General features: G+C 49.1%; 3 protein-coding genes across 7 annotated transcripts; 1 reads left to right on the forward strand and 2 right to left on the reverse strand.

The window, feature by feature from the left end:
- Positions 1–3,844: 3,844 nt before the first annotated feature.
- On the reverse strand, positions 3,845–30,168 carry PPP1R13L (protein phosphatase 1 regulatory subunit 13 like). Of its 5 annotated transcripts, none has more exons than XM_072125955.1 (12): positions 30,046–30,168; positions 13,655–13,746; positions 12,120–12,271; positions 11,526–12,033; positions 11,297–11,389; positions 11,130–11,215; positions 9,967–10,821; positions 9,602–9,739; positions 8,449–8,582; positions 7,013–7,179; positions 6,739–6,935; positions 3,845–5,119 (listed from the first exon to the last, which is right to left on the reverse strand). In XM_072125955.1, exons 2-12 carry the CDS (start codon positions 13,707–13,709, stop codon positions 5,081–5,083), a joined length of 2,424 nt encoding a protein of 807 aa, XP_071982056.1. In that variant the 5' UTR covers positions 13,710–13,746; positions 30,046–30,168; the 3' UTR covers positions 3,845–5,080. The 5 variants fall into 5 exon arrangements, with proteins under 5 accessions (XP_071982056.1, XP_071982057.1, XP_071982060.1 ...); XM_072125956.1 differs by having other exon boundaries at positions 30,054–30,119; XM_072125959.1 differs by lacking the exon at positions 30,046–30,168 and adding an exon at positions 29,289–29,295.
- A 1,980-nt stretch (positions 30,169–32,148) lies between these two features.
- POLR1G (RNA polymerase I subunit G) lies at positions 32,149–35,582 on the forward strand. The gene is made up of 3 exons (XM_072123255.1): positions 32,149–32,277; positions 33,609–33,735; positions 35,043–35,582. The coding sequence occupies exons 1-3, from the start codon at positions 32,244–32,246 to the stop codon at positions 35,395–35,397; spliced, it is 516 nt and encodes a 171-aa protein (XP_071979356.1). The 5' UTR covers positions 32,149–32,243; the 3' UTR covers positions 35,398–35,582.
- On the reverse strand, positions 35,545–42,927 carry LOC140076641 (uncharacterized). Its single transcript, XM_072123254.1, has 5 exons — positions 42,807–42,927; positions 42,647–42,728; positions 38,932–39,068; positions 37,516–37,655; positions 35,545–36,263 (listed from the first exon to the last, which is right to left on the reverse strand). Exons 2-5 carry the CDS (start codon positions 42,691–42,693, stop codon positions 35,724–35,726), a joined length of 864 nt encoding a protein of 287 aa, XP_071979355.1. The 5' UTR covers positions 42,694–42,728; positions 42,807–42,927; the 3' UTR covers positions 35,545–35,723.
- Positions 42,928–71,457: the final 28,530 nt, after the last annotated feature.

Below are 71,457 nucleotides of genomic sequence, written 5' to 3' on the forward strand. Positions count from 1 at the left end.
AGATACCAGGAGACATGGAGGAGGAGCAGGTACCAGGAGACATGGAGGAGGTGAAGATAGCAGGAGACAGGCCAGTACTCCAGGAGACATGGAGGAGGAGCAGATACCAGGAGACATGGAGGAGGAGCAGATACCAGGAGACATGGAGGAGGAGTAGGTACCAGGAGACATGGAGGAGGTGAAGATAGCAGGAGACAGGCCAGTACTCCAGGAGACATGGAGGAGGAGCAGATACCAGGAGACATGGAGGAGATACCAGGAGACAGGGAGGAGGAGCAGGTACCAGGAGACATGGAGGAGGTGAATATAGCAGGAGACCTGGAGGAGGAGCAGGTACCAGTACACATGGAGGAAGAGCAGATACCAGAAGACATGGAGGAGGAGCAGATATCAGGAGACAGGCCAGTACACGAGGAGACATGGAGGAGGAGCAGATACCAGGAGACAGGCCAGTACACCAAGAGACATGGAGGAGGAGCAGATACCAGGAGACAGGCCAGTACACCAGGAGACATGGAGAAGGAGATACCAGGAGACAGGCCAGTACACCAGGAAACATGGAGAGGGGGATACCAGGAAACATGGAGGAGGAGCAGATACCAGGAGACATGGAGGAAGAGCAGATATCAGGAGACATGGAGGAAGAGCAGATATCAGGAGACATGTAGGAGGTACAGATACCAAGAGACCTGGAGATGTTGCAGATACCAGGAAACCTGAAGGAGGAGAACAACCCAGCAGCAGGGCCTCTACCTTCTCCTTTGTGCCAGGACCAGAAGCAAGAGCCCTGTATAATGACCTCCAGCTGCCACTAATGTCCATGTGAGAGACACAGACATCGGCTACATGTACCTAAACATTAGTGTTCCCTTCAGAGGTCGCATTAACGCCTATACAAATGTAATAGACGCTTGTACATCCAGTTTCATTCCTTGAATAATTCCCAGCAAGTGTCCGGAAAACACAGAAAGAACATTAACATAAAGCAGAAGGTAGGATCCCCCATTGTAGCAACAAGAAATAGATTTTACAGGAAGTACAAACATGCCAATTTTTCGTTCTTGTAATATTGGGGGACACAGCACCGTGGAAAAAAAATTGCACGGGGGGCAGGGGTGAACCAAGCCTTTCTGCTGCCCGAGGCAAGCTATAGAGAGAAGCCCCCCCATGTATGTAATATATAAGGGAGTGTCAGGACCAGATCCATCGTATTGGTTTGGTGTGAAAATAAAGCAATGCAAATTGCATAGTGTGCCGCCATGTAGTATAAAATACATACAGCGTACCACCATGTAGTATACAATGCATACAGCGTACCGCCATATAGTATAGAATGCATACAGCGTGCCGCCAGGTAGCATACAATGCATACAGCGTGCCGCCAGGTAGCATACAATGCATACAGAATGCCGCCATGTAGCATACAATGCATACAGCGTGCCGCCAGGTAGCATACAATGCATACAGCGTGCCGCCAGGTAGCATACAATGCATACAGCGTGCCGCCATGTAGCATACAATGCATACAGCGTGCCGCCAGGTAGCATACAATGCATACAGAGTGCCGCCATGTAGTATACAATGCATACAGCGTACTGCCATGTAGCATACAATGCATACAGTGTACCGCCATGTTGTATACAATGCATACAGAGTACAGCCATGTAGTATAGTATACAATGCATACAGCGTACCGCCATGTTGTATACAATGCATACTCCGTGCCGCCATGTAGTATACAATGCATACAGCATACCACCATGTAGACATGGTAAGATGAATACTCAGGTCTAATATCTATACCTGCTGAATGCTCAGGTGTAATGCCTACCTTGCAGAATACTGTGGTCCCATATGAACCTGCTTAACCCCTTAGTGCTCCGTGGGGGATATATCCGTAATAGTAATAGGATTGGGCTCCGATCGTGGGTGTGTAACCAGTTAAATGTGGTCAGTGCGATGCAGGATCTAACATGCCTCTGGGGGTCTTTCCCTCACAATGCCCCAAAGCCCCCCCCCCCCGAACCGTTTTCAGGGGCGACGATCGCTGCTATGGCATCTCTTGGGTCCGTTCGGGACCTTCCCACCTGACAGGTCCTGACCAGTAATCTGCTAGTTGTATATCTCTGCCTCAGCGGTATCACTGCATGGCATCAACTGTCCTATCAGATCTTCATATTCCCATCTGTCCTATCAGATCTTCATATTCCCATCCTGCCTCCACATCGGGATAGCGCTTCAGACTCCTGCCCACTGCATTGCCAGTCATGTCCTTAAAGGTTCCATACCTGGCGGACTGGTTATTTCCATGGAACTTCTGAATCTTCAACTTCAAAATATTCCAGACACAATGAAGAAGAATAATGAAAGTCTATAATGTATTTTTGGAAATATTTCCCCTGACTTCAGCTAACAAAGCCTAGTGAGTGACAAGAGCACTGGCCAAACGCCTGGCACCATAGATGTAGTGCAATGAGCAAAGCCCATATCTGAAGTGAGGGAACCAGTCCTAATAATTCCTGGCAAAGAAATGCCGGATTCTTCATCCCCACACAATAGCCAGAGGAATACGTCTATCTGAGGCTGGGGTCTCATGTAGGTGATAACTAGGAGATGCTCATCCTTACCATAGCCGCAGCGGCCGCAACACTAAGGGGGTCCCCGGGCCCAGGACGAGTCGGGTCTCTATATGTCCCCGCTGCTGCCAGTCCCTAAGCCTGCCTGGCCAATTCACCTGTGTCTCCGGGCCGTCCTATCTTCTTTCTGCATGAGGTCATGTGACGTCCAGGGCACCAACTCAGAGGATACATCATCTGGCTTCACTAAAAGGCTAAGGCCAAGTGAATCCTCAAGCCAGACTATCATGTTCATGCTGGATGGCCACGATATGGTCCAGGAGAACTCCAGAACTCCAAGCACTGTCCTTATAGGAATCATATGGTATATACCCGGTGACAGGAAGGAGGAGGAGTCCTCTGTGTATATGGTATATACCCGGTGACAAGAGGAGTCCTCTATATATGGTATACAGGAAGGAGGAGGAGTCCTCTGTGTATATGGTATATACCCGGTGACAAGAGGAGTCCTCTATAGATGGTATACAGGAAGGAGGAGGAGTCCTCTGTGTATATGGTATATAACCAGTGACAGGAAGGAGGAGGAGTCCTCTGTGTATATGGTATATACCCGGTGACAAGAGGAGTCCTCTATAGATGGTATACAGGAAGGAGGAGGAGTCCTCTGTGTATATGGTATATAACCAGTGACAGGAAGGAGGAGGAGTCCTCTGTGTATATGGTATATACCCGGTGACAAGAGGAGTCCTCTATATATGGTATACAGGAAGGAGGAGTCCTCTGTGTATATGGTATATACCCGGTGACAAGAGGAGTCCTCTATATATGGTATACAGGAAGGAGTCCTCTGTGTATATGGTATATAACCAGTGACAAGAGGAGTCCTCTATATATGGTATACAGGAAGGAGGAGTCCTCTGTGTATATGGTATATACCAGGTGACAAGAGGAGTCCTCTATATATGGTATACAGGAAGGAGAAGGAGTCCTCTGTGTATATGGTATATACCCGGTGACAGGAAGGAGGAGTCCTCCTCTGTGTATATGGTATATACCCGGTGACGAGAGGAAGCCTCTATATATGGTATACAGGAAGGAGGAGGAGTCATCTGTGTATATGGTACATATGGCCTAGCACCTCCTCCATGACTCCATCCAGATGCAAGCTGTAAGTCATTAGGCCCTGGGGTCCACATTCTAGAATATGTGGACCCCACATTTATGCTTTGTGTCATTTATTTCATGCAGAAAGAAGAGTAACATTTACATGTGATAACGAAACAACACGGCATCCGCAGGATCCTTCACTGCCGCCATTTTATTAGAAAAAAATACAAAGAGGGAATGGGGAGACAACAACAAATCTAATGTGCACAGATGCATAAGTACATGCACACACCACCAAACAGCAAGGTGCTCAGATACACACACACAGACCCCGCCTGTGCACGAGTACATGCACACACCAACACACAGCAAGGTGCTCACATACACACACTGTCCCCTGCCTGTACATGAGTACATGCACACACCAACACACAGCTGTACAAGGTGCTGAGATACCCGAGTACATGCACACACCAATACACAGCAAGGTGCTTAGAAACAAACACTGACCCCACGCCTATGCACACACCAAGAAACGGCTCTACAAGGTGCTCAGATACACACACACACTGACCCCACCTGTGCATGAGTACATGCACACACCAACAAGGTGCTCAGATACACACAATAACCTCCAACTGTACACAGCGACACACCAACACAAAGACATTAAATGTGTACAGATACACACACTAACCCATGCCTGTACATAAGTACATGCACACACCAACAAACAGCTGTACGCACACTAACCCCTGCCTATACCCAAGTACATGCACACATTCACACAAGGTGCTCAGAGACACTCTAACCCCTATTTGTACACAATGAACGTGCACACACTAACCCCCGTCTATACACAATGGGGCTCATTTAATAAGGGTCGCGCTGCTCACTTTCGTCAGACTGTGCAGCATTTTCGGGGATTACACGGCTTGCACAGGTATTTAATAAGTGTGTGCGCTGGGATTTTGGCGCACACAATCCTTTTTTGGCACAGCTCTGCTGCTTCCATGCAACGCAAATTAGAGGGTGTGCACAATCCAACTGATTCGGACTGAGCGCAGGATTTAACTTTAAAATTGTGTCGCAAGACCAAGCACTTACATGCACCAGGAAGAAGAAGGTGAACTCCGGGGACCTGAGTGGGGAAGCGACACATGCAGGATATCGGGCGCACGATCTTAGTGACTCGCGGCACAGCGCATGATCGTCTGACAATGCACTTTCGGGGAACTCCAGTGGCTGGGTAAGTAAATGTGCCGCAAGGAGTACATGCACACACCAACACATACACAAGGTAATCCCCGCCTGTACACAATGAACACGCACACACTAACCCCGCCTGTACACATCATATACATGATGAAGCCTGTATAAGTCTTCGGCTGGTTCGATCACAAGGGACTGCGCTGGGGACGGAGCCTTGGGTACATCTGGAAAAAAAAAAGGCATGTGTCAGGACAGGAAGCCGAGAGAGCGCCACCCAGAGGAACAAAAAGCAACATCAACACCACTGATCTGGAGGTACCATGCTGGAGATCCTAGGTCAGGGGTGCACAACCTGCGGCTCGCCGACCCTCATGTTGTGACCCCTGCCCTTCTTCTCCCAGTGCAGCAGCTGGGCTGCGATTTTACTCACTTTTTGCCGGGATTCACGGCAAAAATGGATTTTATGTGCAGTAAGAACTGTGCTGCGGGACCTTCCCTACTGTTCAGAGGGGAAGCTGAAGGACCCGTGATGATGTCATCATCACATGACCCTCCGGCTTCTCCTCTATACAGCCTCTTGCGGAACAGGGCTGCTGACATTGAGGAGGAGGAACTAGAACTGGGGGCTGTCTGAGTAAGGAGAGAGAAGACCTGGGGGGGGGGGGGAGCTATGTGTCTGTGGAGGGGGGAAGAGCCGTATTATAGTAGTTATATTCTTGTACATAGGGGGCAGTATTATAGTAGTTATATTCTTGTACATAGGGGGCAGTATTATAGTAGTTATATTCTTGTACATAGGGGGCAGTATTATATTGGTTATATTCCTGTACATAGGGGGCAGTATTATAGTAGTTATATTCTTGTACATAGGGGGCAGTATTATAGTAGATATATTCCTGTACATAGGGGCAGTATTACAGTAGTTATATTCTTGTACATAGGGGGTAGTATTATAGTAGTTATATTCTTGTACATAGGGGGCAGTATTATAGTAGTTATATTCTTGTACATAGGGGGCAGTATTATAGTAGTTATATTCCTGTACATAGGGGGCAGTATTATAGTAGTTATATTCCTGTACATAGGGGGCAGTATTTTAGTAGTTATATTCCTGTACATAGGGGGCAGTATTATAGTAGTTATATTCCTGTACATAGGGGGCAGTATTATAGTAGTTATATTCCTGTACATAGGGGGCAGTATTTTAGTAGTTATATTCTTTTTACCTCAAGCAGCAAAAAGGCTAGAATCCGCCTGTACAGCAGATATTATGTATGAATACCGGGTTGGCTGCAGGTAGGGCAGAGTACTGGGTTTTCCAGAGCCCCTGTGTGCATCCAGTTAGTCACAATTACCTGCTGTGGGTTCAGACAATTTCCACCTTAATTAATATTGTCTTGTTTGTGCGCTTGTGTATTGTAGTCTGCTACAGGTCTATGTTATGTCAGTATTATGCAGTAGTGGTTTCTGAGGGGTATTTACTCTGTACTATGGTTTTTGGCACATCTAGGATTTTGGTTAATAGTGCGGCCCTTGTGCCGAAAAAGGTTGTGCACCCCTGTCCTAGGTGTACGACCCCCTCAACCAATCCTGCCTTATCTTCATACTGAGTTCTACCACAATGGATGGACATCCTTAAGGTGGGACATGAGACGGATTCTCGCCTCAGTTTTTTTAGACTACGTCTTCTTCATGATTTTCAGACACACTCACTATAATGGATGAATCGTGTCTACGAGTAATGGAGACAAGGGGGACTCCATTCACTGACAGGAAGCGTCACATGCTTGAGCCCTCCATACTAGAAGACGCGTCCCAGGAATGTACCCAAATGTGTCCTTACCCCAAAGTAGTTGCGGGGCACGTAGCCCTCTCGCCCGCACAATGCTGCCCACCACCAGTTGCCGCCTTCGCCATCTTTCCTTAGAACGGTTACGGAGTCGCCCTCATGTAGGGACAGTTCATCAGCGAACTCTGCGGTGTAATCCCACAAGGCATAGATGACTCCGCTCTGCGTCTCCCCCATACACTGCTCCACCTCTGAAAGAAAGAATGAGAAGGCTCCAGCATGCAAGCAGAGGGGCAATGGAGGGGCAGGGGGTCTGCAGGAGACTTACCTGTCAGGTAGGTCAGACACTCCTTGTAACCTTCCCTGTAGGGATCACACTTGTCTACCGCTAAACTGCCATCACTGAAGGTTGTAGCAAAGATAGCGGCACCATGTCGCACCAGGATATGGCAGCTCTGCAGGTCGTTACAGGAGGCAGCACAGTGCAGGGGGGTCCTGGAAAGAGGGTCTGCGTTACTTCACATGCCCACATCCTCCTCACCATCACCTGAGGCCTCTGATGTCCCATCCTCATCACCTGAGGCCTCTGATGTCCCATCCTCATCACCTGAGGTCTCTGATGTCCCATCCTCATCACCTGAGGCCTCTGATGTCCCATCCTCATCACCTGAGGTCTCTGATGTCCCATCCTCATCACCTGAGGCCTCTGATGTCCCATCCTCATCACCTGAGGCCTCTGATGTCCCATCCTCATCACCTGAGGCCTCTGATGTCCCATCCTCATCACCTGAGGCCTCTGATGTCCCATCCTCATCACCTGAGGTCTCTGATGTCCCATCCTCATCACCTGAGGCCTCTGATGTCCCATCCTCATCACCTGAGGCCTCTGATGTCCCATCCTCAACACCTGAGGCCTCGGATGTCCCATCCTCATCACCTGAGGCCTCTGATGTCCCATCCTCATCACCTGAGGCCTCTGATGTCCCATCCTCATCACCTGAGGCCTCTGATGTCCCATCCTCAACACCTGAGGCCTCTGATGTCCCATCCTCATCACCTGAGGTCTCTGATGTCCCATCCTCATCACCTGAAGTCTCTGATGTCCCATCCTCATCACCTGAGGCCTCTGATGTCCCATCCTCCCAACCTGAGGCCTCTAATGTCCCATCCTCATCACCTGAGGTCTCTGATGTCCCATCCTCATCACCTGAGGCCTCTGATGTCCCATCCTCATCACCTGAGGTCTCTGATGTCCCATCCTCATCACCTGAGGCCTCTGACGTCCCATCCTCATCACCTGAGGCCTCTGATGTCCCATCCTCATCACCTGAGGCCTCTGATGTCCCATCCTCATCACCTGAGGCCTCTGATGTCCCATCCTCATCAGCATCACCTGTGCCAATCCCCTCACCACCACACTCCCCCCATTCCTCCTAAGCTTCATCTTTATTTTCTGATGTCCCAATCCTGCTCACCATTACCTGAGGTCTCTGATACTTTAACCCACCCTACTATCTGTAATCTCTTCTGCCCCCATCACCATTGCCTGATGTTACCGTAGCCCCCCATTTCCCTGACCATCACCTATAGTATCTGATGAACCCAGAACTCTCACCACCATTTGAGATCCTGCTTACTATCACCCGTAGTCTTCGGTGCCTCATTTCCCTTAGCACCCTCTGTGGTCTCCAATTCCCTAAAACCCCTCAACATCAGCTGTAGTCCACTACAATCTAAGGTTTTTAATGGCCCCAACCCACTTACCATCCATGACTATCCGCTGCGTTAACATTGGCGCCGTTGTTAATGAGCAGGCTGACTATATGGAAGTTGGCGCCACAGATGGCATTGTGCAGGGCAGTGATACCCTCCTCATTTGGCTGACTCGGATCCTTAACCTAAAAGACGAGAAGAAATGAAAGGTGAGTAGAGGCAGCAGTGTAGAGGTGAAGGATTCAGCCTCACAATATATTTGAGATAAATGAGATGATCACAATCATTTGGCACAAATAGATTATACTGAAATTCTAGCGTATCTAGAACATTTGGGATTTCTTTCTCATACTGGCGACCGAAATGACCAACACCAAACCAAAGAGAATGGATCGTGTGGCCTCGGGCGGCAGCCCTGCACCATAATGCCTTGCAGGCAGCTCCCAGGCAATGTGGACGGTCCCCAGATCTGATGTGACTGATGACTATGAAACTGCAAACCAAGAGAACATTTGTGTATGGGGGGACTAAGGCGAGACTGAGGAGAGACAGACCGTGATGGAGTAAGGAGGAGAGAGGAGCTCCGCTCAGAGACAGATGGTGATGGAGAGACAGAGGGGAGAGAAGCTCAGCTCAGAGACGGATGGTCGTGGAGAGACAGAGGGGAGAGGAGCTCTTCTCAGGGACAGAGGAGAGTAGCTCTGCTCAGAGACAGATGGTGATGGAGAGACAGAGGGGAGAGAAGCTCAGCTCAGAGACAGAGGAGAGTAGCTCTGCTCAGAGACAGATGGTGATGGAGAGACAGAGGGGAGAGGAGCTCAGCTCAGAGACGGATGGTCGTGGAGAGACAGAGGGGAGAGGAGCTCTTCTCAGGGACAGATGGTGATGGAGAGACAGAGGAGAGAGGAGCTCCGCTCAGAGACAGATGGTGATGGAGAGACAGAGTAGAGAGGAGCTCCGCTCAGAGACAGATGGTGATGGAGAGACAGAGTAGAGAGGAGCTCCGCTCAGAGACAGATGGAGAGACAGAGGAGAGAGGAGCTCTGCTCAGAGAGAGACATTATGGGCATTATATTTCAAACATAATTTGACCTAAAGTTACATGAAATTTTCAAACAAGCTTTCAAAGTAGCCGCCCCATACTCCTGGCAAGCCTCCACCTGGTTGTAATGCTAACCTCCTGTGTTCAGTCCACATAACCTACCTCCCTTAGCGCCTGAGTGACCACATCCAACTCTCCAGTCAGGGCCCCATCAAGCAGCAGAATGAGGGGGTCCAGCCGAGCGTGACGGGCTCTCACTTTTTGTGGAGAATTACGACCTCTCAAAGCTGAACGAAGTTCCTAAAACGAAGCACAAAATCCTTCAATATTATTATCTGAAACCAATACAGCGCATCTAGGGGTGTCACTTATCATAAGTGACCTGCTGATCTCATGTCCTCTCCCGACAGCTCCTCTGCATCCACCACCAGTGGTGAAGGCAAGGGGTCCATAGGAGGACACTGGAGTGACCAGAGTGTACATACATTGACCTCTTTGTTGTAATAGGGGCATCTATATTTTCTTACCAGGTTTTGGCCTCCACTGACGACTACTGGAATACAGTGTTCCAGATCTGGTGTCCCGGATGCAGTGGCCCCCACCCTGGAATCTGATGCCTCCTGGATGATGCACATGGGATCCTCAGAGATGATGCTAGGTTTGTAGGCCATTGGCTTCTCTTCAGCTCTTGGCTCCTCAGGTATGGGGTGCATGATGGCCGTGATCTCATGTTCTGCAGGGTGTTCTGAGAAGCTGGGAGGCACTTTGTTTGCTGATCCTTGAAGTCTCTCCTCAGTTTTTGTCTGTTCAGGAATAACAGAGGGTTTGGCTGCTCTTCCAAATAGTCGCCCCATGATTTGCCGATACTGGCGTCGGTCTGAAGGAAGAGGTGGGGCTTGTGCAGTGTGTTCCTGTGAGCCTCGTCTCCTCAGTGGTCTAGGAATATCTTCCAAAACCCTCTGCACCTCTGCTAATGAAGGGGGTAGTTGTGGCTGAAGGCGGGTAGGGCTGAGAGGCCGGGGGACTTCTTCATTTACAGGAGGGGTCACGGCTGTAGCAGGACTGGGAATGTCTGGAACCACAGGAATGGACACTGGTGCTGCTGGTGGGATGTTGCTTGGAATGGAAGTATACATCTGAGGCGGAGCCTGGTGCTCCCAAAATGCATTTTGAAGACGGAAGATCATGGAAAGGGGCAGAGGTCTGTGTGGCTGACCCCGACCTCCAGGTGGAGGAACAGGAATGCGAGAAATTGGCTGCTGAGAGGGAAGAGATCTAGGCAAGGTTCCTGTGCCAGTCTTCCAAGCAGGATCCGGCGACTGAGGACCACGATCCATTGAGGAGAACTTGTATCCACGTGGGAGTGTGGAGGACACATCACCCTAAGAGGAGAGAGAATATCATGAGCCATAAAACAATATTCTAACACAATAAAAGCATCCACCAATGGCCGTGGACCTGGGGTGCGGGCTGTCGGCTCTGTACACAATGACTTTCAACAGTCTTATGGTTGCTTAATCCTGTTGCAAGTGTAGAAGCCTGGAGCTAAAAGGATCAACTTACACCAGTGCTCTACGTGTGGATCACCTATCACCCACAATGGATTTACACAGGTCCCCTCAGGCATCCTACATTGTCCTGCACCTTCCCGTGTCTTCACTTCTCAGACTCTATGAGTTTCCTTACTTACCTGGCCTTTCACCGGGGCCGCATCCAGGCTGCTCTCCCTCCAGGCTTTCATGACAGGGACTCCTCCGAGAGATGTGCGATCAGACCCTATGGGGGAGCAAAGGGAAAACGTGAGGTTGAGAGAATGTCCTGCTGGTATCACCACCGCCGCGGCCATACTTTACTCACTGTCCTGCAGGTTCTTCTTGTCGTACACCGCATCCAGATCAGACTCATTCCAGCTACGCTGAGGAGGGCGCCGGCGTAGAGAACCAACATCATCTGCAGTGGAGGGAATGGCAGAAAGATCTGTCAGAAAGCAGCTCCTGAGGTGAACCACTGGTGGCAGCAGGTCCTTGTCAAGCCACCACCTAATTAAACTTATTATTTATGGACGTTCGAATACTCGGATAATCACCTGAGAAGCGAGGCTGAGAAAATCCCAAAGGAGTCTCATACGCTGGAGGCGTTCTCTGAGATTGAGCCCATTCAGGGTACATGCCCATAGGAGGTCCTTCGGGGACAGGGGAGGTTGACCTGGGCACATAGCCATAATCATAGGAGCCAGAAGACAAACGGGAGTTTGAGGACGATGTGGGACGTTCATAGTACTGGAGACGAGGGGAGGAGGGGCGACCCCAGGATGGTCGAGACTGGACAGTCATATAGGGGTCACCAGCATCAGAAGGCAGGGAGCGGCGTGTAAAGTTGGGGGAGGAGTTGAGGGTAATGGAAGGCACAGTGGATGTGGAGTTCATGGTGAGAGATGGGGACATTGGAGCGGCCAAGGAGTCTTGTCTGAGCCTACTAGAATTCAGGGGTGACGTTGGACTGAGAGATGTTGGGGTTAGAGGAGGCATAGACCGACGGGTGAGGGATGGCGACAGGTTGGGCATGAAGTTCTGAACTTTGGAAACTTCTATACCCTGTGGAGAGAGAGATTATCCGTTAGATACTTGTGTGGTCATGTTTACCCACTCGTCAAAACTGAAGGGGCATCAGCCGCACGTACCAAGGTTAATGGCCCTGGTGGTGGCCTTTCCTCTGCTCTGTTTTGGATACTAGGCGACTTTTCCCTTTCCAGTTCTCGTCTGATTTCATCCAGTTTGGCTGTAGCAGAATCCAATTCCATCTGTTTCATATTCAGCTCCTGAGCAGCCAAAGCTGTGGCAAAGCAAAACCATTGTCCAAGATGAAGAAAGGGCGGAGGAGGGCCCTCCCCAAAAGGCACATAGACCAGAACCCGCCAAGATATCTTTTCCCCATAATCTGGTAGTATTTGTTGCAAGCTCGTGCAGCCCAAGAACAGAAAGCTGATACTTATTCTTCCGACCCTCCAAACCTCTCCATAGTCCAACCTTCTAGGCCCCTCCAACGCCCCGGCCCACCAGACCCTCCAACGCCCCCGGCCCCCCAGACCCTCCAACGCCCCCGGCCCCCCAGACCCTCCAACGCCCCGGCCCCCCAGACCCCTCTGGATTACCCATCTGACACCTCTTGCCTGCCCCCGGACCCTCCTGCACCCAGTTACATGTGGCTGCCACATCCATTATCAATCACCCAATAATAGGAGACATTTGGGAATAAGAAGTTCTGCCGCCTCTGCACACGTGACTCTACCTGCTACACTCTGTTCAGTATCTGTGTTGCTTAATCTGCCAAACCCACCGCTCTGCGAATACTCCACCCTGCAATCATCTGCTCTATATATATCGCCTACTATGTGAGACAAACATAATGTACAGTACATGGGATGCCACCCTAAACACAGCCTACACTAAGCCCTATATACCACTACACATCACCCCATATATAACCTATCCTGAGCTCTATACAGCACTATGTACATAATCCCATATATAACCTATCCTGAGCTCTATACAGCACTATATACATAACCCCATATATAACCTATCCTGAGCTCTATACAGCACTATATACATAACTCCATATATAACCTATCCTGAGCTCTATACAGCACTATATACATAACCCCATATATAACCTATCCTGAGCTCTATACAGCACTATGTACATAACCCCATATATAACCTATCCTGAGCTCTATACAGCACTATATACATAACACCATATATTACCTATCCTGAGCTCTATACAGCACTATATACATAACCCCATATATTACCTATACTGAGTTCTAAACAGCACCCCATAGTCATACTATAAAGAGGTCTCTACAGTACCACTATATACAGAACAATATATCTCATCCCATACTCACTATATAATCAGGTCTATATGGCATCCTATACACCAACTCATATACAACCTATACCAAACTATATAAATCAACCGATACACAACCTATACTGAGCTCTTTACAGCACTATATACATAATAACATATATATCATATACTGAGCTCTACTCAGTACCCCACACACATCCTACACCGAGGTCTATGCAGCACCACTATATACAGCACTATATACCTCATCCCATACACACTCTATACTGAGGTCTGTACAGCACCACTATATATCTTATACTCTATACACAGTATAATTCGGTTGTGGTCACCACTTACACTGGAAGTCCAGGTCCAGCAGGGAGTGTGCTGACTTGACGTTGTTGCTCGCCATCTTGGAGACCTTGTCCCTCCAGCCGACCAGCCTGGACCTGGGGAGAAGAACTTCCATTAGAAACGAGAAGAGAGAAGCTGCAGAGTCCGCAGCAGACAGAGAGTGCAGCTGGAGGGAGGCGCGAGGCACAATAAGAAGTGACTCACACCTGGGGCGGGGAGACACATGCCACAAATGTGAGACATTCATGAGAACCTGCCAGGACTATACAGAGGTGGATCCTCACCCCAGGGCACAGGGAGCGACACAAACAGAAGCCAGAGCCAGACCTGGCACCCAAGAGCTCACAATCTAATCTACCTAACACACTGTATCAGTCCCATCATCCCTGACCCCAAGAACTCATAATCTAATCTACCTAACACACTATATCAGTCCCATCATCCCTGACCCCAAGAGCTCACAATCTAATCTACCTAACACACTGTATCACTCCTATCATCCCTGACCCTAAGAGCTCACAATCTAATCTACCTAACACACTGTATCTCTCCCATCATCCCTGACCCCCAAGAGCTCACAATCTAATCTACCTAACACATTGTATCTCTCCCATCATCCCTGACCCCCAAGAGCTTCCAATCTAATCTACCTAAGACACTGCATCACTCCCATCACCCCAAGAGCTCACAATCTAATCTACCTAACACACCGTATCACTCCCACCATCCCTGACCCTAAGAGCTCATAATCTAATCTTCTTAACACACTATGGGGGTCATTTACTAAGGGCCCGATTCGCGTTTTCCCGTCGTGTTACCCGAATATTTCCGATTTGCGCCGATTTCCCTGGGATTTTGACGCACGCGATCGGATTGTGGAGCATCGGCGCTGGCATGCACAAGCAACAGAAATCAGTGGGCGTGGCCGAACCTGACAGATTCGGAAAAGCCGCCGCATTAAAAAAACGGAGTTTGCACTTACCTTCACTAGGAATAGGCCGGTGAACTTGAGTGCGTTCCGATGCTCTTCAGTGCAGCAGCGCCACCTGGTGGACGTCGGAGGAACTGCCATAATGAATCCCGGCCGGACCCGAATCCACCGCAGAGAACGCGCCGCTGGATCGCGAATGGACCAGGTAAGTAAATCTGCCCCAATGTATCAGTCCCATCATCCCTGATCCCATGAGCTCACAATCTAATCTACCCAACACACTGTATCACCCCCATCATCCCTGACCCAAAGAGCTCCCAATCTAATCTACCTAACACACTATATCATTCCTATCATCCCTGACCCCAAGAGCTCACAATCTAATCTACCTAAGACAATGGGGCAGATTTATCAAGCTGTCTGAAAGTCAGAATATTCTTAGTTGCCCATGGCAACCAATTACAGCTTCCCTTTAAAATATTCAAGAGCACTGGTAAAATGAAAGCTGAGCTGTAATTGGTTGCCATGTGCAACTAGGAATATTCTGATTTTCAGACAGCTTGATAAATCTGCCCCACTGTATCACTCCCATCATCCCTGACCCAAGGAGCTCCCAAACTAATCTACCCAACACACTGTATCACTCCCATCATCCCTGACCCCAAGAGCTCACAATCTCATCTACCCAACACACTGTATCACTCCCATCATCTCTCACCCCATGAGCTCACAATATAATCTAACACACTATATCACTCCCATCATCCCTGACCCAGAGAACTCACTATCAAATATTCCTAACACAAACAAATGTATCACCCCCATCATCCCTCACCCCAGGAGCTCACAATCTAATCTGCCATCACAAACGATGTATCATTCCTATTATTCATAATAATAATAATAAGAGCTCACAATAAAATATAACAGATATTTGCACAATCATCCAGATAATTGTTATGTGCAGGTGGGTCATTCATCTGTGTGACGATTCCTGTGACTGCAGGTTGTGACCCGATCTGATGGACAACAACATACAGAGGAAGAACCAGAACCAAACGGATCAGTGACCACAGCCCCACACCGTGCACCCTAACCCTAACGACCGCAGCCCCACTCCGTGCGCCCTAACGACCGCAGCCCCACTCCGTGCGCCCTAACGACCGCAGCCCCACTCCGTGCGCCCTAACGACCGCAGCCCCACTCCGTGCGCCCTAACGACCGCAGCCCCACTCCGTGCGCCCTAACGACCGCAGCCCCACTCCGTGCGCCCTAACGACCGCAGCCCCACTCCGTGCGCCCTAACGACCGCAGCCCCACTCCGTGCGCCCTAACGACCGCAGCCCCACTCCGTGCGCCCTAACGACCGCAGCCCCACTCCGTGCGCCCTAACGACCGCAGCCCCACTCCGTGCGCCCTAACGACCGCCGCCCCACTCCGTGCGCCCTAACGACCGCAGCCCCACTCCGTGCGCCCTAACGACCGCAGCCCCACACCGTGCATCTGAGGACCGCAGCCCCACACCGTGCGCCCTAAGGACCGCAGCCCCACACCGTGCATCTGAGGACCGCAGCCCCACACCGTGCGCCCTAAGGACCGCAGCTCCACACCATGCATCTGTGGACCGCCTTCCCACTCCGTGCGCCCTAAGAACCGCCGCCCCACTCCGTGCGCCCTAAGAACCGCCGCCCCACTCCGTGCGCCCTAAGAACCGCCGCCCCACTCCGTGCGCCCTAAGAACCGCCGCCCCACTCCGTGCGCCCTAAGAACCGCCGCCCCACTCCGTGCGCCCTAAGAACCGCCGCCCCACTCCGTGCGCCCTAAGAACCGCCGCCCCACTCCGTGCGCCCTAAGAACCGCCGCCCCACTCCGTGCGCCCTAAGAACCGCCGCCCCACTCCGTGCGCCCTAAGAACCGCCGCCCCACTCCGTGCGCCCTAAGAACCGCAGCCCCACTCCGTGCGCCCTAAGAACCGCAGCCCCACTCCGTGCGCCCTAAGAACCGCAGCCCCACTCCGTGCGCCCTAAGAACCGCAGCCCCACTCCGTGCGCCCTAAGAACCGCAGCCCCACTCCGAGCGCCCTAAGAACCGCAGCCCCACTCCGTGCGCCCTAAGAACCTCAGCCCCACACTGTGCGCCCTAAGAACCGCAGCCCCACTCCGTGCGCCCTAAGAACCGCAGCCCCACACTGTGCACCCTAAGAACCTCAGCCCCACACTGTGCACCCTAAGAACCACAGCCCCACAGAGTGCACCCGGGGACTGCAGGTCCCACACACACTGTCCTCCTAAGGGCCACAGTCCCACACTGTCCACCCAAGAACCAGTGACCACAGTAAAACAGTGACTAAGTTATTGGAGGTTCCCGGTCCTGCATGTGTAGGTTATATAATCCGGGAGGTATGTGGGTCAGGGTTACACAGCTCTGATGTAATCACTTGGTATCATCTTCCTTGTACGGGATCATCCTAGTAGTTCTCTTCCTCCATACTGTCCGCCTGTGGTATCGCAGCCCCACACTGTCCGCCCAAGAACCAGTGACCACAGTGAAGCAGTGACTATGTTATTACAGGTTCCTGGTCCTGCCTGTGTAGATTATATAATCCGGGAGGTATGTGGGTCAGGGTTACACTGCGGTCTCTGATGTAACCACTTGGTATCATCTTCCTTGTCTTGGCTCATCCTGTTGGCATCACATGTAGGGTAGAAATTCTCTTCCTCCTTTGCACCAGGGGATTTTTACTACCTGAAAATTAGTGACCAGGAGAAACTCCCGACACCATGACCCCTTAGAGGTCAGAGCCCCAGGGGAGGTTACTATAGAACTCCTTAACCTAGGGACCTCATCTGAGGCGGCTGTACCCCCCACAGCCGCCATACAACCCAAACACCCACAAGGACCTTCCTCACCCCAAACCTCCCAGGACCACAAACACCCACAGGGACCTCGCTCACCCCAAACCTCCCAGGACCACAAACACCCAAAGGGAATTCACTCACCCCAAACCTCCCAGGACCACAAACCCCCACAGGGACCTCCCTCACCCCGAACCTCCTAGGACAACAAACACCCACAGGGACCTCCCTCACCCCAAACCTCCTAGGACCACAGACACCCCCAGGAACCGCTGTCACCACAAAAACCTGCAGGACCTATGTCACCTGTAAGGACCACCTCACTCTACACCTACCATATGCGGCTGCGCAGGTTTGCCCCACTGGATAATGATGCCAGGCTCCCAAACCGTGTAAGTTTCTGCTGCCGTCGTGTCTGCACCATGATGTACTGGTGAATGTGATGGAGCAAGACTGGAACTAGAATGATACTGGGAGAGGGAGGAGCCAGCCCTGGGCAACAGGCGAGATACACAGGCGGAGCATGCGGGATTACATAGGACTGCAGGTCATAACATGATCTGTACTCAGAAAGGTATCACAGTGTTATCTGTGGTGTTACATAGGACTGCAGGTCATAACATGATCTGTACTCAGAGATATCTCTGTGTTATCTGTGGTGTTACATAGGACTGCAGGACACATCTATTACATGATCTGTACTCAGAGATATCACTGTGTTATCTGTGGTGTTACATAGGACTGCAGGTCACATCTACTACATGATCTGTACTCAGAGATATCACTGTGTTATCTGTGGTGTTACATAGGACTGCAGGTCACATCTACTACATGATCTGTACGCAGAGAGATATCACTGTGTTATCTGTTCTGTTACATAGGACTGCAGGACACGTCTACTACATGTTCTGTACTCAGAGATGTCACTGTGTTATCTGTGGTGTTACATAGGACTGCAGGACACATCTACTACATGATCTGTACCCAGAGAGATATCACTGTGTTATCTGTAATGTTACATAGGACTGCAGGACACATCTACTACATGATCTGTACTCAAAGATATCTCTGTGTTATCTGTGGTGTTACATAGGACTGCAGGACACATCTACTACATGATCTGTACTCGGAGATATCACTGTGTTATCTGTAATGTTACATAGGACTGCAGGACACATCTACTACATGATCTGTACTCAAAGATATCTCTGTGTTATCTGTGGTGTTACATAGGACTGCAGGACACATCTACTACATGATCTGTACTCAGAGATATCACTGTGGTATCTGTGGTGTTACATAGGACTGCAGGACACATCTACTACATGATCTGTACTCAGAGAGATATCACTGTGTTATCTGTGGTGTTACATAGGACTGCAGGACACATCTAATACATGATCTGTACCCAGAGAGATATCACTGTGTTATCTGTGGTGTTACATAGGACTCCAGGACACATCTACTACATGATCTGTACTCAGAGATATCACTGTGTTATCTGTGGTGTTACATAGGACTGCAGGTCACATCTACTACATGATCTGTACTCAGAGAGATATCACTGTGTTATCTGTAATGTTACATAGGACTGCAGGTCACATCTACTACATAATCTGTACTCAGAGAGATATCACTGTGTTATCTGTGGTGTTACATAGGACTGCAGGTCACATCTACTACATGATCTGTACTCAGAGATGTCACTGTGTTATCTGTGGTGTTACATAGGACTGCAGGTCACATCTACTACATGATCTGTATTCAGAGAGATATCACTGTGTTATCTGTGGTGTTACATAGGACTGCAGGTCACATCTACTACATGATCTGTACGCAGAGAGATATCACTGTGTTATCTGTTCTGTTACATAGGACTGCAGGACACGTCTACTACATGTTCTGTACTCAGAGATATCACTGTGTTATCTGTGGTGTTACATAGGACTGCAGGTCACATCTACTACATGATCTGTACCCAGAGATATCACTGTGTTATCTGTGGTGTTACATAGGACTGCAGGACACATCTACTACATGATCTGTACCCAGAGATATCACTGTGTTATCTGTGGTGTTACATAGGACTGCAGGTCACATCTACTACATGATCTGTACGCAGAGAGATATCACTGTGTTATCTGTTCTGTTACATAGGACTGCAGGACACGTCTACTACATGATCTGTACTCAGGAAGATATCACTGTGTTATCTGTGGTGTTACATAGGACTGCAGGACACATCTACTACATGATCTGTACTCAGAGATATCACTGTGTTATCTGTGGTGTTACATGGGACTGCAAGTCACATCTACTACATGATCTGTACTCAGAGATATATCACTGTGTTATCTGTGGTGTTACATAGGACTGCAGGAGACATCTACTACATGATCTGTACTCAGAGAGATATCACTGTGTTATCTGTGGTGTTACATAGGACTGCAGGTCACATCTACTTCATGATCTGTACTCAGAGATATCACTGTGTTATCTGTGGTGTTACATAGGACTGCAGGACACATCTACTACATGATCTGTACTCAGGAAGATATCACTGTGTTATCTGTGGTGTTACATAGGACTGCAGGACACATCTACTACATGATCTGTACTCAGAGATATCACTGTGTTATCTGTGGTGTTACATGGGACTGCAAGTCACATCTACTACATGATCTGTACTCAGAGATATATCACTGTGTTATCTGTGGTGTTACATAGGACTGCAGGAGACATCTACTACATGATCTGTACTCAGAGATATCACTGTGTTATCTGTAGTGTTACATAGGACTGCAGGTCACATCTACTTCATGATCTGTACTCAGAGATATCACTGTGTTATCTGTGGTGTTACATAGGACTGCAGGACACATCTACTACATGATCTGTACTCAGGAAGATATCACTGTGTTATCTGTGGTGTTACATAGGACTGCAGGACACATCTACTACATGATCTGTACTCAGAGATATCACTGTGTTATCTGTGGTGTTACATGGGACTGCAAGTCACATCTACTACATGATCTGTACTCAGAGATATATCACTGTGTTATCTGTGGTGTTACATAGGACTGCAGGAGACATCTACTACATGATCTGTACTCAGAGAGATATCACTGTGTTATCTGTGGTGTTACATAGGACTGCAGGTCACATCTACTTCATGATCTGTACTCAGAGATATCACTGTGTTATCTGTGGTGTTACATAGGACTGCAGGACACATCTACTACATGATCTGTACTCAGAGATATATCACTGTGTTATCTGTGGTGTTACATAGGACTGCAGGTTACATCTACTACATGATCTGTACTCAGAGAGATATCACTGTGTTATCTGTGGTGTTACATAGGACTGCAGGTCACATCTACTACATGATCTGTACTCAGAGATATCATTGTGTTATCTGTGGTGTTACATAGGACTGCAGGACACATCTACTACATGATCTGTACTCAGAGATATCACTGTGTTATCTGTGGTGTTACATAGGACTGCAGGACACATCTACTACATGATCTGTACTCAGAGATATATCACTGTGTTATCTGTGGTGTTACATAGGACTGCAGGACACATCTACTACATGATCTGTACTCAGAGATATATCACTGTGTTATCTGTGGTGTTACATAGGACTGCAGGTCACATCTACTACATGATCTGTACTCAGAGATATCACTGTGTTATCTGTGGTGTTACATAGGACTGCAGGTCACATCTACAACATGATATGTACCCAGAGATATCACTGTGTTATCTGTGGTGTTACATAGGACTGCAGGACACATCTACTACATGATCTGTACTCAGAGATATCACTGTGTTATCTGTGGTGTTACATAGGACTGCAGGTCACATCTACCACATGATCTGTACTCAGAGAGATATCACTGTGTTATCTGTGGTGTTACATAGGACTGCAGGACACATCTACTACATGATCTGTACTCAGAGATATCACTGTGTTATCTGTGGTGTTACATGGGACTGCAAGTCACATCTACTACATGATCTGTACTCAGAGATATCACTGTGTTATCTGTGGTGTTACATAGGACTGCAGGACACATCTACTACATGATCTGTACTCAGAGATATATCACTGTGTTATCTGTGGTGTTACATAGGACTGCAGGACACATCTACTACATGATCTGTACTCAGAGATATATCACTGTGTTATCTGTGGTGTTACATAGGACTGCAGGACACATCTACTACATGATCTGTACTCAGAGATATATCACTGTGTTATCTGTGGTGTTACATAGGACTGCAGGACACATCTACTACATGATCTGTACTCAGAGATATCACTGTGTTATCTGTGGTGTTACATAGGACTGCAGGTCACATCTACAACATGATATGTACCCAGAGATATCACTGTGTTATCTGTGGTGTTACATAGGACTGCAGGACACATCTACTACATGATCTGTACTCAGAGATATCACTGTGTTATCTGTGGTGTTACATAGGACTGCAGGTCACATCTACAACATGATATGTACCCAGAGATATCACTGTGTTATCTGTGGTGTTACATAGGACTGCAGGACACATCTACTACATGATCTGTACTCAGAGATATCACTGTGTTATCTGTGGTGTTACATAGGACTGCAGGACACATCTACTACATGATCTGTACTCAGAGATATCACTGTGTTATCTGTGGTGTTACATAGGACTGCAGGTCACATCTACCACATGATCTGTACTCAGAGAGATATCACTGTGTTATCTGTGGTGTTACATAGGACTGCAGGACACATCTACTACATGATATGTACCCTGGTTGCCCCCAGATTTAATAGTAAATTATAAAAATCTCAGTATCACCCCACACATTCAGAGCAGTCACCAGCTGCGGATAACGAAGGGTTAACAGAGTCACCATAACTGGTCGGACGGGAGCAAGGGAGCCAAGACAAACTCCTCTCACCAGTCATCACTTGCCAACCTGCCCGACACCGGGTACGGCCCAAACCACATGGGAGGGTGAGACAGGGAAGAAGAGAGAACAGAGACTACAACACAGGGGAGAGTAACAATCCATCCCAATATGCAATAATCCCAGTACTGTACAGGACACTACCTATACCAAGAGTAATAATCCCAGTACTGTACAGGACACTACCTATACCAAGAGTAATAATCCCAGTACTGTACAGGACACTACCTATACCAAGAGTAATAATCCCAGTACTGTACAGGACACTACCTATACCATGAGTAATAATCCCAGTACTGTACAGGACACTACCTATACCAAGAGTGATAATCCCAGTACTGTACAGGACACTACCTATACCAAGAGTGATAATCCCAGTACTGTACAGGACACTACCTATATTAAGAGTGATAATCCCAGTACTGTACAGGACTCTACCTATACCAAGAGTGATAATCCCAGCACTGTACAGGACACTACCTATACCAAGAGTAATAATACCAGCACTGTACAGGACACTACCTATACCGAGAGTAATAATCCCAGTACTGTACAGGACACTACCTATACCAAGAGTAATAATCCCAGCACTGTACAGGACACTACCTATACCGAGAGTAATAATCCCAGCACTGTACAGGACACTACCTATACCGAGAGTAATAATCCCAGCACTGTACAGGACACTACCTATACCGAGAGTAATAATCCCAGCACTGTACAGGACACTACCTATACCGAGAGTAATAATCCCAGCACTGTACAGGACACCACCTATACCAAGAGTGATAATCCCAGCACTGTACAGGACACCACCTATACCAAGAGTAATAATCCCAGCACTGTACAGGACACCACCTATACCAAGAGTAATAATCCCAGCACTGTACAGGACACCACCTATACCAAGAGTAATAATCCCAGCACTGTACAGGACACCACCTATACCAAGAGTAATAATCCCAGCACTGTACAGGACACCACCTATACCGAGAGTAATAATCCCAGCACTGTACAGGACACTACCTATACCTAGAGTAATAATCCCAGCACTGTACAGGACACTACCTATACCAAGAGTAATAATCCCAGCACTGTACAGGACACCACCTATACCAAGAGTGATAATCCCAGCACTGTACAGGACACCACCTATACCAAGAGTAATAATCCCAGCACTGTACAGGACACCACCTATACCAAGAGTAATAATCCCAGCACTGTACAGGACACCACCTATACCAAGAGTAATAATCCCAGCACTGTACAGGACACCACCTATACCAAGAGTAATAATCCCAGCACTGTAAAGGACACCACCTATACCAAGAGTAATAATCCCAGCACTGTACAGGACACCACCTATACCAAGAGTAATAATCCCAGTACTGTACAGGACACCACCTATACCAAGAGTAATAATCCCAGTACTGTACAGGACACCACCTATACCAAGAGTAATAATCCCAGTACTGTACAGGACACTACCTATACCAAGAGTAATAATCCCAGCACTGTACAGGACACTACCTATACCGAGAGCTATAATCCCAGCACTGTACAGGACACTACCTATACCGAGAGAAATAATCCCAGTACTGTACAGGACACTACCTACAACGAGAGTAATAATCCCAGTACTGTAAGGACAGAGAATAATAATACCTGTATAGAAAGTAAAAATGCCAGTACAGTGCAAGTCACAAAGAGCAATAATCCCAGTACTATACAGAACACTATGTAGAGAGTAATAATCCTAGTACAGTACAGGTTACTCTCTATACAGAACAGTATACAGAGAGTAATAATCCCTACATAGAGTGTAGAGTAAATACAAGAATATCTGGGGCAATAACCCAAACCACAAATCCTATCATAAAAATGAATGGTGCGTGGGTGAGATTCTATTCCTCCTTTAATGAGGTCGGGAAGAGGTCATGCCCTCTGGCACAGGTAGAAAGACCCTTCTACACACGAATATGGGTCACAGTTCATATTCCAGCCACAAACCTTTCCTATACAATGATTCCCCCTAGTTGGGTCTCTATTGACGAGGGGTCGGGAAATAAATTTTGCCATTTAAGGCCGCCGTGTAGACTGTGGAGACTTATAGCCATTGATGCCACACTAGGGGATTATGGGAAATATGCAAATATGTTTTTCATGGTGGGAAAAGATAAAACTTCTTGCAAGTCATTGAAGTTAACCCCTTAAAGAGGACCTGTCACCTAAATTTTCGGCACTAGGAGATGTTACTAAACCTCCGGTAACGCTATCAAACACTGAGGCGGGGTATTCATGAGGGGGGGTCCGAGGCACTGCCTCTTCCCCGGACCGCCCTGCTCGCTCCATAGGCCGACAGAGACTGCCGCGCGATAGGCGGCAGTCACCGCCCCTAGCCACGCCCCAACCCCGCCCCCTCATGAATACATCGGACAGCTTAGCGAGCTATCCGACAATTACATTGTACCCTGCCGCAGTGTTTGATAGCGTTACCGGAGGTCTCCGGTAACGCTATCACTCTAACACTGCGGCGTTTGATCGAGCACTAGGCGCTGCGCACTTTAGTAACATCTCCTAGTGCCGATAAATTGGGTGACAGGTCCTCTTTTTGGACTCTGACCCGCGTCGCTTTATACGGTTATAACTTTTGAACTCTGTTACTTATCAAAGCGATTCTGAGATTGTTTTTTCCCCACATGTTGCACTTCACTTTAGTGGTAAATTTTGGCTGATAAGTTTTGCGTTCATTTATAAAAAAAAAAAGAAAATAAAATGATGAATTTTTTTTGAAAAATTTGCCTTTTTCGAGATTCGAAATCATCGCGTTTTCAGGCAAATGTCTGGATAATTTATTTGGCGGTCACGCGGATTACAAATCGAATATCGGTGGTTTTTTTTCAGTATATTCAGAATTGACTATTTTGGGGATTTTTTTTAAATGAAATTAAATATTTTGCATTAAACCCCGAACCCCCCCCCCCCCATATAATCTACCCATTTTCAAATCTGCACCCCTCAAACTATCGGAAACAGCTTTTAGGAAGATTGTTAACCCCTTGAGATCTTCATAGTAATTAAATTAAAATGGAGTTAAGATTAAGAAGGGTAAAATTTTGTTGGTTATACGTTCAATTAGCCCTAAAATTTACGCATTTCCAAAAGATAAACAGAGAAAACCCACCATACAATTTGTTCTATAATTTCTCCCGAGTGCAGAGACCCCCCACATGTGGCCATTACTTGTGTTATGGGCGCACAGCGAGGCTCAGAAGGGAAGGAGCGCCCTGCAGCTGCCAGGATTTTAGTTTCCTCATTGGCCCCTTTTGTAGGCTATAAAATTTTCGCTTTTCCGTTATTGGGGCCATGTGACGGCATTTTTTTTGCAGGATGAGAAGCTTTTTCCAGTGTTACCATTTCAGGGTTGGTATCACCTATTGTTGAAAATTGATGAAGATTTTTTTGAGGGCAGAAGTAGAAAAGCATCAATTCTGTACTGGATTTTTGGTGTTCACCGTATAGCCCAATAATCCTGTTATCTTTATTCTATAGGTAAATACGATTATGGGGATAACAGACTTGAATATTTTTTCTTACGTTTTACTAAATTTGCCAAATAAAACCCTAATGTGGGACAAATCTATCATTTTTGCATCGCCGTCTTCCAAGTGGCAGAACATTGTTACTTTTTTGGCTACGGAGCTGATTGATGGCTTGTTTTTGTTGGGGGATGTTGTACTTTGCACCAGTCACATTCTGGAGTACATGTGTTTTTTTTATCTCTATCTTTTTTTATCTTTACTTTTTAATGCATTTTTTGTGGGATTAAATAGGTAAAAATCATAATTTTTAGAGGGTTTTTAACTTTTTTTTTTTTACGGTGTTCATCGAGTGGGTTCAATAATTATTTACTTATATTCTGTGGGTTGTTACGGACGCGGTGATACTATATATGTGGAGTTTGTGTTAGGATTTAGACATTATATTTTCCACCATGGGACATCAAGGTAACAAAAAGAGGCTCCTGGTAGAAGTTTGGAGATGGGAAATGGCGATTCTTTTGGGGATCCGCGGTGGATGGATGGATGGATCGTGTATTTCAGACTAACAACATCACGTTAATGTATTAAAAAAAGGGGATACAACCAAATTTATCAAACTCTTTTTCAAACTCTTCTTGTTGCATTGTGGTTATTTGTCTGCGTAAGGGCCCATTCACATGACGCGTTGCGTTTTTGACGGATTCCACTGGCTTCAGCATTGATTACATGCTAAGGTTACATTGCGTTTTAGCAGAGGCAGTAGAACGCAACGTAACCTTAGCATGTGATCAAGGCTGAAGCCAGTGGAATGCGTCAAAAACGCAATGCGTCATGTGAATGCGCCCTAATTGTTACTCTTTTTCCTGTCTGTCGGTCCTTTTTTACATTAAAACTCCACTATAATAAAAGCTTCATTACGGTTAAAACTTCCACCTACAAAACGCAATGGAAACGCGATGTTAACAATGCGCTACTGCATGCATTTTGTTGACACATGTGACGTTTTTGGTGCATTTTTTCCTTTCTTGTAAAACACTTGAGTTTTGCATATCGGCTTTTTAAAGGGGCTTTTGGATAAAGTGTCGCAATCTTACGTTTTTCTCACGCATGCGGCTGTGTACTTCATTCTGAAACGCATGCGATTACATGCACAAACAGAGAACGGGATCCCTGCAGTTTTACTAATTCCAAGTGACACCCAGAGCTGCCGGCAATTACCGCACATCAAGAATTGCGTTATTAATGTGTTAGAAATTGCAACAAAAACACCAAGTGTGTCAGCGGCCTAACACATGGGTTAACACTGTGTTCACGGTTTGTAAACGCAAATGTAAACAGTAATGTAATTGGGCAAATCTCCTCTCTTCGGCTGTTGTAATGCGTTTCAAAACGCAACGTGTGAACACACCCCAAGCCTATGATCTTGAGAGAGTGTAAAAGTCCCAGTACTGGACAGAACACCCCTCTGCAGAGCATTCCTTACCAATCCTCCCTCCCCCCCCCCCCCCCCACACGACACCCCTCTGCAGAGCATCCCCCCCAGGACACCCCTCTGCAGAGCATTGCCCGTGTCTCACCCGCTCACCCCTCTGCAGAGCATTGCCCGTGTCTCACCCGCTCACCCCTCTGCAGAGCATTCCCCGTGTCTCACCCGCTCACCCCTCTGCAGAGCATTCCCCGTGTCTCACCCGCTCACCCCTCTGCAGAGCATTGCCCGTGTCTCACCCGCTCACCCCTCTGCAGAGCATTCCCCGTGTCTCACCCGTTCAGCCCCTGCAGAGCATTCCCAGTGTCTCACCCCCTGCAGAGCATTCCCCGTGTCTCACCCGCTCACCCCTCTGCAGAGCATTGCCCGTGTCTCACCAGCTCACCCCCCTGCAGAGCATTCCCCGTGTCTCACCCGCTCACCCCTCTGCAGAGCATTCCCCGTGTCTCACCCGCTCACCCCTCTGCAGAGCATTCCCCGTGTCTCACCCGCTCACCCCTCTGCAGAGCATTCCCCGTGTCTCACCCGCTCACCCCTCTGCAGAGCATTCCCCGTGTCTCACCCGCTCACCCCTCTGCAGAGCATTCCCCGTGTCTCACCCGCTCACCCCTCCGCAGAGCATTCCCCGTGTCTCACCCGCTCACCCCTCCGCAGAGCATTCCCCGTGTCTCACCCGCTCACCCCTCCGCAGAGCATTCCCCGTGTCTCACCCGCTCACCCCTCCGCAGAGCATTCCCCGTGTCTCACCCGCTCACCCCTCCGCAGAGCATTCCCCGTGTCTCACCCGCTCACCCCTCCGCAGAGCATTCCCCGTGTCTCACCCGCTCACCCCTCCGCAGAGCATTCCCCGTGTCTCACCCGCTCACCCCTCCGCAGAGCATTCCCCGTGTCTCACCCGCTCACCCCTCCGCAGAGCATTCCCCGTGTCTCACCCGCTCACCCCTCTGCAGAGCATTCCCCGTGTCTCACCCGCTCACCCCTCTGCAGAGCATTCCCCGTGTCTCACCCGCTCACCCCTCTGCAGAGCATTCCCCGTGTCTCACCCGCTCACCCCTCTGCAGAGCATTCCCCGTGTCTCACCCGCTCACCCCTCTGCAGAGCATTCCCCGTGTCTCACCCGCTCACCCCTCTGCAGAGCATTCCCCGTGTCTCACCCGCTCACCCCTCTGCAGAGCATTCCCCGTGTCTCACCCGCTCACCCCTCTGCAGAGCATTCCCCGTGTCTCACCCGCTCACCCCTCTGCAGAGCATTCCCCGTGTCTCACCCGCTCACCCCTCTGCAGAGCATTCCCCGTGTCTCACCCGCTCACCCCTCTGCAGAGCATTCCCCGTGTCTCACCCGCTCACCCCTCTGCAGAGCATTCCCCGTGTCTCACCCGCTCACCCCTCTGCAGAGCATTCCCCGTGTCTCACCCGCTCACCCCTCTGCAGAGCATTCCCCGTGTCTCACCCGCTCACCCCTCTGCAGAGCATTCCCCGTGTCTCACCCGCTCACCCCTCTGCAGAGCATTCCCCGTGTCTCACCCGCTCACCCCTCTGCAGAGCATTCCCCGTGTCTCACCCGCTCACCCCTCTGCAGAGCATTCCCCGTGTCTCACCCGCTCACCCCTCTGCAGAGCATTCCCCGTGTCTCACCCGCTCACCCCTCTGCAGAGCATTCCCCGTGTCTCACCCGCTCACCCCTCTGCAGAGCATTCCCCGTGTCTCACCCGCTCACCCCTCTGCAGAGCATTCCCCGTGTCTCACCCGCTCACCCCCTGCAGAGCATTCCCCGTGTCTCACCCCCCTGCAGAGCATTCCCCGTGTCTCACCCGCTCACCCCTCTGCAGAGCATTCCCCGTGTCTCACCCGCTCACCCCCCTGCAGAGCATTCCCCGTGTCTCACCCGCTCACCCCCTGCAGAGCATTCCCAGTGTCTCACCCGCTCACCCCCCTGCAGAGCATTCCCAGTGTCTCACCCGCTCACCCCCCTGCAGAGCATTCCCCGTGTCTCACCCGCTCACCCCCCTGCAGAGCATTCCCCGTGTCTCACCCGCTCACCCCCCTGCAGAGCATTCCCCGTGTCTCACCCGCTCACCCCCCTGCAGAGCATTCCCCGTGTCTCACCCGCTCACCCCCCTGCAGAGCATTCCCCGTGTCTCACCCCCCTGCAGAGCATTCCCCGTGTCTCACCCGCTCACCCCTCTGCAGAGCATTCCCCGTGTCTCACCCGCTCACCCCCTGCAGAGCATTCCCCGTGTCTCACCCCCCTGCAGAGCATTCCCCGTGTCTCACCCGCTCACCCCCCTGCAGAGCATTCCCAGTGTCTCACCCGCTCACCCCCCTGCAGAGCATTCCCCGTGTCTCACCCGCTCACCCCCCTGCAGAGCATTCCCCGTGTCTCACCCGCTCACCCCCCTGCAGAGCATTCCCAGTGTCTCACCCGCTCACCCCCTGCAGAGCATTGCCCGTGTCTCACCCGCTCACCCCTCTGCAGAGCATTCCCCGTGTCTCACCCGCTCACCCCTCTGCAGAGCATTCCCCGTGTCTCACCCGCTCACCCCCCTGCAGAGCATTGCCCGTGTCTCACCCGCTCACCCCCTGCAGAGCATTGCCCGTGTCTCACCCGCTCACCCCCTGCTCCCCGTCTTCTCGGTCCTTTCCTCTTTTTGTCCTTCTCGTCACTTTCTTCGGTCTAAGTTTAGACCCCGCCCCCACATTCCAGGACGCGCAGGTATGAGCCGCCACAGGTGGGGCCGCCGCAAGGAATGCCGGGACACGTAGTCCTGGCCCTGTCCCACTCCACAACTGCCAGTGCTAGAAATATACGAGCGGACTACAAGGTCCAGAGAGCCCGAGGACGGGAGCGCAGCCCCGCCCCCTACAGCCTTCGGGACGAGGAGGAGGAGTCTGTAATAGAGGGAGAAGAGACACCGAGAGTTATACACGGACTATATAATACTCCCTTACTACAGCGTTATATACAGTGTAACACTCCACATAGTATATAATACACAGTAGAATCCCACACACCATATATAATGTACTATATACTACTCCACACAGTATATAATATACAGTATAATGCCACACACCATTTATAATGTACTATATACTACTCCACACAGTATATAACATACAGTATAATCCCCCACAAGTGTATGTAAGGTAAAATAAACTACTCCACACAGTATATGATGTACAGTATGATACCACACACTGTATATTATGTACTATATGCTACTCCATACTGTATATAATGTACAGTAAAATCCCACACACTGTATATAATCCCCCACACAATATAAAATGTACTATATGCTACTCCACACAGTATATAATGTATAGTATAATCTCCCACAATGTAGATAATGTACAGTATAATCCCCCCCACGGTATACAATGTACTATATACTACTCCACACAGTATATAATGTAGAGTAGAATCCCACACACTGCATATTATGTAAAGTAGAATCCCACACACTGTATATAATCCCCCACACAATATATAATGTACTGTATACTACTCCACGCAGTATATAATGTACAGTATAATCCCACACAGTGTTTGTTATGTACTATATACTACTCCACACAGTATGTGATGTACAGAATAATCCTCACTGTATATAATGTACTGTATACTACTTCACACTGTATATAGTGTCCAATATAATCCCCCACAATGTATATAATGTACAATATAATCCCCCACACAGTGTACAATGTACTATATACTACTCTAAACAGAATATAATGTACAGCTGAATCCCACACACTGTATATAATGTACTGTAAACTATTTAACACTGTATATAATGTACAGTATAATCCCACACACTGTATATTATGTACTATATACTACTCCACACAGTATATAATGTACATTATAATCCCAAGCACTGTATATAATGTACTATATACTACTCCATACAGTATTTGATGTACAGTATAACCCCCACACACCATATATATAATGTACTATATACTACTCCACACACTATATAATGTACAGTTTAATCCCATACACTTTATATAATGCACATTATACTACTCCACACAGTATATAATGTACAGTATAATCCCACACACTGTATATAATGTACTATATACGACTCCACACACTATATAATGTACAGTATAATCCCCACACTGTATATAATGCACTTTATACTACTCCACACAGTATATAATGTACAGTATAATCCCTCACACTTTATATAATGTACTATATACTACTCCACACAGTGTATAATGTACAGTATAATCCCTCACACTGTATATAATGTACTATATACTACTCCACACAGTGCATAATGTACAGTATAATCCCTCACACTTTATATAATGCACTATATACTACTCCACACAGTGTATAATGTACAGTATAATCCCACACACTTTATATAATGTACTATATACTACTCCACATAGTGTATAATGTACATTATAATCCCACACACAGTATATAATCCACTATATACTACTGCACACAGTACATAATGTATAGTATAATCCCACACACTTTATAAAATGTACTATATACTACTCCACACAGTATATAAAATACCATATACTACTCCACACTATATAGTATACCATATACTACTACACAGTAAACAGCATCAGGCTACAGTTCCTGTGGTGTCCTGCAGGTGGCGCAGATGTCTCTCTCTCTCTCTCTCCTCCGCTATACTTTGCTTAGCATAGGATGTTGTCTTGGCGTTACCATGGTGCGTGCGCTAGAGGTTGCGGTGGGGACGTTAAACTCCTTTGCTCAGTGATGGGGATTTTCACTCTATCGCGGCCTGGGCGGAAGTGATGTCATCGACTGATGAAAGGGACGCGATGGAGGGTAAGATGGTGGCCTCCGTGCTGCATGTGCATGCAGTGTGATATGTGGTGTGACCCCCGGGGCCGGGAGGGTTATGGGCAGTGGCGGGGTCAAGCTGTGTAGTGTAATACAGTTTATGGAGGATGATGGGAGTAGTACAAGCTGTGTAGTGTAATACAGTCTATGGAGGATGAGGGGAGTAGTACAAGCTGTGTAGTGTAATACAGTCTATGGAGGATGAGGGGAGTAGTACAAGCTGTGTAGTGTAATACAGTCTATGGAGGATGAGGGGAGTAGTACAAGCTGTGTAGTGTAATACAGTCTATGGAGGATGAGGGGAGTAGTACAAGCTGTGTAGTGTAATACAGTCTATGGAGGATGAGGGGAGTAGTACAAGCTGTGTAGTGTAATACAGTCTATGGAGGATGAGGGGAGTAGTACAAGCTGTGTAGTGTAATACAGTCTATGGAGGATGGAGGGAGTAGTACAAGCTGTGTAGTGTAATACAGTCTATGGAGGATGAGGGGAGTAGTACAAGCTGTGTAGTGTAATACAGTCTATGGAGGATGAGGGGAGTAGTACAAGCTGTGTAGTGTAATACAGTCTATGGAGGATGAGGGGAGTAGTACAAGCTGTGTAGTGTAATACAGTCTATGGAGGATGGAGGGAGTAGTACAAGCTGTGTAGTGTAATACAGTCTATGGAGGATGAGGGGAGTAGTACAAGCTGTGTAGTGTAATACAGTCTATGGAGGATGCAAATTGTCATCTATTTCCCCAATTCTACACGTAATATAAGTTTTTCCCATGACAGTAGACATTGGGCGTCAAAGTATTGTGCGATTATTTGGTATCACTTTAATAATGTAGCAGGTGTTGGCCAAATGGGGGGCTTAAAGGGGTTGTCCGATTGTTTTAAAAATAATGGGCGCTGCTGTTGAGACATTTAAAAAAAAAAAAACCTGTACTTACCTCCTCCGGCGTCACCAGGTTGTGGCCCTGATTGTTTATAGACGCACAGGAACTTCGTTGAGGTCAGCTTGTGGCCGGCCGGTGGTAAAATTGTTCTATGGCAACCAATCAGAGCTCAGTTTTTTACTTTTATAAACAGCGGTGGGAAAAATGAAAGCTGATCTCTGATTGGTTGTCATGAGAAACTAACAGTTTACTGTAGACACTTCTGATAAATCCCCCCCCCATTGTGTGGATACATGGGCTCCCTATGGCACCAGCCTCGCTGATAGTTGTGCGTGGATGTGTGGATGGGTTTGTGGCAGCCGGTGATGGTGGATGTGTGGTGGTGAGGATGGATGTAGACATCCTGTGTCTTATGAGTGATGTTGTGGTACCCAGGTGGTGGCAGCGGCTTCCAGTGTCCGGAGGACTTCGAATGTGTGGCCAAATCTCACAGGTCGGCGACCACCGATGAGGACGTGGAGCTCTGGCTGATCAAGGCCCCGGCAGACTTAAACCCGGAGAGGTGAGGGTCTACTCCACCTGCTTTTGTCATGTATAGAAAAGTGTTAGGGGGCAGTACAGGTGTCTCAGGTGTGACAGGTTCCCATTAACCAATTGCCAGCCTAAAAATTGTTTCCATCACATCCCCATAGAATCAACTTTGTTATCTTACCTGTCATTGGCAGCGAGTCAAACAGGGTGTTTCCTGCTCAATTTGGTGAATGCCACATTCTCACCAATCAGCACTTCGTGTCATGTGACCAGGGTGATGTCATCTAAGGCCCTTTACATAGTAACATTGACATGTCTCTATCTGATCACTTGAAATCACAGCACATACTTCTACTCCTCCCCATCCTCCATGCTGCAATTTCATGTGATCAGATACATACATGGGGTACATTTTGGAGATGTTAGTGGGTAAAGGACCTTAGATGACATCACCTTGGTCATATGACATGAAGTGCTAAATGGGAAGACAGCACCATGGGTCAAGGGGAGGATCCAGTGGGCTCATCCGAGCAGCACATGCCACCTTTGACTCGCTGCTGAAGCCTGGTAAGATAACAAAGTTGATTTTATGGGGATGAGAGGGAAAGCATTTTTAGTTAAGATTTAGTTTATAGGACTCTATGGGAATCTGTCACTATCTCTATTTGCAAAATAAATGTAGTGAGGTTCCCTTTAAGTCTTAAAGGTAACTTTTTGCAAGGTATGGGTCCCTAAACAAATATGTATTATGGTTTGTTCCCCCCCCCCCTTCCATGTGACTACAGTCCCTTATGAGTACACCTCACATCATTGTGCACGGTGTCTGCCCCTTTCCCTTATTGCTAGGGACTTCCCACTGTGGAAGGCTAGGTTCCCATCTGTACTGGTGATAAGGAGCCTGTCAAATTTGGAGTACTGCTTTGTGCGGGAGGGCAATTCCCTGCTAAGTACAAGCACCGCTCTGAGCTTCCACATCTTATCCGCCGAGTCTGAATGTTGCAGGCCTGTAAACGCCAGCTGCCCTTGAAGGAGGATGCCCAAGGTGTCTACAGTTTGGCCATAATGTGGCAGCCGCTTGGCAATCAGTGGCTGTGAGTAAAAAGCCTCAGCATCGGCACCGGCGGCAGCATTGCTCTGCCGTCAGAAGGGAAAAAAATATCATGCGTATTAATATGCATTACATTTATTTTTCCAGACTGTTAAATGCTTGTACGAGCCGTTATGATGGGGTCATATAGAGAATAAGACAATACTGATCTGCTGCTCGCCATCTTTGGGGTGGTGGTGAATGCTACGTGTGGGTGTATTGAACTCATGTTTTCCTCTCCGTGTTTTCAGCCTTAATTCGCGTCGTTTCCCACTATCCGGCTACAAGATGCAGAAAATTAAAGATGGCGGTGTGAAGAAGTATTACCACATGGTGGCTTCCCCCGGCACAGATTTGTCTGTGCAACCCTTACTGCAAACTGAAGACAAGCTGGTGCCAGCTGCTCCATTCCAGGGTGTCATCACTATGGCGGAGGCCCATGGAGACCACACAGGCGTCCATAGTATCCCAGATAGACCACCGTTATCCTTCCCTCAAGGACTGAAGCAACGCTATCGCCCATTTGGTGCTCTTGCCCCCAAGAAAAGAAAGACCCCGAAGAAATCTGAGATATCAGAAAGCGCCAAGAAAAAGAAGACTAAGTAACTGCGTCCGTAGGCGACACCAACCCTGGACTCCCGAACTCAAGCCCTTTTTATGGGTCGCCCAGAAGCCAGCGCTGGCAGCAGCGAGGTGTTGGGATTGTTCTGATATTTGGCTGGATCACATGGTGGGAAAGAACCAGTCAGACAATTGTTTAATAAAATGACTTCTTGATAAGTTGAAGCAGATACAGATTGTAACCAGCACATCTAGAGGGTGACACTGGGCAACAGGCAGCCATGATATAGGCTGAATATGCTATAAAATCTATACGTATAAAGATATGGGGCGCAGCCCCCTCAGAGGAGGTGGAGGGGGGGGGGGTGGGATCATACTGCCGCTCCAGGGTCACTGTCACAAGTTTCAGTCTCTGATTTCCCAGACGATATTCCTGCCGCCTCTGTGTGTGTTTCGGGTTGCTCCGAGGAGATGGCTGTGGATGTGATGGAAGCTTCTTCGGTGCTGCTCCCCTCTTCTACCTCTCCCATTGCAATTGCGGGTGGGATTTTCCGGTACCCCCCGCTCCTCTCCATGGCTTTTCTCAGCCGCTCCCACCCCCCTTTCTCACCTTTCAGTGCCCTCTCATAGAGTCTCATGTGATTGTTCAGCTCCCGGATTGATCTTTGTGTCTCCCGTGTCCGACGCAGCAAGGCCAGAGAGCGCAGCGAGACCTCGAGAAGCTGCGGTGATGTCTGCTTATTTCCCTTGGAGTTAGGTGCAGCGTGATCAGTTTCTTTGGACGAGGCGGGGATGGGAGGGGCTAGGCGTGGGGCTATCCGAGGGTAAGAGCGTAGAATGGGGAGGTAGGATGAAGGGGAGACTTTTCTACGATGGCGTCGGAGTGAAGACTGGAGGAGGACGAGGTGAGGCTGAAAGGAGACGTCAAAGAGAAAAGTTACTGCATGGATCGTTTTAAAGCCGGGACACCACAAAGGTGACATTAGTGCACATTACAGGAACACTCCAGTCCAGTGAATTGTACCTTGTGCAGGGCCTGAAGGGAGGAGCAGGACTCCAGTATCTAGGAATACAAAGAAAAGGAGTCCAGCTCCTCCCTCCAGACTCTTCACCAGGTATTATTCAATTAATTACTGGAGTGTTACTTTTAACATGATAAAACAGCCTACAATATAGTGTAGCAGACAACCCAAACCCCTTGGGGAGGAAGAAGATGAGTTGTGACCGCACTGAGCACAACATTGTATGTGTCTCTGGCCCTGCCAGGTCTCCATGCAAGATCAGCAAACAATAGATAAGTTTGGCAGCCGCTACTCTGAGCGATTCAATGACATGTGACTTTAGAAAATGTAGTTAGAAGGTGCGATACAACGTGATGGATGAACACACGTCAGCAGTCCATATAAAATAATAAAAGGCCATGAAGACGCGTTTCAAACATTCACCGGCCTAATGGAAAAAAAGAACATGATACTTGTCCGAAAGACGTTTTCTTCGACCTTTTAATTCCTTATATGGAATTTCAATATGCTACAAGGTGCACACAAGTTAACAGTCCATATAAAACATTGAGGCCAAAGAAGACGCGTTTCAATCATTCCACAGCTGCCTTATAATGCCTCATATGGACAGTTAATACGATATAAGGCATTGAAAGGCCAGTGTACCATGTTCTTTGTCAGTGCGGCCATGGAAGGTTTGAAATGCATAGTCTTTGGCTCTCGATGTTTTATATGGATCGTTCGCTTGTGTTCATTCACCATCATTTTATTATCTAAAATTTTCTAAATGAAAGATGAGCCACATCTTGGGGCAGCGTCTGCCATGGTTGTGTCTATTGTTTGCCGGTCTGGGCTAGTGACCATTCTCTTCACCTTTTGGCTTCCCCCAGACGGCTGCCATCTCTCTACATCTCGTGCTTTTAGGTGATTGTGGATCCATAACCTCAGAAAGTGATTACAATTTGAGGCCCTTTTTCTAATTTGATAGGGGAAAAATACAACTCTGGCTCCAAATTTGTTCTGGTAGCAGTTGCTCCTTTGTTGGACTGATTTTTGATGATCTCCTTGGCTCTTCTGCAGCTCTGTGGTGTCCTGCTGTCTATATGTCCCATGTGCGGTTTGGATAGCGTATTAGCTATAGAGGCAGCTGCCTGTGCCTCACCTGTTTTAGGATGATATTTTGCAGGATGTATATAGGAGTATATGCTGCCGGTGTCTGTCCTGTGTCCAGGGTGGCGGCTGCCGTGCTGGCCGTGGTTGCTGGTGGTGGATCTTCTGAGCTGAGGCTTTCCGAGCCGCTGTCTGTGGAGAGAAGAGGAGGTAGTGAGAGGTGCCATGAGCACTGTGCTGCAACTCCTCAGCCCCAATGTGCAACCAGGACTCCTCAACACTATCCACAGGGCAAAACCCTATCACCTATGGAAAAAGTAACACAAGACGTCTAATATAAACCATATATGTATGTATGATCTATGAAGGTGCATCCCTCACGGACTGACCTCATCATAAAGCTCTAGTAATCCAATCTACAAACACGCATCCCTCACGACCTGGACATATAGTCATTGTTTAATGATCCAGAGATGCATAAATATCTCCTGTGTGTAATATATATATATATATATATACACACATTACATTAGGTTACATTAATATGTATTACACACAGGAGATATTTATGCATCTCTGGATCATTAAACAATGACTATATGTCCAGGTCGTGAGGGATGCGTGTTTGTAGATTGGATTACTAGAGCTTTATGATGAGGTCAGTCCGTGAGGGATGCACCTCCATAGATCAGAATACAAGAGCTATACGTCTAGTTCAGGTTGTGCCCGATGTACAACGAAGATTTTGGAATGTCGGTAACAATCAATATTATTGACAGCATCTTTCCACCATGGGAAGTCAACAGGGGTCATTTACTAAGGGCCCGATTCACGTTTTCCAGACGTGCTACCCGAATATTTCCAACTTGCGCCGATTTCCCCTGTATTGCCCCGGGATTTTGGCATAGGCGCTGGCAACGGAAATCGGGGGGCGTGGCCGAACGGAAACCCGACGGATTAGGAAAAACCGCCGCGTTAAAAAAAAAAAAAAAAAAAAGAAAGTGTTGCGGAGCTTGTACTTGCCTTCACTCAGCCCGGCTCGGTGTATTCCAGTGCGTTCTGGGGAACTTCAGCGCAGCATCATCGGAGGAACTACCTTAATGAATCCCGGCTGGACCCGAATCCACTGCACTGAACGCGCCGCTGGATTGCGAATGGACCAGGTAAGTAAATCTGCCCCATTGTGTAGTGAAAGATGGAGTGAGAACAATCTTTGTGAGGTTTGTGTGATGGAGGTGTCATGGAGAGCGGCCTGTGTGAGTGTGCAGAGGGTAAGGCGCAGTCTGGGGAAAAGTTATTCGAAGGGAGAGATCTTTTTGAGAAGGATGTAGTACATAGAGGAAAGCATGATGTGATATCTATGAGGAGGGTGTGAAGAGTAAGGACATGGGCAGCAGTCTGGTGGGGGCAGATGTCTATCCATTCTAGTCTCGGCCTGGAGGGGTGAGCAGATACAATGGCGGCTTACCAGAGAACCCGGAGTCCTTCTCCGTCTCTTTCTTTGGCTGCTCTTTTGGCAGCTTGTTGACCCCCATGTTCTCTTCTTCCTTGGGACTGAGGGGTCCGGTCTCTGCTGGTGACGATTTCATGTCTGCAGGTGGACAGCTGAAAAGAGATGAGGTCAGGGCAGGAGACATCAGTAAACCGTGGGGTATTGGAAGCCGAAATAGCAATCCCCAGGCCCCCTCTAGGTCTTATCACATCTGTATCATCCAGCGTGCTACTGTATTCACATCTGCCATAGAGGGCATTTCAGGGGAACACCAATCTTCCCATTGATTATTGGGGTTACCTCCATTATTAAACATGGATTTTACAAATCCCATATAAGCCATATAAAAGAGAGGACAACACCAGGAACAACTAATCACAGCAGTACACTATGTACTGTACTGTATGGTATATACCAGCAGTATTCCTGTGTATAGTGCAGTATATACCAGCAGTGCCTTGTGTATAGGGCAGTATATACAAGCAGTAATCCTGTGTATAGTGCAGTATATACCAGCAGTATTCCTGTGTATATACCAGCAGTATTCCTGTGTATAGTGCAGTATATACCAGCAGTATTCCTGTGTATAGTGTAGTATATACCAGCAGTATTCCTGTGTATAGTGCAGTATATACCAGTAGTATTGTGTATATTTCAGCAGTATATAGCTGTGCATGGTGCAATATATGTGTAGCAGTATACTGTATTGTACAGTATATACCAGCAGTGACCCTGTGCATAGTGCACTATATACCAGCATTGGTTTTTATATAGAACACAGGGGTATTACCAGGGACAGCGATGGGGGACAGCAAACTGGGTATTTGCCCTGGGCCCCTTCTCCTAAAGGGCCCCCCTGCATATGAACTTTTGCTCCTTTAATACCCCTTGGTTGAATGCCCAGGTGAAGAGGCTTATCATATATCTCCTATCTATTTTTCTGTCTATCCATTTATCTATTGATATTTCTTCTATCTATCCTCTATCAATCTACTATCTCTCTCCTACTGTATCTACTCTCTATTACAGTCCCATATTACATGTTATCTTAGGGTTATAATTGTGCAGGACTATAGGAGCCTCTTGCTGAATCTGACTGTTCTTAAAATAGTTTTATTTTGGGGCCCCACTTTGTATAAAAATCAGCCCTGGGTATTACTAGTGGGGTAGCAGCCCAACCTCCTGACCTGCCACACACTGTAAAGCATGGAGGATGTGCTGTGCGGGGTCCTGTGTAATGCTGCGCAGCGCATCCTCCTGGTGTATCACCTCAACACATCCTACCATCTTCTTCTTCAGTTATCGGCTCCTTATGAGCTGCACATTCTTATCTATGTGACCCCTTCTGACCCCTGGAGATCAGCTCTCCTGGGAGGAGAGGAGCTTCACCGGCTGCTGGACAGGGAAAAGTCATAGCATGTAAGTATGCAGGGTGTGAATAAGAGCGTATACATGTATGTGTGTATATGAGTGCATAGATGTGTGTGTGTTTATATGAGTGTATACATGTATGTGTGTATTAGTGCATACATGTGAGTGTTTATATGAGTGTATACATGTATGTGTGTATTAGTGCATACATGTGAGTGTTTATATGAGTGTATACATGTATGTGTGTATTAGTGCATACATGTGAGTGTTTATATGAGTGTATACATGTCCAAATAAGAGAATACATGTGTGTATATAAGTCTAAGCGTGTGTGTTTGTACATGTGTGTTTGTTTATGAGTGCATACATACAGTGGCGTAACTAGGAGGGGCAGGGCCCCATAGCAGGCTTTGGCATGGGGCCCCCCCTTCCCACTTAAAAATTATGCATATTTGTATACTCACACATGCAAGTTAGAATCCCACATTTATACACTCATGCACACTTATATAGAGCACATACACACATACAGTATATGCAGACACCATACCCCATAAACACATATAGCATATACACATCACAGATGCAGCATATATACATGACATATATGTTAATAAACATATTATGATATTTTGGATATGATGATGCCCATTCTCCACTCTTTAGCGTGCCGGGTCGGATGGCGGGGCCCCCTGACATTATGAGCCCCATAGCAGTTGCTATGGCTGCTACCACTGTAGTTACGCCCCTGCATACATATGTGTGTATGAGTGCATACATGTCCGAATAAGAGAATACATGTGTGTATATAAGTGTTGAAATTTGTTTGTAAGAGGGTATAAATCTATATATGTGATAGAAATTTATGTATATACACGTATGTGCAGGAATCTATAAGTGTATCTGTATGAGAGAATAAATGTGTTTGTATAAATGTGCATTTTTTTACATGTTGCTGCAAAACCAAAATGTTTGGACGATGGTTTAAAGGGGGTTTCCAGCTACAGCGATTGGTGGGATACAAAACCCAGCACCTGCACTGAACACCGTCCTCAGGACATAGGCAGGAGCAGACAGCGCCCCCCACTGTGCAGTGGTGAATCAGAATCACTGCAGCCTCTGGTTCCATTCACTTCAATGAAAGCCCACCCTGCAGTGCCCCCACATTACCACCGCTGCTCCCCCTGTCTCATCCCCTTCCATCTCATATTAATCATCTAGAAAGGCTGTTAATATTTTGTGGCTAGAAAACCCGCCCGTAACCTTACTGCAGACGTCCCTGCAAATCCTTAAAATACACGTGAGGCAGAAGGGGGACAGGAGACGAGCAGCTCAGCAGCTGCTATCAGAAAATGAAAGTATGTGACGTATATAATGTTTAAAGGGGCCCTGATAGGACAGTATATAGGGTATATATAGAGGTGCAGCAGGTCAAGTGAGTACAGTGCTGTGACTCCGCCCATAGATGTACAGTACTCCGAGTACAGGACTCCCCCAGGATGCTGTGACTCACACCCTGTACTGTACTCAGTGTGCGGCTCCTCCTGTACACTCCGCACACGTGTAGTACAGTGTGAGTACAGCTGCCGCATGTCTCCTCCACTGACTGTATACACTGACCGCCCGTATACCCCCCCCCCCTGACAGCCAGTATACCCCCCTGACAGCCTGTATACCTCCCTGTGTACCCCCTGACCCCCTGTATACCTCCCTGACCCCCTGAGAGCCCGTATACCCCCCTGACCGCCCGTATACCCCCCTGACCCCCTGTATACCTCCCTGTGTACCCCCTGACAGCCATATACTCCCTGACCCCCTGTATACCCCCTGACCGCCCGTATACCCCCCTGACCGCCCGTATACCCCCCTGACCCCCTGTATACCTCCCTGTATACCCCCTGACCGCCCGTATACCCCCCTGACCCCCTGTATACCTCCCTGACCCCCTGTATACCTCCCTGTGTACCCCCTGACAGCCATATACCTCCCTGACCCCCTGTATACCTCCCTGACCCCCTGTATACCTCCCTGACCCCCTGTATACCCCCTGACCGCCCGTATACCCCCCTGACCGCCCGTATACCCCCCTGACAGACCGTATACCCCCCTGACCCCATGTATACCCCCCTGACAGCCCGTATACCCCCCTGACCACTCGAGCCTTACTGTCTATGTATCTCATCACCAGTTTGTTTCCCTATTATATATAATCTGTCCTACTATAGTATAATACTCGCTTCTCTATAGTCCCTGTCCCTCTATAGTATAGTCCCTGTCCCTCTATAGTATATATTCATACTGTATAGAGGATGTCCAGTACCTGCTGCTTGGCTGCTGACCTCCTCTGTGCTGCTGTTCTTCTCTCATGTGTTCTGTTATCTTGTCTCTACTCTGTGCTGCAGGTTTGTTCCCTTGTGTTGGACTCTCCTCTGTGCTGCGGTTTTGGTCCCTTGTGTTGGGCTCTCTCCTCTGTGCTGCAGTTTTGTTCCCTTGTGTCGGGCTCTCTCCTCTGTGCTGCGGTTTTGGTCCCTTGTGTTGGGCTCTCTTCTCTGTGCTGCGGTTTTGTTCCCTTGTGTTTGGCTCTCTCGTCTGTGCTGCAGGTTTGTTCCCTTGTGTTGGGCTCTCTCCTCTGTGCTGTGGTTTTGGTCCCTTGTGTTGGGCTCTCCTCTGTGCTGCGATTTTGTTCCCTTGTGTTGGGCTCTCTTCTCTGTGCTGCAGGGTTGTTCCCTTGTGTTGGGCTCTCTCGTCTGTGCTGCAGGTTTGTTCCCTTGTGTTGGGCTCTCTCCTCTGTGCTGCAGGTTTGTTCCCTTGTGTTGGGCTCTCTCGTCTGTGCTGCGGTTTTGTTCCCTTGTGTCGGGCTCTCTCCTCTGTGCTGCGGTTCCTCCTCTTGGTTGCCGCTCCCACCTCTTGTTCGCTGTTCACATTGTGTATTGGGCGATGATATTATAATGACTTCTTTCATCTTCCGGTTTTCTCTGACTCCGCATCATGTTACATAATACATGGAAACACATGGACGGTATTAGGAGGACTGTGATGGAGATTGACAGCTGCACCATGTGATCTGCCTGGAGGCACAGCCCGAGATTCTATCTATCTATCTATCTATCTATCTATCTATCTATCTATCTATCTAATATCTATCTATCTCATATCTATCTCATATCTATCTATCTATCTATCTCATATCTATCTATCTCATATCTATCTATCTATCTCATATCTATCTCATATCTATCTATCTAATATCTATCTATCTCCTATCTATCTATCTAATATCTATCTATCTCATATCTATCTATCTATCTATCTATCTCATATCTATCTATCTCATATCTATCTATCTATCTATCTATCTCATATCTATCTATCTCATATCGATCTATCTATCTCATATCTATCTCATATCTATCTATCTATCTATCTATCTATCTATCTATCTATCTATCCCATATCTATCTCTGTTATATTTTGCTTCTTCAAACACATTTTCCATCCCATTATCTTTCGTTCCCCCCTTGCATCGTGTCTGAGCTGTTGACGTAGGAAAACACTGGCTCCTCCATGTGCCGGGGATTAACCCCTTGCAGGGGGGGCAGGATTAGCAGAGGGCAGCAATAAGGGTGGGCCTGTGGGAGTGAGTGGTGGGAGGTTGTAGAGACAGTAGAGGTGGGATATGGCGTCTGTACTGCACAGGTGTCTGGGTGCAGGCAGGAGGGGTGCTGTACTACACGGGTGTCTGGGTGCAGGCAGGGGGGGGGTGCTGTACTACAAGGGTGTCTGGGTGCAGGCAGGAGGGTGCTGTACTACACAGGTGTCTGGGTGCAGGCGGGGGGGGGGGGGTGCTGTACTACAAGGGTGTCTGGGTGCAGGCAGGAGGGGTGCTGTACTACATGGGTGTCTGGGTGCAGGCAGGGGGGGGGTGTTGCTGTACTACACGCGGGTCTGGGTGCACGCAGGGGGGGTTCTGTACTACACAGGTGTTTGGGTACAGGCAGGGGGGGTGCTGTACTACAAGGGTGTCTGGGTGCAGGCAGGGGGGGTGCTGTACTACAGGAGTGCCTGGGTGCAGGGGGGGGGGGGTGCTGTACTACACAGGTGTCGGGGTGCAGGTAGGGGGGGTGCTGTACAACACAGGTGTCTGGGTGCAGGTAGGGGGGGTGCTGTACAACACAGGTGTCTGGGTGCAGGGGGGGGGGGTTTGCTGTACTACACGCGGGTCTGGGTGCACGCAGGGGGGGTTCTGTACTACACAGGTGTCTGGGTGCAAGCATGGGGGGTGCTGTACTACACAGGTGTCAGGGTGCAGACAGGGGGTGTGCTGTACTACACAGGTGTTTGGGTGCAGGCAGGGGGTATTGTACTACACAGGTGTCTGGGTGCAGGCAGGGGGTGTGCTGTACTACACAGGTGTCAGGGTGCAGGCAGGGGGTATTGTACTACACAGGTGTCTGGGTGCAGGCAGGGGGTATTGTACTACACAGGTGTCTGGGTGCAGGCAGGGGGTGTGCTGTACTACACAGGTGTCTGGGTGCAGGCAGGGGGTGTGCTGTACTACACAGGTGTCAGGGTGCAGACAGGGGGTGTGCTGTACTACACAGGTGTTTGGGTGCAGGCAGGGGGTATTGTACTACACAGGTGTCTGGGTGCAGACAGGGGGTGTGCTGTACTACACAGGTGTCAGGGTGCAGACAGAGGGGGTGTGCTGTACTACACAGGTGTCTGGGTGCAGGCAGGGGGGGGGGGGTGCTGTGTAGTTCAGGTACAGTAGTGCCTGCAGGCAGTATTTGCAGTCCCTCCCCTCTGCGTTTCTCCCTGTAAATAGCTGTGAGCACTCTTACATAAAGTACAGTAGGAGCGAGCGGTGGCCACAAGGTACAGAATGCTCCAGCAGCCAGCGCCTCCCCCACATGTCCCAGGACCAGCGCCAAAAGGAACACGCGAGAACTGACAGTAACAGGAGCGCGGCCAAAAGTACAATGTGTCTGCCAAAAGCAAACACTCTGCAGTGTGCACTGCCTCCATGTCATGTACCCCGGCCCCGAGCCTGCTGCTCCGAAATCTGGGGGCCCCCTCATACACATCATGGGTTTTATAAAGAGAACAAAACAAGACCCGTCTATCTCACCATTTACACCATTCTTCTGTTATACAAGTATTGAAAACACTAGCGGTTTCCGTGTAGAGGATACTCCATGTCTATGGTGATGGTAGAACCTCCTCTCCTCTAGGTGTAGAGGATGCCCCCTGTCTATGGTGGTGGTAGAACCTCCTCTCCTCTAGGTGTAGAGGATGCCCCCTGTCTATGGTGATGGTAGAGCCTCCTCTCTTCTAGGTGTAGAGGATGCCCCCTGTCTATGGTGATGGTAGAACCTCCTCTCCTCTAGGTGTAGAGGATGTCCCCTGTCTATGGTGATGGTGGAATCTCCTCTCCTCTAGGTGTAGAGGATGCCCCCTGTCTATGGTGATGGTAGAACCTCCTCTCCTCTAGGTGTAGAGGATGCCCCCTGTCTATGGTGATGGTAGAACCTCCTCTCCTCTAGGTGTAGAGGAAGCCCCCTGTCTGTGGTGATGGTAGAACCTCCTCTCCTCTAGGTGTAGAGGATGCCTGCTGTCTATGGTGATGGTAGAACCTCCTCTCCTCTAGGAATAGAGGATGCCCCCTGTCTATGGTGATGGTAGAACCTCCTCTCCTCTAGGTGTAGAGGATGCCCCCCCTGTATATGGTGATGGTAGAACCTCCTCTACTCTAGGTGTAGAGGATGCCCCCTGTCTATGGTGATGGTAGAACCTCCTCTACTCTAGGTGTAGAGGATGCCCCCTGTCTATGGTGATGGTAGAACCTCCTCTCCTCTAGGTGTAGGGGATGACCCCTGTCTATGGTGATGGTAGAACCTCCTCTCCTCTAGGTGTAGAGGATGCCTCCTGTCTATGGTGGTGGTAGAACCTCCTATCCTCTAGGTGTAGAGGATGCCCCCTGTCTATGGTGATGGTAGAACCTCCTCTCCTCTAGGTGTAGAGGATGCCCCCTGTCTATGGTGATGGTAGAACCTCCTCTCCTCTAGGTGTGGAGGATGCCCCCTGTCTATGGTGATGGTAGAACCCCCTCTCCTCTAGGTGTAGAGGATGCCCCCTGTCTATGGTGATGGTAGAACCTCCTCTCCTCTAGGTGTGGAGGATGCCCCCTGTCTATGGTGGTGGTAGAACCTCCTCTCCTCTAGGTGTAGAGGATGCCCCCTGTCTATGGTGATGGTAGAGCCTCCTCTCTTCTAGGTGTAGCGGATGCCCCCTGTCTATGGTGATGGTAGAACCTCCTCTCCTCTAGGTGTAGAGGATGTCCCCTGTCTATGGTGATGGTGGAATCTCCTCTCCTCTAGGTGTAGAGGATGCCCCCTGTCTATGGTGATGGTAGAACCTCCTCTCCTCTAGGTGTAGAGGATGCCCCCTGTCTATGGTGATGGTAGAACCTCCTCTCCTCTAGGTGTAGAGGAAGCCCCCTGTCTGTGGTGATGGTAGAGCCTCCTCTCTTCTAGGTGTAGAGGATGCCCCCTGTCTATGGTGATGGTAGAACCTCCTCTCCTCTAGGTGTAGAGGATGTCCCCTGTCTATGGTGATGGTGGAATCTCCTCTCCTCTAGGTGTAGAGGATGCCCCCTGTCTATGGAGATGGTAGAACCTCCTCTCCTCTAGGTGTAGAGGATGCCCCCTGTCTATGGTGATGGTAGAACCTCCTCTCCTCTAGGTGTAGAGGATGCCCCCTGTCTACTGTTATACAAGTATTGAAAACACTAGCGGTTTCCGTGTAGAGGATACTCCATGTCTATGGTGATGGTAGAACCTCCTCTCCTCTAGGTGTAGAGGATGCCCCCTGTCTATGGTGGTGGTAGAACCTCCTCTCCTCTAGGTGTAGAGGATGCCCCCTGTCTATGGTGATGGTAGAGCCTCCTCTCTTCTAGGTGTAGAGGATGCCCCCTGTCTATGGTGATGGTAGAACCTCCTCTCCTCTAGGTGTAGAGGATGTCCCCTGTCTATGGTGATGGTGGAATCTCCTCTCCTCTAGGTGTAGAGGATGCCCCCTGTCTATGGTGATGGTAGAACCTCCTCTCCTCTAGGTGTAGAGGATGCCCCCTGTCTATGGTAATGGTAGAACCTCCTCTCCTCTAGGTGTAGAGGATGCCCCCTGTCTGTGGTGATGGTAGAACCTCCTCTCCTCTAGGTGTAGAGGATGCCCCTGTCTATGGTGATGGTAGAACCTCCTCTCCTCTAGGGGTAGAGGATGCCCCCTGTCTATGGTGATGGTAGAACCTCCTCTCCTCTAGGTGTAGAGGATGCCCCCCCTGTATATGGTGATGGTAGAACCTCCTCTACTCTAGGTGTAGAGGATGCCCCCTGTCTATGGTGATGGTAGAACCTCCTCTACTCTAGGTGTAGAGGATGCCCCCTGTCTATGGTGATGGTAGAACCTCCTCTCCTCTAGGTGTAGGGGATGACCCCTGTCTATGGTGATGGTAGAACCTCCTCTCCTCTAGGTGTAGAGGATGCCTCCTGTCTATGGTGGTGGTAGAACCTCCTATCCTCTAGGTGTAGAGGATGCCCCCTGTCTATGGTGATGGTAGAACCTCCTCTCCTCTAGGTGTAGAGGATGCCCCCTGTCTATGGTGATGGTAGAACCTCCTCTCCTCTAGGTGTGGAGGATGCCCCCTGTCTATGGTGATTGTAGAACCTCCTCTCCTCTAGGTGTAGAGGATGCTTCCTGTCTATGGTGGTGGTAGAACCTCCTATCCTCTAGGTGTAGAGGATGCCCCCTGTCTATGGTGATGGTAGAACCTCCTATCCTCTAGGTGTAGAGGATGCCCCCTGTCTATGGTGATGGTAGAACCCCCTCTCCTCTAGGTGTAGAGGATGCCCCCTGTCTATGGTGATGGTAGAACCTCCTCTCCTCTAGGTGTGGAGGATGCCCCCTGTCTATGGTGATGGTAGAACCTCCTCTCCTCTAGGTATAGAGGATGCCCCCTGTCTATGGTGATTGTAGAACCTCCTCTCCTCTAGAAGTAGAGGATGCCCCCTGTCTATGGTGATGGTAGAACCTCCTCTCCTCTAGGTGTAAAGGATGCCCCCTGTCTATGGTGATGGTAGAACCTCCTCTCCTCTAGGTGTAAAGGATGCCCCCTGTCTATGGTGATGGTAGAACCTCCTCTCCTCTAGGTGTAGAGGATGCCCCCTGTCTATGGTGATGGTAGAACCTCCTCTCCTCTAGGTATAGAGGATGCCCCCTGTCTGTGGTGATGGTAGAACCTCCTCTCCTCTAGGTGTAAAGGATGCCCCCTGTCTATGGTGATGGTAGAACCTCCTCTCCTCTAGGTGTAGAGGATGCCCCCTGTCTATGGTGATGGTAGAACCTCCTCTCCTCTAGGTATAGAGGATGCCCCCTGTCTATGGTGATGGTAGAACCTCCTCTCCTCTAGGTACAGAGGATGCCCCCTGTCTATGGTGATGGTAGAACCTCCTCTCCTCTAGGTATAGAGGACGTCCCCTGTCTATGGTGATGGTAGAACCTCCTCTCCTCTAGGTGTAGAGGATGCCCCCTGTCTATGGTGGTGGTAGAACCTCCTCTCCTCTAGGTGTAGAGGATGCCCCCTGTCTATGGTGATGGTAGAGCCTCCTCTCTTCTAGGTGTAGAGGATGCCCCCTGTCTATGGTGATGGTAGAACCTCCTCTCCTCTAGGTGTAGAGGATGTCCCCTGTCTATGGTGATGGTGGAATCTCCTCTCCTCTAGGTGTAGAGGATGCCCCCTGTCTATGGTGATGGTAGAACCTCCTCTCCTCTAGGTGTAGAGGATGCCCCCTGTCTATGGTGATGGTAGAACCTCCTCTCCTCTAGGTGTAGAGGAAGCCCCCTGTCTGTGGTGATGGTAGAACCTCCTCTCCTCTAGGTGTAGAGGATGCCTGCTGTCTATGGTGATGGTAGAACCTCCTCTCCTCTAGGAATAGAGGATGCCCCCTGTCTATGGTGATGGTAGAACCTCCTCTCCTCTAGGTGTAGAGGATGCCCCCCCTGTATATGGTGATGGTAGAACCTCCTCTACTCTAGGTGTAGAGGATGCCCCCTGTCTATGGTGATGGTAGAACCTCCTCTACTCTAGGTGTAGAGGATGCCCCCTGTCTATGGTGATGGTAGAACCTCCTCTCCTCTAGGTGTAGGGGATGACCCCTGTCTATGGTGATGGTAGAACCTCCTCTCCTCTAGGTGTAGAGGATGCCTCCTGTCTATGGTGGTGGTAGAACCTCCTATCCTCTAGGTGTAGAGGATGCCCCCTGTCTATGGTGATGGTAGAACCTCCTCTCCTCTAGGTGTAGAGGATGCCCCCTGTCTATGGTGATGGTAGAACCTCCTCTCCTCTAGGTGTGGAGGATGCCCCCTGTCTATGGTGATTGTAGAACCTCCTCTCCTCTAGGTGTAGAGGATGCTTCCTGTCTATGGTGGTGGTAGAACCTCCTATCCTCTAGGTGTAGAGGATGCCCCCTGTCTATGGTGATGGTAGAACCTCCTATCCTCTAGGTGTAGAGGATGCCCCCTGTCTATGGTGATGGTAGAACCCCCTCTCCTCTAGGTGTAGAGGATGCCCCCTGTCTATGGTGATGGTAGAACCTCCTCTCCTCTAGGTGTGGAGGATGCCCCCTGTCTATGGTGGTGGTAGAACCTCCTCTCCTCTAGGTGTAGAGGATGCCCCCTGTCTATGGTGATGGTAGAGCCTCCTCTCTTCTAGGTGTAGCGGATGCCCCCTGTCTATGGTGATGGTAGAACCTCCTCTCCTCTAGGTGTAGAGGATGTCCCCTGTCTATGGTGATGGTGGAATCTCCTCTCCTCTAGGTGTAGAGGATGCCCCCTGTCTATGGTGATGGTAGAACCTCCTCTCCTCTAGGTGTAGAGGATGCCCCCTGTCTATGGTGATGGTAGAACCTCCTCTCCTCTAGGTGTAGAGGAAGCCCCCTGTCTGTGGTGATGGTAGAGCCTCCTCTCTTCTAGGTGTAGAGGATGCCCCCTGTCTATGGTGATGGTAGAACCTCCTCTCCTCTAGGTGTAGAGGATGTCCCCTGTCTATGGTGATGGTGGAATCTCCTCTCCTCTAGGTGTAGAGGATGCCCCCTGTCTATGGAGATGGTAGAACCTCCTCTCCTCTAGGTGTAGAGGATGCCCCCTGTCTATGGTGATGGTAGAACCTCCTCTCCTCTAGGTGTAGAGGATGCCCCCTGTCTACTGTTATACAAGTATTGAAAACACTAGCGGTTTCCGTGTAGAGGATACTCCATGTCTATGGTGATGGTAGAACCTCCTCTCCTCTAGGTGTAGAGGATGCCCCCTGTCTATGGTGGTGGTAGAACCTCCTCTCCTCTAGGTGTAGAGGATGCCCCCTGTCTATGGTGATGGTAGAGCCTCCTCTCTTCTAGGTGTAGAGGATGCCCCCTGTCTATGGTGATGGTAGAACCTCCTCTCCTCTAGGTGTAGAGGATGTCCCCTGTCTATGGTGATGGTGGAATCTCCTCTCCTCTAGGTGTAGAGGATGCCCCCTGTCTATGGTGATGGTAGAACCTCCTCTCCTCTAGGTGTAGAGGATGCCCCCTGTCTATGGTAATGGTAGAACCTCCTCTCCTCTAGGTGTAGAGGATGCCCCCTGTCTGTGGTGATGGTAGAACCTCCTCTCCTCTAGGTGTAGAGGATGCCCCTGTCTATGGTGATGGTAGAACCTCCTCTCCTCTAGGGGTAGAGGATGCCCCCTGTCTATGGTGATGGTAGAACCTCCTCTCCTCTAGGTGTAGAGGATGCCCCCCCTGTATATGGTGATGGTAGAACCTCCTCTACTCTAGGTGTAGAGGATGCCCCCTGTCTATGGTGATGGTAGAACCTCCTCTACTCTAGGTGTAGAGGATGCCCCCTGTCTATGGTGATGGTAGAACCTCCTCTCCTCTAGGTGTAGGGGATGACCCCTGTCTATGGTGATGGTAGAACCTCCTCTCCTCTAGGTGTAGAGGATGCCTCCTGTCTATGGTGGTGGTAGAACCTCCTATCCTCTAGGTGTAGAGGATGCCCCCTGTCTATGGTGATGGTAGAACCTCCTCTCCTCTAGGTGTAGAGGATGCCCCCTGTCTATGGTGATGGTAGAACCTCCTCTCCTCTAGGTGTGGAGGATGCCCCCTGTCTATGGTGATTGTAGAACCTCCTCTCCTCTAGGTGTAGAGGATGCTTCCTGTCTATGGTGGTGGTAGAACCTCCTATCCTCTAGGTGTAGAGGATGCCCCCTGTCTATGGTGATGGTAGAACCTCCTATCCTCTAGGTGTAGAGGATGCCCCCTGTCTATGGTGATGGTAGAACCCCCTCTCCTCTAGGTGTAGAGGATGCCCCCTGTCTATGGTGATGGTAGAACCTCCTCTCCTCTAGGTGTGGAGGATGCCCCCTGTCTATGGTGATGGTAGAACCTCCTCTCCTCTAGGTATAGAGGATGCCCCCTGTCTATGGTGATTGTAGAACCTCCTCTCCTCTAGAAGTAGAGGATGCCCCCTGTCTATGGTGATGGTAGAACCTCCTCTCCTCTAGGTGTAAAGGATGCCCCCTGTCTATGGTGATGGTAGAACCTCCTCTCCTCTAGGTGTAAAGGATGCCCCCTGTCTATGGTGATGGTAGAACCTCCTCTCCTCTAGGTGTAGAGGATGCCCCCTGTCTATGGTGATGGTAGAACCTCCTCTCCTCTAGGTATAGAGGATGCCCCCTGTCTGTGGTGATGGTAGAACCTCCTCTCCTCTAGGTGTAAAGGATGCCCCCTGTCTATGGTGATGGTAGAACCTCCTCTCCTCTAGGTGTAGAGGATGCCCCCTGTCTATGGTGATGGTAGAACCTCCTCTCCTCTAGGTATAGAGGATGCCCCCTGTCTATGGTGATGGTAGAACCTCCTCTCCTCTAGGTACAGAGGATGCCCCCTGTCTATGGTGATGGTAGAACCTCCTCTCCTCTAGGTATAGAGGACGTCCCCTGTCTATGGTGATGGTAGAACCTCCTCTCCTCTAGGTGTAGAGGATGCCCCCTGTCTATGGTGGTGGTAGAACCTCCTCTCCTCTAGGTGTAGAGGATGCCCCCTGTCTATGGTGATGGTAGAACCTCCTCTCCTCTAGGTGTAGAGGATGCCCCCTGTCTATGGTGATGGTAGAACCTTCTCTCCTCTAGGTGTAGAGGATGCTCCCTGTCTATGGTGATGGTAGAACCTCCTCTCCTCTAGGTGTAGAGGATGCCCCCTGTCTATGGTGATGGTAGAACCTCCTCTCCTCTAGGTGTAGAGGATGCCCCTGTCTATGGTGATGGTAGAACCTCCTCTCCTCAAGGTGTAGAAGATGCTCCCTGTCTATGGTGATGGTAGAACCTCCTTTCCTCTAGGTATAGAGGATGCCCCCTGTCTATGGTGATGGTAGAACCTCCTCTCCTCTAGGTGTAGAGGATGCCTCCCGTCTATGGTGATGGTAGAACCAACTCTCCTCTAGGTGTAGAGGATGCCCCTGTCTATGGTGATGGTAGAACCTCCTCTCCTCTAGGTGTAGAGGATGCCCCCTGTCTATGGTGATGGTAGAACCTCCTCTCCTCTAGGTATAGAGGACGTCCCCTGTCTATGGTGATGGTAGAACCTCCTCTCCTCTAGGTGTAGAGGATGCTCCCTGTCTATGGTGATGGTAGAACCTTCTCTCCTCTAGGTGTAGAGGATGCCCCTGTCTATGGTGATGGTAGAACCTCCTCTCCTCTAGGTGTAGAGGATGCCCCCTGTCTATGGTGATGGTAGAACCTCCTCTCCTCTAGGTGTAGAGGATGCCCTCTGTCTATGGTGATGGTAGAACCTCCTCTCCTCTAGGTGTAGAGGATGCCCCCTGTCTATGGTGATGGTAGAACCTCCTCTCCTCTAGGTGTAGAGGATGCCTCCTGTCTATGGTGGTGGTAGAACCTCCTATCCTCTAGGTGTAGAGGATGCCCCCTGTCTATGGTGATGGTAGAACCTCTTCTCCTCTAGGTGTAGAGGATGCCTCCTGTCTATGGTGGTGGTAGAACCTCCTATCCTCTAGGTGTAGAGGATGCCCCCTGTCTATGGTGATGGTAGAACCTCCTCTCCTCTAGGTGTGGAGGATGCCCCCTGTCTATGGTGATGGTAGAACCTCCTCTCCTCTAGGTGTGGAGGATGCCCCCTGTCTATGGTGATTGTAGAACCTCCTTTCCTGTAGGTATAGAGGATGCCCCCTGTCTATGGTGATTGTAGAACCTCCTCTCCTCTAGGTGTAGAGGATGCCCCTTGTCTATGGTGATGGTAGAACCTCCTCTCTTCTAGGTGTGGAGGATGCCCCCTGTCTATGGTGATTGTAGAACCTCCTTTCCTGTAGGTATAGAGGATGCCCCCTGTCTATGGTGATTGTAGAACCTCCTCTCCTCTAGGTGTAGAGGATGCCCCCTGTCTATGGTGATGGTAGAACCTCCTCTCCTCTAGGTGTAGAGGATGCCTCCTGTCTATGGTGATGGTAGAACCTCCTCTCCTCTAGGTATAGAGGATGCCCCCTGTCTATGGTGATGGTAGAACCTCCTCTCCTCTAGGTGTAGAGCATGCCCCCTGTCTATGGTGGTGGTAGAACCTTCTCTCCTCTAGGTGTAGAGGATGCCCCTGTATATGGTGATGGTAGAATCTCCTCTCCTCTAGGAGTAGAGGATGCCCCTGTCTATGGTAATGGTAGAGCCTCCTCTCCTCTAGGTGTAGAGGATGCCTCCTGTCCATGGTGATGGTAGAACCTCCTCTCCTCAAGGTGTAGAAGATGCTCCCTGTCTATGGTAATGGTAGAACCTCCTCTCCTCTAGGTGTAGAGGATGCCCCCTGTCTATGGTGATGGTAGAACCTCCTCTCCTCTAGGTGTAGAGGATGCCCCCTGTCTATGGTGATGGTAGAACCTCCTCTCCTCAAGGTGTAGAGGATGCCCCCTGTCTATGGTGATGGTAGAACCTTCTCTCCTCTAGGTGTAGAAGATGCTCCCTGTCTATGGTGATGGTAGAACCTCCTTTCCTCTTGGTGTAGAGGATGTCTCCTGTCTATGGTGATGGTAGAACCTCCTCTCCTCTAGGTATAGAGGACGTCCCCTGTCCATGGTGATGGTAGAACCTCCTCTCCTCTAGGTGTAGAGGATGTCCCCTGTCTATGGTGATGGTAGAACCTCCTCTCCTCTAGGTGTAGAGGATGTCCCCTGTCTATGGTGGTGGTAGAACCTCCTCTTCTCTAGGTGTAGAGGACGCCCCCTGTCTATGGTGATGGTAGAACCTCCTCTCCTCTAGGTGTAGAGGATGTCCCCTGTCTATGCTGGTGGTAGAACCTCCTCTTCTCTAGGTGTAGAGGATGCCCCCTGTCTATGGTGATGGTAGAACCTCCTCTCCTCTAGGTGTAGAGGATGTCTCCTGTCTATGGTGATGGTAGAACCTCCTCTCCTCTAGGTGTAGAGGATGCCCCCTGTCTATGGTGATGGTAGAACCTCCTCTCCTCTAGGTGTGGAGGATGCCCCCTGTCTATGGTGATGGTAGAACCTCCTCTCCTCTAGGTGTGGAGGATGCCCCCTGTCTATGGTGATGGTAGAACCTCCTCTCCTCTAGGTGTGGAGGATGCCCCCTGTCTATGGTGATTGTAGAACCTCCTTTCCTGTAGGTATAGAGGATGCCCCCTGTCTATGGTGATTGTAGAACCTCCTCTCCTCTAGGTGTAGAGGATGCCCCCTGTCTATGGTGATGGTAGAACCTCCTCTCCTCTAGGTGTGGAGGATGCCCCCTGTCTATGGTGATTGTAGAACCTCCTTTCCTGTAGGTATAGAGGATGCCCCCTGTCTATGGTGATTGTAGAACCTCCTCTCCTCTAGGTGTAGAGGATGCCCCCTGTCTATGGTGATTGTAGAACCTCCTCTCCTCTAGGTGTAGAGGATGCCCCCTGTCTATGGTGATGGTAGAACCTCCTCTCCTCTAGGTGTAGAGGATGCCTCCTGTCTATGGTGATGGTAGAACCTCCTCTCCTCTAGGTGTAGAGGATGCCCCCTGTCTATGGTGATGGTAGAACCTCCTCTCCTCTAGGTGTAGAGGATGCCTCCTGTCTATGGTGATGGTAGAACCTCCTCTCCTCTAGGTATAGAGGATGCCCCCTGTCTATGGTGATGGTAGAACCTCCTCTCCTCTAGGTGTAGAGCATGCCCCCTGTCTATGGTGGTGGTAGAACCTTCTCTCCTCTAGGTGTAGAGGATGCCCCTGTCTATGGTGATGGTAGAACCTCCTCTCCTCTAGGAGTAGAGGATGCCCCTGTCTATGGTAATGGTAGAGCCTCCTCTCCTCTAGGTGCAGAGGATGTCCCCTGTCTATGGTGGTGGTAGAACCTCCTCTTCTCTAGGTGTAGAGGATGCCTCCTGTCCATGGTGATAGTAGAACCTCCTCTCCTCAAGGTGTAGAAGATGCTCCCTGTCTATGGTAATGGTAGAACCTCCTCTCCTCTAGGTGTAGAGGATGCCCCCTGTCTATGGTGATGGTAGAACCTCCTCTCCTCTAGGTGTAGAGGATGCCCCCTGTCTATGGTGATGGTAGAACCTCCTCTCCTCAAGGTGTAGAGGATGCCCCCTGTCTATGGTGATGGTAGAACCTTCTCTCCTCTAGGTGTAGAGGATGCCCCCTGTCTATGGTGATGGTAGAACCTCCTCTCCTCTAGGTGTAGAGCATGCCCCCTGTCTATGGTGGTGGTAGAACCTTCTCTCCTCTAGGTGTAGAGGATGCCCCTGTCTATGTTGATGGTAGAACCTCCTCTCCTCTAGGAGTAGAGGATGCCCCTGTCTATGGTAATGGTAGAGCCTCCTCTCCTCTAGGTGTAGAGGATGCCTCCTGTCCATGGTGATGGTAGAACCTCCTCTCCTCAAGGTGTAGAAGATGCTCCCTGTCTATGGTAATGGTAGAACCTCCTCTCCTCTAGGTGTAGAGGATGCCCCCTGTCTATGGTGATGGTAGAACCTCCTCTCCTCTAGGTGTAGAGGATGCCCCCTGTCTATGGTGATGGTAGAACCTCCTCTCCTCAAGGTGTAGAGGATCCCCCCTGTCTATGGTGATGGTAGAACCTTCTCTCCTCAAGGTGTAGAATATGCTCCCTGTCTATGGTGATGGTAGAACCTCCTTTCCTCTAGGTGTAGAGGATGTCTCCTGTCCATGGTGATGGTAGAACCTCCTCTCCTCTAGGTATAGAGGACGTCCCCTGTCCATGGTGATGGTAGAACCTCCTCTCCTCTAGGTGTAGAGGATGTCCCCTGTCTATGGTGATGGTAGAACCTCCTCTCCTCTAGGTGTAGAGGATGTCCCCTGTCTATGGTGGTGGTAGAACCTCCTCTCCTCTAGGTGTAGAGGATGCCCCCTGTCTATGGTGATGGTAGAACCTCCTCTCCTCTAGGTGTAGAGGATGTCTCCTGTCTATGGTGATGGTAGAACCTCCTCTTCTCTAGGTGTAGAGGATGCCCCCTGTCTATGGTGATGGTAGAACCTCCTCTCCTCTAGGTGTAGAGGATGTCCCCTGTCTATGGTGGTGGTAGAACCTCCTCTTCTCTAGGTGTAGAGGATGCCCCCTGTCTATGGTGATGGTAGAACCTCCTCTCCTCTAGGTGTAGAGGATGTCTCCTGTCTATGGTGATGGTAGAACCTCCTCTCCTCTAGGTGTAGAGGATGCCCCCTGTCTATGGTGATGGTAGAACCTCCTCTCCTCTAGGTATAGAGGATGCCCCCTGTCTATGGTGATGGTAGAACCTCCTCTCGTCTAGGTATAGAGGACGTCCCCTGTCTATGGTCATGGTAGAACCTCCTCTCCTCTAGGTGTAGAGGATGCCCCCTGTCTATGGTGATGGTAGAACCTCCTCTCCTCTAGGAGTAGAGGATGCCCCCTGTCTATGGTAATGGTAGAGCTTCCTCTCCTCTAGGTGTAGAGGATGCTCCCTGTCTATGGTGATGGTAGAACCTTCTCTCCTCTAGGTGTAGAGGATGTCTCCTGTCTATGGTGATGGTAGAACCTCCTCTCCTCTAGGTGTAGAGGATGCCCCCTGTCTATGGTGATGGTAGAACCTCCTCTCCTCTAGGTATAGAGGATGCCCCCTGTCTATGGTGATGGTAGACCCTCCTCTCCTCTAGGTATAGAGGACGTCCCCTGTCTATGGTCATGGTAGAACCTCCTCTCCTCTAGGAGTAGAGGATGCCCCCTGTCTATGGTGATGGTAGAACCTCCTCTCCTCTAGCAGTAGAGGATGCCCCCTGTCTATGGTAATGGTAGAGCCTCCTCTCCTCTAGGTGTAGAGGATGCCCCCTGTCTATGGTGATGGTAGAACCTCCTCTAGGTGTAGAGGATGCCCCTGTCTATGGTGATGGTAGAACCTCCTCTCCTCTATGTGTAGAGGATGCCCCTGTCTATGGTGATGGTAGAACCTCCTTTCCTCAAGGTGTAGAAGATGCTCCCTGTCTATGGTGATGGTAGAACCTCCTCTCCTCTAGGTGTATAGGATGCTCCCTGTCTATGGTGATGACACAAAATATTTGAGAAGGCCAAGAAAGATGATGCGTGGCTATCGCAAAATATCAATTTTATTTCAATACAACATTAAAAAGATGAATAAAACAGTGTAAAGACAAACATATTTAACAATTGGTGAAATGTATAGACCACACAGAGGAATAAAAAACATGTAGGTCACCAGGTAACGCCCTTATGGGCTTCCGGCAGGTTATATGGTCAAATAAGGTGCAAACAATGTAAACAACAAATATGCAGCTAAATGCTGCTGTACAAAAATGCAAAGTGAGCAAACCAGAGACCAATACCATACCAATAAGTAGGACCCCACACGTAAGACCCCGACACGTGTTTCGCCGTCGCGCTTCTTCAAGGGAGTGATGAGTGTAAAGGAGAGTGAGACATTTAAGGAACAGCTGGCCTATCAAGAAGCCCCGCTTGTTGTGGGCTGGTTTCGCGAGATTAGATGTCTGGGATGAGACACAGGAGGACGTAATGAGTGTGGAGAACTGCGCAGGCGCGGAATTTGAGGCGCACTGCGACACAACCGCCCAGGACCAGGGCAAAACGTCCGTGCGTGCGCAGAAAAAGTGGCGCAGCTGCGCCAAAAACAGAAATTAGGCGCACGCGCAAAGCGAGGCAAAATCCCAGGTATGGTATGGACCAGCTAGAAATGTTGCGGGGCAAGAGTATATTGCAAACAAAGCCCTACGATGGTGAAGTGGCAGTGCTAGAACTGCAAATGAGTGTACAATAATTATATGTGCTGTGGCAAAAATAATAAAGATATACACATGAGTGTTATGGTTAATACAAGATAAAATGCAGAATAAAAGCATGGCAGTGAAGCATTATAATAAAGCCACAAAATGTAAAAATACTTATAAAATATACACGGGGTGGATAAAGAATTTTTTGAAATAAAAGTGCAAAAAGTGAAAAAAACGTGCAAACCCAGTGCAAGTGAACACACGTGGTGAGTGAATAAAAGGGCGATGCAGGAGATGGAATGGGAGGGCAGCCGAGCACATATGTGATGCAGGAATCTGAAATAAAGAAACGAGAAAAAGTGAAAGACACACAAACGAATATACAATCCAAAAAAATGGAAGACAAATATAAATAAACTCCAGAACACTAACCTAAAATAATATAATTAAAAACCCAAACAACAGGATAAATTCACAAGAATGGGGCAAAACTCAGATTCTCATTGAGACCTTTGGGTGTCACTGTATCTAACAAGTATATCCATTTGGTCTCCCGCTGGGCAAGGATGCGTCGCCAATTGCCTCCCCTGGCGTCAACATATACTTTGTCTATTCCTCTTACCTTAAACAGGGTATCGTCACAGTCGTGGTGCTCCTTGAAGTGGCGCGGGATTGTTTTAAGTCTGCTTACATCCACTTCGTCTTTGGCAGCTCTAATGCCCAGAACATGTTCTCGGACTCGCCGACGTAGTTCTCTGGATGTAAGGCCAACGTATATGAGACCGCATGGGCAGGTGGCAAAATATATGACCCCTGTGGTGGTACAGGATATAGCGTGCGTGATCTTATAGCTGCGTTGCCTAGAAGAATTGAAAAATACAGTGGTAGCCTCAATGTTCGGACATGCCACACAATCTCCACAAGATCGACATCCCCATTTTGGACCACGTGACCCGAATATCTTTCGGGAAGTCTGGCCAGTATAAGAACTATGGACCAGGCAATCTCTTAAGTTTTTGGATCGACGGTATGTGATGGACGGATTTTTTTGTACACATTGTTGTAACGATGGGTCCATTTGAAGTACCGGCCAATATTTAGATAAGATTTCTCTCATCTGAGTCCACTGAGAATTATATGTAGTAACAAATCTCACCTTCTGGTCTGTGGTTTTGTCCTTGGGTTTTGGTAGAAGGAGGTCCTCACGCTTCGTGCGTTTGGCTCTTTTGTAGCCTCCCATGATGGCACGGTCCGAGTATCCACGTTCGCGAAATCTTTGTTGAAGATCTTTTGATTGTTCCTCAAAGGTGTTGTCATCTGAACACAGTCTACGGATACGCAAAAATTGCCCAATGGGGATGCTGTCAATTAGTTTTCTCGGGTGGGAGGAGCTAGCATGGAGCAGGGCGTTGCTTGAGGTCTCTTTCCTGTGGACATTAGAGGAGATATTACCAAATTCGTCAACATCAAAAAGTATATCCAGGAATTCCATAGCGTGTCTACCGGCCTTATAGGTAAGTTTTATATTCAAATCATTCTCATTCAAAAGTTGAATGAACTTCTGGAGTTCACCCTCATCTCCCTGCCAAATCATGATAATATCATCAATATATCTTGCATAAAGATGAACATTCTCAACAAATTTGGGAGGATTGGTAATAAAGACTTGCCTCTCCCACAGCCCCAGGAAAAGATTGGCATATGAGGGGGCACAGGCCGCCCCCATTGCCGTTCCCTGGAGCTGTAGGTAGAGGAGGTCCTTAAACAAAAAGAAATTATGTAGCAATGCGAACTCTAGCAGTTGTAGGAGTAAACTCACAAAATCCTGGTCGATGTTGGATGTCTCCAGAAAGAATTTGGTCGCCAGTAATCCATCGGTATGGCGTATTGAGGTGTATAACGACTCCACGTCACAGGTGACGATCAACATGTCGGGGTCGAGATGGAGTCCTTCAAATTTTCTTAAGGCATCAGTTGTGTCCTTTAAGTAGGACGGCAGCGTTTCAACAAGAGGTCGTAAATAATGGTCAATCAATTTACATATTGGTTCACATAAATTTTCATTCCCAGACACAATAGGGCGTCCTGGTGGATTATTGAGGCGTTTGTGGACCTTGGGGAGCAAATACAGAGAGGGCACTTTAGGGAATCTAGGGATCAAGCTTTCAATGTCTCTATTGGATAAGATGTTATTTTCAACTGCTTCATTCAGAATTAGATTCAGTTCCTCTTTGAATTTAATCAAAGGATTGAACGTAAGTCGTTTATAACATGTGTTGTCCCTCAATTGGCGAAATGCCTCCTTCTCATAGTCCAGAGTTGGCCATAAGACTACGTTTCCACCTTTGTCAGATGGTTTAATAACTACATCTGTCAACTTACTGAGTTCAAGAATAGCTTTCCGTTGGACCATCGTGCAGTTATTCTGTATATTATTTCTTGGTATCCATTTGAGTTCCTGCGATACCAATTTAACAAACAGGTCAATGTTAGGAAAAATAGAAAAGCTTGGAAAATTCTTCGAACGAGGTAGTAGATGGGGAGGTATCTTACCTTTCATAGTAGTCTCCTCTTGTTCTTCTAGTAGGTCCTCCAATGCCTGTAGGGCCAGATGTTCCCGATCCTCTGGAAGTATGGATGCCTCTTTTTCGTAAAAGATTTTTTTAAAAACAAGTTTACGTGCAAAAAGATGTAGGTCCTTTATGGCTGAAAAACAGTCAAAATGCTCAGTTGGAGAGAAAGAAAGACCTAGACTTAAAACTTCTAGTTGAGCCTTAGACAGTTCTATATTCGATAAATTGATTACCTTGAGTGTGGATTTCATCATATTGCTTTCAGAATCACCTCGAGCCCATCTTTTGGGTTGTTGTCGTTGGTAGGGTTCGAATCTCCTCTTACCACCTCTTCTTGATCTTATATCTGAACCTTCAGAGGAGGCCACAGAGGCCCCTCCCAGGGAAGAAAGGGAGGAGACAGAGGGACTGCGATTTTGGAGGCCAGTTCTGGAGTTCTTCCATTTATACATTTTGCCCAAAGTCATGTCCTGTGAGTCACGTTGGAATTTCTTAGTTTTTTGAGTTTTGATTTGTTTTTCCCAAATCTTAAATAACTCGTCTAATTCTGTAGAGAAAGTCGCCATTTCCTCTGTGGATAATAGTTGTTTCACCTGTGACTCAGCCTCACTGATATCGGTATCAAGTTTTTCCAATTGTTTGGTGTTCTGTTCAATTATCAATTGGATGAGGGTTTGTGAGCTCTTATTACATATCTCCTCCCTCCGTGTACAGAAGGTGACATCATCCAAACCAAAGGACGGGGCAATTTGAATCCGTAGACCCCTCGGAATCATGCTTTTGGAGATGCAGATCTCCTGCATCGCCCTTTTATTCACTCACCACGTGTGTTCACTTGCACTGGGTTTGCACGTTTTTTTCACTTTTTGCACTTTTATTTCAAAAAATTCTTTATCCACCCCGTGTATATTATATAAGTATTTTTACATTTTGTGGCTTTATTATAATGCTTCACTGCCATGCTTTTATTCTGCATTTTGTCTTGTATTAACCATAACACTCATGTGTATATCTTTATTATTTTTGCCACAGCACATATAATTATTGTACACTCATTTGCAGTTCTAGCACTGCCACTTCACCATCGTAGGGCTTTGTTTGCAATATACTCTTGCCCCGCAACATTTCTAGCTGGTCCATACCATACCTGGGATTTTTGCCTCGCTTTGCGCGTGCGCCTAATTTCTGTTTTTGGCGCAGCTGCGCTTTGCACCTTATTTGACCATATAACCTGCCGGAAGCCCATAAGGGCGTTACCTGGTGACCTACATGTTTTTTATTCCTCTGTGTGGTCTATACATTTCACCAATTGTTAAATATGTTTGTCTTTACACTGTTTTATTCATCTTTTTAATGTTGTATTGAAATAAAATTGATATTTTGCGATAGCCACGCATCATCTTTCTTGGCCTTCTCAAATATTTTGTGTCATTGACTTTGACGGATGGCGAGCTGGCCTACGCTTATTTGTCATACTTTCTTTTTTGGTAATCTGTCTATGGTGATGGTAGAACCTCCTCTCCTCTAGGTGTAGAGGATGCCCCCTGTCTATGGTGATGGTAGAACCTCCTCTCCTCTAGGTGTAGAGGATGCCCCCTGTCTATGGTGATGGTAGAACCTCCTCTCCTCTAGGTGTAGAGGATGCCCCCTGTCTATGGTGATGGTAGAACCTTCTCTCCTCTAGGTGTAGAGGATGCCCCCTGTCTATGGTGATGGTAGAACCTCCTCTCCTCTAGGTGTAGAGGATGCCCCCTGTCTATGGTGATGGTAGAACCTCCTCTCCTCTAGGTGTAGAGGATGTCCCCTGTCTATGGTGATGGTAGATCCTCCTCTCCTCAAGGTGTAGAATATGCTCCCTGTCTATGGTGATGGTAGAACCTCCTCTCCTCTAGGTGTAGAGGATGCTCCCTGTCTATGGTGATGGTAGAACCTCCTCTCCTCTAGGTGTAGAGGATGTCCCCTGTCTATGGTGATGGTAGATCCTCCTCTCCTCAAGGTGTAGAATATGCTCCCTGTCTATGGTGATGGTAGAACCTCCTCTCCTCTAGGTGTAGAGGATGCCCCTGTCTATGGTGATGGTAGTATCTCCTCTCCCCTAGGTGTAGATGATGCCCCCTGTCTATGGTGATGGTAGAACCTCCTCTCCTCTAGGTGTAGGGGATGCTCCCTGTCTATGGTGATGGTAGAACCTCCTCTCCTCTAGGTGTAGAGGATGCTCCCTGTCTATGGTGATGGTAGAACCTTCTCTCCTCTAGGTGTAGAGGATGCCCCTGTCTATGGTGATGGTAGAACCTCCTCTCCTCTAGGTGTAGAGGATGCCCCCTGTCTATGGTGATGGTAGAACCTCCTCTCCTCTAGGTGTAGAGGATGCCCCCTGTCTATGGTGATGGTAGAACCTTCTCTCCTCTAGGTGTAGAGGATGCCCCCTGTCTATGGTGATGGTAGAACCTCCTCTCCTCTAGGTGTAGAGGATGCCCCCTGTCTATGGTGATGGTAGAACCTCCTCTCCTCTAGGTGTAGAGGATGTCCCCTGTCTATGGTGATGGTAGATCCTCCTCTCCTCAAGGTGTAGAATATGCTCCCTGTCTATGGTGATGGTAGAACCTCCTCTCCTCTAGGTGTAGAGGATGCTCCCTGTCTATGGTGATGGTAGAACCTCCTCTCCTCTAGGTGTAGAGGATGTCCCCTGTCTATGGTGATGGTAGATCCTCCTCTCCTCAAGGTGTAGAATATGCTCCCTGTCTATGGTGATGGTAGAACCTCCTCTCCTCTAGGTGTAGAGGATGTCCCCTGTCTATGGTGATGGTAGATCCTCCTCTCCTCAAGGTGTAGAATATGCTCCCTGTCTATGGTGATGGTAGAACCTCCTCTCCTCTAGGTGTAGAGGATGCTCCCTGTCTATGGTGATGGTAGAACCTCCTCTCCTCTAGGTGTAGAGGATGTCCCCTGTCTATGGTGATGGTAGATCCTCCTCTCCTCAAGGTGTAGAATATGCTCCCTGTCTATGGTGATGGTAGAACCTCCTCTCCTCTAGGTGTAGAGGATGCCCCTGTCTATGGTGATGGTAGTATCTCCTCTCCCCTAGGTGTAGATGATGCCCCCTGTCTATGGTGATGGTAGAACCTCCTCTCCTCTAGGTGTAGGGGATGCTCCCTGTCTATGGTGATGGTAGAACCTCCTCTCCTCTAGGTGTAGAGGATGCTCCCTGTCTATGGTGATGGTAGAACCTTCTCTCCTCTAGGTGTAGAGGATGCCCCTGTCTATGGTGATGGTAGAACCTCCTCTCCTCTAGGTGTAGAGGATGCCCCCTGTCTATGGTGATGGTAGAACCTCCTCTCCTCTAGGTGTAGAGGATGCCCCCTGTCTATGGTGATGGTAGAACCTCCTCTCCTCTAGGTGTAGAGGATGCCCCCTGTCTATGGTGATGGTAGAACCTTCTCTCCTCTAGGTGTAGAGGATGCCCCCTGTCTATGGTGATGGTAGAACCTCCTCTCCTCTAGGTGTAGAGGATGCCCCCTGTCTATGGTGATGGTAGAACCTCCTCTCCTCTAGGTGTAGAGGATGTCCCCTGTCTATGGTGATGGTAGATCCTCCTCTCCTCAAGGTGTAGAATATGCTCCCTGTCTATGGTGATGGTAGAACCTCCTCTCCTCTAGGTGTAGAGGATGCTCCCTGTCTATGGTGATGGTAGAACCTCCTCTCCTCTAGGTGTAGAGGATGCCCCCTGTCTTTGGTGATGGTAGAACCTCCTCTCCTCTAGGTGTAGAGGATGTCCCCTGTCTATGGTGATGGTAGATCCTCCTCTCCTCAAGGTGTAGAATATGCTCCCTGTCTATGGTGATGGTAGAACCTCCTCTCCTCTAGGTGTAGAGGATGCTCCCTGTCTATGGTGATGGTAGAACCTCCTCTCCTCTAGGTGTAGAGGATGTCCCCTGTCTATGGTGATGGTAGATCCTCCTCTCCTCAAGGTGTAGAATATGCTCCCTGTCTATGGTGATGGTAGAACCTCCTCTCCTCTAGGTGTAGAGGATGTCCCCTGTCTATGGTGATGGTAGAACCTCCTCTCCTCTAGGTGTAGAGGATGCCCCCTGTCTATGGTGATGGTAGAACCTCCTCTCCTCTAGGTGTAGAGGATGTCTCCTGTCTATGGTGATGGTAGAACCTCCTCTTCTCTAGGTGTACAGGATGCCCCCTGTCTATAGTGATGGTAGAACCGCCTCTTCTCTAGGTGTAGAGGATGCCCCCTGTCTATAGTGATGGTAGAACCGCCTCTCCTCTAGGTGTAGAAGATGCTCCCTGTCTATGGTGATGGTAGAACCTCCTTTCCTCTAGGTGTAGAGGATGTCTCCTGTCTATGGTGATGGTAGAACCTCCTCTACTCTAGGTGTAGAGGATGCCCCCTGTCTATGGTGATGGTAGAACCTCCTCTCCTCTAGGAGTAGAGGATGCCCCCTGTCTATGGTGATGGTAGAACCTCCTCTACTCTAGGTATAGAGGATGCCCCCTGTCTATGGTAATGGTAGAACCTCCTCTCCTCTAGGTGTAGAGGTTGTCCCCTGTCTATGGTGATGGTAGAACCTCCTCTCCTCTAGTTGTAGAGGATGCCCCCTGTCTATGGTGATGATAGAACCTCCTCTCCTCTAGGTGTAGAGGATGCCCCCTGTCTATAGTGATGGTAGAACCTCCTCTCCTCTAGGTGTAGAGGATGCCCCTTGTCTATGGTGATGATAGAACCTCCTCTCCTCTAGGTGTAGAGGATGCCCCCTGTCTATGGTGATGGTAGAACCTCCTCTCCTCTTGGTGTAGAGGATTCCTCCTGTCTATGGTGATGGTAGAACCTCCTCTCCTCTAGGTGTAGAGGTACCCCCTGTCTATGGTGATGGTAGAACCTCCTCTCCTCTAGGTGTAGAGGATGCCCCCTGTCTATGGTGATGGTAGAACCTCCTCTCCTCTAGGTGTAGAGGATGCCCTCTGTCTATGGTGATGGTAGAACCTCCTCTCCTCTAGGTGTAGAGGATGTCTCCTGTCTATGGTGATGGTAGAACCTCCTCTCCTCTAGGTGTAGAGGATGTCCCCTGTCTATGGTGATGGTAGAACCCCCTCTCCTCTAGGTGTAGAGGATGCCCCTGTTTATGGTGATGGTAGAACCTCCTCTCCTCTAGGTGTAGAGGATGCCCCCTGTCTGTGGAGATGGTAGAACCTCCTCTCCTCTAGGTGTAGAGGATGCCCCCTGTCTATGGTGATGGTAGAACCCCCTCTCCTCTAGGTGTAGAGGATGCCCCTGTTTATGGTGATGGTAGAACCTCCTCTCCTCTAGGTGTAGAGGATGCCCCCTGTCTGTGGAGATGGTAGAACCTCCTCTCCTCTAGGTGTAGAGGATGCCCCCTGTCTATGGTGATGGTAGAACCTCCTCTCCTCTAGGTGTAGAGGATGCCCCCTGTCTGTGGAGATGGTAGAACCGCCTCCCCTCTAGGTGTAGAGGATGCCCCCTGTCTATGGTGATGGTAGAACCTCCTCTCCTCTAGGTGTAGAGGATGCCCCCTGTCTATGGTGATGGTAGAACCTCCTCTCCTCTAGGTGTAGAGGATGCCCCTGTCTATGGTGATGGTAGAACCGCCTCTCCTCTAGGTGTAGAGGATGACCCCTGTCTATGGTGATGGTAGAACCTCCTCTCCTCTAGGTGTAGAGGATGACCCCTGTCTGTGGAGATGGTAGAACCTCCTCTCCTCTAGGTGTAGAGGATGCCCCTGTCTATGGTGATGGTAGAACCTCCTCTACTCTAGGTGTAGAGGATGCCCCCTGTCTATGGTGATGGTAGAACCTCCTCTCCTCTAGGAGTAGAGGATGCCCCCTGTCTATGGTGATGGTATAACCTCCTCTACTCTAGGTATAGAGGATGCCCCCTGTCTATGGTAATGGTAGAACCTCCTCTCCTCTAGGTGTAGAGGTTGTCCCCTGTCTATGGTGATGGTAGAACCTCCTCTCCTCTAGTTGTAGAGGATGCCCCCTGTCTATGGTGATGATAGAACCTCCTCTCCTCTAGGTGTAGAGGATGCCCCCTGTCTATAGTGATGGTAGAACCTCCTCTCCTCTAGGTGTAGAGGATGCCCCTTGTCTATGGTGATGATAGAACCTCCTCTCCTCTAGGTGTAGAGGATGCCCCCTGTCTATGGTGATGGTAGAACCTCCTCTCCTCTTGGTGTAGAGGATTCCTCCTGTCTATGGTGATGGTAGAACCTCCTCTCCTCTAGGTGTAGAGGATGCCCCCTGTCTATGGTGATGGTAGAACCTCCTCTCCTCTAGGTGTAGAGGATTCCTCCTGTCTATGGTGATGATAGAACCTCCTCTCCTCTAGGTGTAGAGGATGCCCCCTGTCTATGGTGATGGTAGAACCTCCTCTCCTCTTGGTGTAGAGGATTCCTCCTGTCTATGGTGATGATAGAACCTCCTCTCCTCTAGGTGTAGAGGATGCCCCTGTCTATGGTGATGGTAGAACCTCCTCTCCTCTAGGTGTAGAGGATGCCCTATGTCTATGGTGATGGTAGAACCTCCTCTCCTCTAGGTGTAGAGGATGCCCTCTGTCTATGGTGATGGTAGAACCTCCTCTCCTCTAGGTGTAGAGGATGTCTCCTGTCTATGGTGATGGTAGAACCTCCTCTCCTCTAGGTGTAGAGGATGTCCCCTGTCTATGGTGATGGTAGAACCCCCTCTCCTCTAGGTGTAGAGGATGCCCCTGTTTATGGTGATGGTAGAACCTCCTCTCCTCTAGGTGTAGAGGATGCCCCCTGTCTGTGGAGATGGTAGAACCTCCTCTCCTCTAGGTGTAGAGGATGCCCCCTGTCTATGGTGATGGTAGAACCTCCTCTCCTCTAGGTGTAGAGGATGCCCCTGTTTATGGTGATGGTAGAACCTCCTCTCCTCTAGGTGTAGAGGATGCCCCCTGTCTGTGGAGATGGTAGAACCTCCTCTCCTCTAGGTGTAGAGGATGCCCCCTGTCTATGGTGATGGTAGAACCTCCTCTCCTCTAGGTGTAGAGGATGCCCCCTGTCTGTGGAGATGGTAGAACCGCCTCTCCTCTAGGTGTAAAGGATGCCCCCTGTCTATGGTGATGGTAGAACCTCCTCTCCTCTAGGTGTAGAGGATGCCCCCTGTCTATGGTGATGGTAGAACCCCCTCTCCTCTAGGTGTAGAGGATGCCCCTGTCTATGGTGATGGTAGAACCGCCTCTCCTCTAGGTGTAGAGGATGCCCCCTGTCTATGGTGATGGTAGAACCTCCTCTCCTCTAGGTGTAGAGGATGACCCCTGTCTGTGGAGATGGTAGAACCTCCTCTCCTCTAGGTGTAGAGGATGCCCCTGTCTATGGTGATGGTAGAGCTGCCTCTCCTCCAGGTGTAGAAGATGTCCCCTGTCTATGGTGATGGTAGAACCTCCTCTCCTCTAGGTGTAGAGGATGCCCCTGTCTATTGTGATGGTAGAACCACCTCTCCTCTAGGTGTAGAGGATGCCCCCTGTCTATGGTGATGATAGAACCTCCTCTCCTCTAGGTGTAGAGGATGCCCCCTGTCTATGGTGATGGTAGAACCTCCTCTCCTCTAGGTGTAGAGGATGCCCCCTGTCTATGGTGATGATAGAACCTCCTCTCCTCTAGGTGTAGAGGATGCCCCCTGTCTATGGTGATGGTAGAACCTCCTCTCCTCTAGGTGTAGAGGATGCCCCCTGTCTATGGTGATGGTAGAACCCCCTCTCCTCTAGGTGTAGAGGATGTCCCTGTCTATGGTGATGGTAGAACCTCCTCTCCTCTAGGTGTAGAGGATGCCCCCTGTCTATGGTGATGATAGAACCTCCTCTCCTCTAGGTGTAGAGGATGCCCCCTGTCTATGGTGATGGTAGAACCTTCTCTCATCTAGGTGTAGAGGATGCCCCATGTCTATGGTGATGGTAGAACCTCCTCTCCTCTAGGTGTAGAGGATGCCCCCTGTCTATGGTGATGGTAGATCCTCCTCTCCTCAAGGTGTAGAATATGCTCCCTGTCTATGGTGATGGTAGAACCTCCTCTCCTCTAGGTGTAGAGGATGCCCCTTTCTATGGTGATGGTAGAACCTCCTCTCCTCTAGGTGTAGAGGATGTCTCCTGTCTATGGTGATGGTAGAACCTCCTCTTCTCTCGGTGTAGAGGATGCCCCCTGTCTATAGTGATGGTAGAACCGCCTCTTCTCTAGGTGTAGAGGATGCCCCCTGTCTATAGTGATGGTAGAACCGCCTCTCCTCTAGGTGTAGAAGATGCTCGCTGTCTATGGTGATGGTAGAACCTCCTTTCCTCTAGGTGTAGAGAATGTCTCCTGTCTATGGTGATGGTAGAACCTCCTCTACTCTAGGTGTAGAGGATGCCCCCTGTCTATGGTGATGGTAGAACCTCCTCTCCTCTAGGAGTAGAGGATGCCCCCTGTTTATGGTGATGGTAGAACCTCCTCTACTCTAGGTATAGAGGATGCCTCCTGTCTATGGTGATGGTAGAACCTCCTCTCCTCTAGGTGTAGAGGATGCCCCCTGTCTATGGTGATGGTAGAACCTCCTCTACTCTAGGTATAGAGGATGCCCCCTGACTATGGTGATGATAGAACCTCCTCTCCTCTAGGTGTAGAGGTTGTCCCCTGTCTATGGTGATGGTAGAACCTCCTCTCCTCTAGTTGTAGAGGATGTCCCCTGTCTATGGTGATGGTAGAACCTCCTCTCCTCTAGGTGTAGAGGATGCCCCCTGTCTATGGTGATGATAGAACCTCCTCTCCTCTAGGTGTAGAGGATGCCCCCTGTCTATAGTGATGGTAGAACCTCCTCTCCTCTAGGTGTAGAGGATGCCCCTTGTCTATGGTGATGATAGAACCTCCTCTCCTCTAGGTGTAGAGGATGCCCCCTGTCTATGGTGATGGTAGAACCTCCTCTCCTCTAGGTGTAGAGGATGCCCCCTGTCTATGGTGATGATAGAACCTCCTCTCCTCTAGGTGTAGAGGATGCCCCCTGTCTATAGTGATGGTAGAACCTCCTCTCCTCTAGGTGTAGAGGATGCCCCTTGTCTATGGTGATGATAGAACCTCCTCTCCTCTAGGTGTAGAGGATGCCCCCTGTCTATGGTGATGGTAGAACCTCCTCTCCTCTTGGTGTAGAGGATTCCTCCTGTCTATGGTGATGGTAGAACCTCCTCTCCTCTAGGTGTAGAGGATGCCCCCTGTCTATGGTGATGGTAGAACCTCCTCTCCTCTAGGTGTAGAGGATGACCCCTGTCTATGGTGATGGTAGAACATCCTCTCCTCTAGGTGTAGAGGATGCCCCCTGTCTATGGTGATGGTAGAACCACCTCTCCTCTAGGTGTAGAGGATGACCCCTGTCTATGGTGATGGTAGAACCTCCTCTCCTCTAGGTGTAGAGGTACCCCCTGTCTATGGTGATGGTAGAACCTCCTCTCCTCTAGGTGTAGAGGATGCCCCCTGTCTATGGTGATGGTAGAACCTCCTCTCCTCTAGGTGTAGAGGATGCCCTCTGTCTATGGTGATGGTAGAACCTCCTCTCCTCTAGGTGTAGAGGATGTCTCCTGTCTATGGTGATGGTAGAACCTCCTCTCCTCTAGGTGTAGAGGATGTCCCCTGTCTATGGTGATGGTAGAACCCCCTCTCCTCTATGTGTAGAGGATGCCCCTGTTTATGGTGATGGTAGAACCTCCTCTCCTCTAGGTGTAGAGGATGCCCCCTGTCTGTGGAGATGGTAGAACCTCCTCTCCTCTAGGTGTAGAGGATGCCCCCTGTCTATGGTGATGGTAGAACCTCCTCTCCTCTAGGTGTGGAGGATGCCCCCTGTCTGTGGAGATGGTAGAACCGCCTCTCCTCTAGGTGTAGAGGATGCCCCCTGTCTATGGTGATGGTAGAACCTCCTCTCCTTTAGGTGTAGAGGATGCCCCCGGTCTATGGTGATGGTAGAACCTCCTCTCCTCTAGGTGTAGAGGATGCCCCCTGTCTATGATGATGGTAGAATCTCCTCTCCTCTAGGTGTAGAGGATGCCCCTGTCTATGGTGATGGTAGAACCCCCTCTCCTCTAGGTGTAGAGGATGCCCCTGTCTATGGTGATGGTAGAACCGCCTCTCCTCTAGGTGTAGAGGATGCCCCCTGTCTATGGTGATGGTAGAACCTCCTCTCCTCTAGGTGTAGAGGATGACCCCTGTCTGTGGAGATGGTAGAACCTCCTCTCCTCTAGGTGTAGAGGATGCCCCTGTCTATGGTGAT

The sequence above is a fragment of the Engystomops pustulosus genome, chromosome 9 (assembly GCF_040894005.1).
Source record: "Engystomops pustulosus chromosome 9, aEngPut4.maternal, whole genome shotgun sequence".
Classification (NCBI taxonomy): Eukaryota; Metazoa; Chordata; class Amphibia; order Anura; family Leptodactylidae; genus Engystomops; species Engystomops pustulosus.

Bases quoted from the DNA above. Each gene is read 5' to 3' on its own strand.
- PPP1R13L (XM_072125954.1), bottom strand. From the start codon at position 17,861: ATGGTGCAGACACGACGGCAGCAGAAACTTACACGGTTTGGGAGCCTG. The intron at 13,747-17,772 runs GTAGGTGTAGAG...TCTTCTCCCCAG, and splicing joins AACCTGCGCAGCCGCATATG to GTCCAGGCTGGTCGGCTGGA. The intron at 12,034-12,119 runs GTACGTGCGGCT...CTCTCTCCACAG, and splicing joins CACCAGGGCCATTAACCTTG to GGTATAGAAGTTTCCAAAGT.
- POLR1G (XM_072123255.1), top strand. From the start codon at position 32,244: ATGTCATCGACTGATGAAAGGGACGCGATGGAGG. The intron at 32,278-33,608 runs GTAAGATGGTGG...TGTGGTACCCAG, and splicing joins TGAAAGGGACGCGATGGAGG to GTGGTGGCAGCGGCTTCCAG. The intron at 33,736-35,042 runs GTGAGGGTCTAC...CCGTGTTTTCAG, and splicing joins GCAGACTTAAACCCGGAGAG to CCTTAATTCGCGTCGTTTCC.
- LOC140076641 (XM_072123254.1), bottom strand. From the start codon at position 42,693: ATGAGAGAAGAACAGCAGCACAGAGGAGGTCAGCAGCCAAGCAGCAG. The intron at 39,069-42,646 runs GTACTGGACATC...ATCTCTTTTCAG, and splicing joins GGTCAGCAGCCAAGCAGCAG to CTGTCCACCTGCAGACATGA. The intron at 37,656-38,931 runs GTAAGCCGCCAT...TTCTCTCCACAG, and splicing joins GAAGGACTCCGGGTTCTCTG to ACAGCGGCTCGGAAAGCCTC.